The following is a 72,089-nucleotide window of genomic DNA, read 5'->3' on the forward strand; positions in this document are numbered from 1 at the left end:
CTGCGTCGACACATTGTCCTATGACAACTTCATTATTTGATTCAAATGTATTGATATATTGTTTTTTGTCATATTTGTTTTAATTCAGATGTATAAAATGGATTTGAGTATCATGTACCTGTAATGTTTTTATGGACAGTTTGGTCTAAAGGCGTTGCCAATTAGCTGTATTACTGTAATGATTTTTAACCAATTTTAAATAGAAGTGCAATCAAAAGCAGGTCTTTGTTTGTAATATGTGCAATAAAATATACTTATTCAAATAGACTAGCCATGACATTTAATATTGTTATGCAGATTCTGGTTCCGTGCTAACTATTTAAAGTTTAGTGAATGTGACACAGAAGGGAATTTTGTTATTGGACAAGTGTACAGTTTGTATAACCAGAGCTAAAGAATTCACAGTGAAAATACAATCAGCACTTTGCAGAGCTGTCAAACATTAGCATTGTGGTCAATGGGGAAAATCTCAGATGATGCTCGGTTGGTTGCGGGGTGAGTTCAGCAGAATCCACTTGGAGTTGAAGTCTTACAGGTCTGCAGACCAAGCTTCAACAATCAGAACACGTTTACCTTGCCCAGGCAGTCCAAGTGCAGAGGTAGCATGGCTGTCCATGGAGCTAAATGGGAGCCACTGGAACTGTCAAAAACAGTACATGACAAAAAAATACTTGCAGGCTGAATTCAGAAGATTCCCTTGTAAAAAAAGCTAGGAGGGACCCCTGGACCAGGAATCTCCAGGTAGACCAGCTTTACCTAGCTTGGGCATCTCAGGTGCAGAGGTGCACCTGGCTATCTGTGGTGCTGAACGAGACTGTGGTAGCTGACTTTACATGCCAGCGAAGCCGTCTTTGGGATGCAAGAACTCGACAACTGTGCCCCATGAGTGGAGGGGGAAAATGTAAAAGACTCGCTCTGCATGGAGTGTTCAGTGGAGCAGGTAGTACCACCAACAATCCTTGGTCCCTGCAAAGGTCAAAACTGAGTCAATCTTCATCCAGAGGTCCCTGGAATGCTGTAGAGGGCTCAGACTTACTGAGGTTAAGGACTACGCATTCCAGAAGGCACTTGGCTTGTTATTTTTGAGCTGGCCCATGATGGAGCCCTGCAGCCAGTTCTTCTTTGGATCATGGAAGTGCGACTTGTGCCTGCCGACTGCATGAGACTAGTACATCTAGACCTACTGAGTCTTGGTGAAGTCTTTGGGTTGCAGAGGGGTTCACTTTCCTTTTGGAATCTGTCTCTGGTCGTGGATGAGTCGTAGTCTAGCGGGTGCAGGGAGCTGTCACAGGTGCAGCACTTTACTCCTCTTCTTTGTGGGGTCCTGCCTTGTGCTGACATGGTCTCTTCTTTGTCCTCGTCTTCTTCAGAACAGATCTGAAGTTGCAGTATCATATTTTGCTTTTTAACTTTGTCAGTGCTCACCTCCTTCTCCTGTTGGAAGTCTGCACGCCCTTCTTGGGGTCACCCCCACCTTGGATCTTTTCCTGGGATATCCTGTCTCTGACCCCTTTTCCTGCTCACCCTCCCCCCTAGCTCCCTTGGTTTTCTTCAAGTTGACTGTCATGCTATTAGATGAGGAGTATTGGGAACATTTCTCAATAAGGTGCTGTAGGCCAATTTTTGTCTGACTGAATAGAAACCACATCATTGGCGTACAAAAGATTTAAGATGTGCTTGGTACCTAGCTTGGGGGATCGGGCATTTACTGCATCCAAGGCGGGAGAAAGATCGGCCATAAAAAGGATGAATGAATATGGCACCAGGACACAACCTTAATTTGAGCCCTGGGGAGTTTCTAATTTCCTGGACAATATAGAGCCATCTCTGATTCTCCCCATAGCCCAGATATCTGTGTATAACAGCTGTATAACCTTTAGAAGGTTAGCCAGGATGCCGCAAAGTGTCAGTTTTTGCCAAAATAAGGTAGCGCTGTATGCAGTCAAAAGCAGCCTTAAAGTCTATCTAACAAAGGTAGGCCAGTTGTTTTTTTTAGGTCGAGTTTGTCCATTATTATTGATAGAGCCAGGACATTGGTCAATGTGCCCTCTTTGGTTTGGGAGTCAATTTGAGTGTCTTCTGCCCACTGCAGCAGATCCGCAAGTAACAGACCTTCAAAGACTTCAAAGTGTTTAGCCTTGGTGTCTAAAAGGGTTCTAGAGTCATTTCTCCAACTTCAACTTGGTGAGGGGTGTCAGGGAAAGGGTGCAGAGTTTTGGTCTTCATCTTCTTCCCCATTGTTCTTTTGGCCCAGGCGGTCATCCTCTTCCTCTGTCTCGACTTCAGAGGTATGACTCTCCTTATCCTGTACTTCCTCATAGGCACTGAGTGCTTTTTGAGTTTCTCCTTTTTGGCAGTAGATCTAAAGCTAATGTCTCTAACTTTGCACAGCACTCTCAGATCAATCTGAGAGTGTAGAAGATGGGCATTTCGAGATTCTATACACCCTCCATTGTGCTTACTTTATATGGGAGGTTGAGATCCTATTAAAAATTATTAGGAACTTTTTAAAACACTTTTATTCTAACTTTCTAAATCAATGGAGCCTGCGCTATTGGAATGAGGAACTACACAGGGCCCTAACAATTCCAATGAAACTTTGTTTAAGAAAAATCTACCTAACATTTTCTAAAGACAATTTTGAGGATTTCTTCTTGCACAATGAAATATTCCTAAATTCAAGTGGTATTGCGAAACACAAGTTATAGATCCCACCTCTAAATCACCAATGTAGCAAGGTGGTAACATTTTGAGGTATGGCTGACAGGCCTTACCATGCAATATTGTCACAATACCTAAAGTGGATAACAGATTCACACTAGTAATCCTTCTCTCAGTCGTGTTTGAGTGACAAAGACCAGACAGGCTTACTTTAAAGGAAAATGTGTAAAGCATTTCACAGTACCAACATTGACGATAAGTAATCATTACGACTCGAAAGAAACCCGACACCAATTTATAAAAATACAGCATATTGTAACTAATCTTTAGACACCAGAATTAAGTATGTACAGTTCTTATAACTTGAGCTACATTATTTACAGTGAGAAAATGAATACCTTGCAGAGATGTCAAACTTTACCATTGCGGTCAATGGGGAAAATATCAGGTGATATGTGGTCACTTGTGGGGTGAGTTCAACGGAACCCACTTGTGGGTCCAGAGACCAAGCTTCTCCATGGAGTTTGAGTGCGAGGTGACTTAGCTGTCCTTGGTGCTGAACATGATTCACGGGGCTGTCAAAAGCAGAACTAGACGAAACAATACTTGCAGGTTGAGTTCAGAGGATCCCCTTGGAGAAAAAGCTTGGAGGGGCCCAAGAATCATGATTCCCCAGGTAAAACAGCTCTAACTAGCTCTGGCATCTCAGGTGCAGAGTTGTGCCTGACAATCTGTGGTGATGCACAGGACTGCGGGAGCTGGCTTTACCAGACGTGCCAATGAAGCCATATTTGGAATGCAAAACCTCAAAAAATGCACCAAAGGAGTAGAAGGGGGATGATGCAAAAAGTGACCTTTTCATGGGGTGTCGAGTGAAGCAGCTAGTAGCCAGCCAGACCACCAAGTAGGCCTTGATCACGGCAAAGGTTACGACTGGGTCAATCTTCTTCCTGAGGTCCTGGGAACACTGTAGAGGGCTGAGACTCACTGTGGTTCAGGACTGTGCTTACCAGAAGGCACCCAGCTTTTTACTTTAGGGCTGGTCCAAGACGGCGCCCAGGGTTCAGTTCTTCTTTGGATTGTGGAATTGTGGTTTGTGCCTATCGACTGCAGGGTTCTAGTATCTCTTGTCCCAGGTAGTTCTAATGAAGTCTTTGGGTCGCAGAGGGGTTAACCTTCCTTTTGAAACTGGTTTCTGGTCCTGGACGTGTCATAGTCCAGGATCTCTTCTTTGTGGAGTCTGTTTTGTGCTGACAATGTCTCTTTTTTGCCCTCTTCTTCTTAAGAGCAGACCTAGAGTTCTGGTTTCAGGGATACCCTTTAAATTCTCGATTTAGGGGGGGGTTAGAAGTGTGAGGTCTAGTAGATAATAGTCTACTCGTCTTGCGGCTAATCCGCCCTTGAGGTGAGCACATCCGGGGAGTGTACGCACTAAGCCCCAGTTCAGGCTATCTAGTCGTGCTGGACCAGGTACAAGTCACAAGTTCAGGCTGACCAGTATGGAGCCTAGGTCTCTAACAGTCGCCAGGTTAGTTATGCTAAAGTTTTACCTTCTCAAAACAGCAACATGAGTCCCATTCGCATTGAAAAGGGCCGCGAGGAGCAAGGAGAGTGTCGCTGGAGGCAGTCAGCGTAGGGCGAAGAGCAGAACAGGCATCATGGATGGGCGGGCTTAATGCTGGTGGCCCCCCCGTGAGTGGTCAATACTGGAGTTCGAAGAGTTGGGCTGGTGGTGCTTCACATAGAATTATGTTGGAATTGGTGAGGTCTCAGTACGAAGTGGCACATTTGCTGTCACCAGGGCCCAAAAGCTTGATTTCAGCTCGCTGTGTCAGGTTTCCAAATCTCGCCACTGCATGCCCCTATAATGCACAACTTGTATGGATAACTGGGTCCTTGTTTTATTAAAGAATGGCTCACCCCCCAAGGTTTGTGAAATGCTTTCCTGAGATTTCATGATTTATGCATTATTTTGTATTATCATAAATATCCCTGGTAGCATTGGTAGGTTTGCAATGAAGAATGCAGTTGTGATTCACTGTTTTTGTCAAATATCCCTGGTGGCAGTTGTTGCACTGAAACAGAACACAATTTAAAATGGCATATAAACGTTTTCTCATGATTTGCATGAGCCCTTAACCAACGTGTTCCAACTGCCATGCCCAGCCACACCCAGCCTCTTGAGCACCTGCTCCAATTGTCGCATGTGCTTTGTTCTGCATTCTGTCCATCAATTGTTGTTTTTGCATTTGTCACCCCGAGTGGGAAGGGTATGCTCAGACGTGAGTCCCTTGCTCTCCATGCCACTGGAATCAAGCTATCCTGGCTGACGAGGGCTGAAAGCCCGAAACCGGTCCTAGGATGCTTGTTTCCAGTCCAGGGAGGACCTGGCTTGGCAGTTCGGGCTGGACTGTTCCCATGGGGCACAGGGTCAAGACTGATTTGCATATGGCTGGGTTCAAACTGGAATGGCATGGTGAGCAAAAAAACGATGGATTTAGGCCCAGATCTCTGTACTGGGGTGAATGTATGACATTGTTCTGCATTCTGTCCATCAATTGTTGTTTTTGCATTTGTCACCCCGAGTGGGAAGGGTATGCTCAGACGTGAGTCCCTTGCTCTCCATGCCACTGGAATCAAGCTATCCTGGCTGACGAGGGCTGAATGCCCGAAACCGGTCCTAGGATGCTTGTTTCCAGTCCAGGGAGGACCTGGCTTGGCAGTTCGGGCTGGACTGTTCCCATGGGGCACAGGGTCAAGACTGATTTGCATATGGCTGGGTTCAAACTGGAATGGCATGGTGAGCAAAAAAACGATGGATTTAGGCCCAGATCTCTGTACTGGGGTGAATGTATGACATTGTTCTGCATTCTGTCCATCAATTGTTGTTTTTGCATTTGTCACCCCGAGTGGGAAGGGTATGCTCAGACGTGAGTCCCTTGCTCTCCATGCCACTGGAATCAAGCTATCCTGGCTGACGAGGGCTGAAAGCCCGAAACCGGTCCTAGGATGCTTGTTTCCAGTCCAGGGAGGACCTGGCTTGGCAGTTCAGGCTGGACTGTTCCCATGGGGCACAGGGTCAAGACTGATTTGCATATGGCTGGGTTCAAACTGGAATGGCATGGTGAGCAAAAAAATGATGGATTTAGGCCCAGATCTCTGTACTGGGGTGAATGTATGACATTGTTCTGCATTCTGTCCATCAATTGTTGTTTTTGCATTTGTCACCCCGATTGGGAAGGGTATGCTCAGACGTGAGTCCCTTGCTCTCCATGCCACTGGAATCAAGCTATCCTGGCTGACGAGGGCTGAAAGCCCGAAACCGGTCCTAGGATGCTTGTTTCCAGTCCAGGGAGGACCTGGCTTGGCAGTTCGGGCTGGACTGTTCCCATGGGGCACAGGGTCAAGACTGATTTGCATATGGCTGGGTTCAAACTGGAATGGCATGGTGAGCAAAAAAACGATGGATTTAGGCCCAGATCTCTGTACTGGGGTGAATGTATGACATTGTTCTGCATTCTGTCCATCAATTGTTGCTTTTGCTTTTGGCTGCCATTTGCAGACACAGCTATAAAAGCTGCTTCCATATGCATGGTGGTACTTGACCTCATTGCATCTTGCACCACTTACCTGCTCCTTGCTCCCACTGTGATTTCCAGTTAAAGACTTCTTTCTCTCTCCTTGATCGGCCGCAGCTTCGGCCTCCAGGTCTTTCCGACCTTCCACTTCCTGCAAGTTCTGCTCCTTGCAAAAGAAAAGGGACAAAGAACAAAATGAACAAGGTTTGATGTTAATGCAAACCAACGTGCCGCCTCATAGTCATAAATCGCAGTGCCTCAGAGACACACATGACGTAAATGAAAAGGTTGTGGTTGTTGGCATTAGAATGCTATAGCTACAGAGACGTACACAGGGGCTTACATGGTAAACGGACATGAAACGCTATCAGTAGGGCTACAGAAAGACACACTTCGAAGTTTAGAACTTTATTGTATAAGAATGGAACTTTATCAAACATTGACAAAGGACTTGCATGAATAATATGCAACTTGTAATGATGTAACCCATGTTTCCTTGTTGATGATCATAATTCAAGAGAGTATTCAATGATATAGCAGACAATTCAACAACTTCAGATGTTCCTAGGTGGATGTCACAATGAACGCTGTATTCTCCATGAACCCCTCAAGCACATGAATCCTTGGAAGAACAGGGTGTACTTTCTAGGCGATACCATGTGCATTTAGGGGTGAGATACGGACAACTTTAGATCAATGTATACTATGAGTACATTCATGAGGAGGCACAGTTAATTGTATATTTTTCATTGACAGGTGCCCAGTGTAGCATCTCTGCAACATCCTTAGGTGCTGAATCAAATTAACATTGATCAGTGTTGACGCAGTTGTCCCTTGATCAGGTGAAATCTACCCATCTCCACGTCTCTCTCTTGTCAATCCTATTCCCTCCTTCCCCTTGGGTACTGACACTAGCACAGAGCCTATTATTATATGCTGGGGACAGTGTTCTGGTGGAGAGGTGATTCGGCATCGCCCCATCAGAAGCATCTGGCTTCAGCTCAGTGGCTCACCTTAGAACTTCGACATACTAAGCCACACCAAGGGTCCAGGACCCGAGGGGCACCACTTGAGGGTCAGTAACTCGCTGCAGCTGGTTTCATGGGCTTGTACATGATATCAGGGAGCCTTATGTCCCTGAGGCTCAGATCAGGAGGCCAGCAGACTAGCACTTGGAGTTACTCTAGTGTCCTGGGTTCAAGATGAAGTTGCAGGTCCAGTGTTCCTTCCCCAGGCAAGAGGGCAGCAGGCAACAGGTCAGCACAGTTGGGCAGCAGTTCAGAGCAGTAATCCAGCAGAGTGACAGTCCTTTCAGCAGCACAGCAATGCTTCTTCTTGGTAGAGTATCCACAGATCCAGAAATGTACTGAAGATTTGGTGTCTGAGGTTCAGAATATATGCCCAGTTGCGGCTTTGAAGTAAGGGCAAAGATTCTGGAGGTTTCCCTTTGAAATCCTCAAGCATCCGGCCTTTCCTGTCCTCACTACAGACGAACTACAAAGGGTATGCATCCCTTTGAATGGAGGCAGAGCACAGCCCTTTCAAGTGTAAGTGGGGCTGTGCTCAGCTTCTCCCTCCCATCCTGACAATGATGACTGTTAGAATCCGGGTTCTCTGGTTGGCACAGGTAGGTACTTGTGACAAGCAGGGAACCTCTCCTCTAGTCAGGGTAAGGGGTACACTACTAAAACAACCCCTTGCTCACCCTCTAGGTAGCTTGGCGCGAGCAGACAAGGCTTATCTCAGAGCGTTATAGGTTAAGCATTTGTGAACACATACAGTAACCAAGTGACAACACTACAAATGGACACCACACAGGTATTTATATTAAAAATAAGGATTCTTTATATAGGATTATCACAAGACCATTAAATGATTACAAATACACAATACGGTTGCTTAGTTGGTAGAAGATTGCTTAGTTTCTCTTAAGTTCTTAAATGCGACACTTTAAGTCAATGTACCTTAGATGCGACACGCAGGGCAACGAAAGTGTAGCAGCGATGCAGATGCGTTGAAGTTCTTGGTGCAAAAGAAATAAAGACGGGATCTTCCAGATGCGTTAAACTTCTCCGATGTTGCGAGAAGGCTCGACTCGATGCGTCAGCTACAGCGGCGTCACCCTTGACGAGATGCGACGACAGCGGCCTTGGCAGCGGCACTCTTCTCCGACGTTGCGAGACGCTTCCGCTCTCTGCAAGATGCGACGACAGCGGCACGCCTCTCTTTCTTGCGTCGCGCTTCCAGCTCCTTGCGACACGCAGTCCCTTAGAAGGCCCAACAACAGCAGCAGGCACTTCCAAAAGACTCTGGGGAGCTGGGGGTGAAGTCCACTGGTCCTGGGACTTCGTTCAGTGGGCAAGCTCAGTTCAAGCCCTTGGAGATCTTTTCAAAGCACAAGTTGAAGTAAAGTCTTTAGCAGTCTTTCTCCTCTTCTTCAGCAGCAAGGCAACCACTGCAGGCCAATCCCCCAGGTCAGGGACAGTTACTCCTCCTACAGCTTTCCCAGTTCCTTCCCCTCTGGCAGAGGTTCTTCTTGTTTCAGCAGGATCTCATTTCTTGGGAGCAGGGTCCCAATACTTATACCCCTAATTCCTTTGTTCCTCTGGGGTTGAGGGGCCTTTGCCAAGTCCAAACCAGTTCTTGAGCACTCTGTTGACATGACTCTGCCAGCATTGTGGTAGCAGAGCACAACCCTATTCAGAGCCCAGGTGTACTCCTCCCACCTATCTGACTGCCAATCTTCCTATTCACCACCAGGCTACCTAGCCCTGCCCCTCTGGGTTTCCCCAGCCCTGTCACTCACACAACCAGACAGGCAGATACACATCATAGCAGAGGTGGGCTGAAATGGTCAAGCAAGCAAATATCAACTTTCTAAAAGTGGTATTTGCAAACACAAAATATTAAAATAAACTTTACTAAAAGATATATTTTATTATTCTGAGTTCAGGCATACTAAACTTGAATTTCTACCATGTTCCCTGGGTCTGTTAGGATCATAGGATGTAACAATTCTAACAGCCCATTCTGGCCTATGGAGAACAGGTAGCCTTACAATAGTGAAAAACGAAAATGGCTGTAATTCACTATTAGGACATGGCACACACATCAGGGCTTGTCCTACCTTATGCTTACAATGCACCCTACCCTTGGGCCTACCATAGGGGTGACTAATATGAAGTTAAGGGAGGGTTTAGGGACTGGCACTTACCCAGTCAGCATGACAGTACCAGACTGCACGCAGGCTCTGCAATGGCAGACCTTAGATACATTTTACCAGGCCTCTTCCGTGGGTGGCACAACCAGTGCTGCAAGTCCACCAGCAGCATTTGTATTTACAAGCCCTGGGCACTCCTGGTGCACTTTACTGGGGTCTGACAGTAAACCAAATAGGCCAATCATGGAATCCAACCAACATATACATTTTAAATAGGGAGCACTTGCACTGTGGCACTGGTTGGCAGTGGCACAGTGCTCTGAGCAGCTAACACCAGCAAAGCACATGAGGCACAGCGACAAAAAAGTGGAAGGGAGACTCACGCCAAGGTGCCAGGTCTAACACGTGTCCCCTCCAGATGAAAAGTGGGGAGAACTACCCTAACCCAGGGAGTTCCTCATCACTAAGGTGGAAAAATCTGGACAGACCGTCAGCATTGGCGTGATCTGTACCAGGGCGATGTTCCACCGTGAAATCCATACCCTGTAGGGAAATGGACCACCTCAACAGCTTTGGATTCTCACCCCTCGTATGCATCAACCATCTGAGGGGCCTGTGGTCTGTCTGAATCCGGAAGTGAGACCCAAACAGGTATGGTCTTAGCTTCTTCAGCGCCCAGACCACAGCAAATGCCTCACACTCAATAGCATTCCATCTCTGTTCCCGTGGAAGTAACCTCCTGCTAATAAAGGCTACAGGTTGATCTAGGCCCTCTTCATTAATCTGTGAAAGAACAGCCCCCACACCATGCTCTGAAGCGTCTGTCTGAACGATAAACTCTTTGGAGAAGTTGGGAGCCAAAAGCACGGGCGCCGTGCACATAGCAGCTTTCAGGGCTTCAAAAGATTTCTGACAGGTGTCAGTCCAGATCACCTTCCTGGGCTGCTTCCTCGAAGTCAGTGCCGTCAAGGGGGCAACCATGTTGCCATACCCCTTGACAAACCTCCTGTAGTACCCGGTGAGACCTAGGAAGGCTCTCACCTCTGTCTGGGTTTTGGGCAACTCCCAATTCAGGATGGTTTCTATCTTGGGTTGAAGGGGTGCCACCTGGCCACTTGCAACTTGGTGCCCCAAGTACACCACTGAACCCTGCCCGATATGGCACTTACTCGCCTTGATCGTGAGGCCTGCGGCCTGGAGGGTAGTATTGAGTAACTTAGTCACATTCTTTCTACTGAGCGTCAGCTCTCTGTGTTTTAGTCGCTAGAGGGAGCTAACGGAACGCTTTGAGCGAGGATTCGACATTCTGACCTGGTCGGTTGGTCAGGTTGGGCGCGGCCCCGAGGCTGGGTGAGCTGCTGTTGCTGGTCTGGGTTAGGGAGCCCGGGGGGTATTGCGGCCTGTTGCGGCCTCTGCCCCTGCCCCTGTGCCGAGCCGAGCGCCTGGAGGATTGGCTGTCACCGCCACCGCCGCTGCTCCCACCCCACCGCACCGAATCTCACGCATTTGGCGGACGAGGTGGCTCTGCAGCGGCCGAGGTTGCTGGGGTTTCTCCGGTTTCTCTGGTTCCTGGTTCCGGGGTGTTCAAGAGGACGCCAGAAGATTTACAAAAGGCGGCTGGAATTTGACGCAACGAAAAAAAGCAGCTGTAAGCAGCTGTAAGGGGAGCATGTATTGAGATAACAGAGCCAGGGAGACAGGGAGCCGAGTCATCTCCCCTTTCGCCTTGTGCTCGATTGGTGCTCGTTTGGTGCTCGACTGGTGCTCTCCTCTGCTCCTCCACTCTCGGTGCTCTCCTCTTCACAACAGTTCAGTGAATTCAGTGAGTACAATTGGAGGTGACTGTGTTTTGCGAACTGTGAACGACTGACTGAGAATTTGCGAACTGAGAACGGTGAACAGTATATTGTGTTCTGAGGGAGCAAGGTTGGGAGCTGAAGGGGAGGAGAAAGGTTTCGGAATAACATGGAAAGTTCTTATGTACAGCATAGATAACCTTTCTAACCTGAACCAGGTGAACTAGGCGGAGATAGCAAAGGGAGCCCTCTATCACCAACAATTATTTGAGGTCCTGTGCTACAATTGCTACAGTGTTCGGAGGTAGTGTTCGGTTTCTTCATTCTGCCCTTGTCTCTGCTTTTCCCTCCTGGAAGGCAGCTGTTAACTACTACAGGGCAATTGAGCCAGGTAGGCTGAAGGCTGAATGAGAAGTGGCGAGTGGTATATAATCTGAGCGGTAAACAGAGGAGAGTATATATACCACCCAGTTTACTGCATATTGGGGAAGCGAATCTGTGCATACCACCTTCGCCAAAATCAAAGCTCTCTATAGGAAGAAAATAAGGAAATATGCGTTCTGGCAGAGTGAGAATAACGGGAACAACGGTCAGACGTACAAAGAAAATACAACAGCCGAAGGTAAAAGCGAAGATTGCGGGAGCAAATCAAACTTTAATTTCCCCAATAGCCAGAATGTTCGCAAAATCTGGAAAAATCCCTAATAAGTTTGAATTTATGAAAGACCCTGCTGGTGCTCTTTATCACTATGGATAAGGATACGGAAAACGATAAACTACAGACTCCAATAAAGCCGATAAGTACGACAAGTACGGAAAAATATAGTAGGCAAATCATCCAAAGTACTCCTCAAAACGGAGATTGCAACCTGCAAAGGAAGGAGCAGGAATTTCAAATTTCGGACCAGGATATTCTAAATATACCCATCCATCCTGATATAAAAAATGAAAAACCAATTGGATTAGATGATTTGGAAATATTGGATATACAGGAGATTAAAAGTGGCATGATGGGATCAAGGCGACTAGTAATACCGATAGAAGCAAATGTGGAAATTAAAAAAAAACTTCAGTTAATAGTTGAAGAAATTAAGACCAGATGAACTAATAAAATAACTGATAATGTATACACAAAAGTAAATACCAACCATATATTGGATTACCCATTAAGAACGGAACAAAAAAACGTAAGGTCAAATGATAGTGATAGTGATCTGAAAGAGAAAGTAATCCCGGATGTTGGAATAAATTGGGACATTGTCTATCAAACATCGACACTAACTCTAGAAGCACTAAAATATCAATCGAACAAGATGGATATTCAGATAGACTTATTAACAATGATGGCAAATGCAGTCACAGGGATAGATAACAAACTTGCACAACTAAATAATTTGATAACTAGAGTCCAGAAAGAAGAACAAAAAAATGTCATTGAATGTATTTGTACTCCCCTTATGGATAAGCATCTAGCAATACCTGATGTTGTGCATACCATAATAGAAGATACAAAAAAGGTTATAAAAAGTGAAAATACCCAGGAAGTGAATATAAGGAAATTTGAAGGGGAAGATACGGAAATAGAAAAAAAGGAAGAAAAAATCTGTATGTTAAAAGTGGATAAGGAAGAGATTAAAACATTGAGGATCCCCCAGAAAAAAGAAAACTTACATGATGAAAGAGATATGTCAAAAGAAATTCTACAAAGGGACACCTCACAAGAGGAAATAACTAACACAGAAACCAAGGCAGACTATGACTGTAAAGAGCAAGACCTAAACGGTTATATTATGTCAAAACGACAAAAGAAAAAACTACGCAAAGCAAGAAAAAATCAAAAGTCTAATAATAATAAGTATGAGGAGTCAACAAAAATGGATGGTACATTAAAAAACAATGAATTACAACAAGAGAAAGCAATGGAAGAAAGAACTACTCTAACAACGAAAAATGAACCAAAAAAAGTATTTCCATTATTTGTAAAAGAATCATTACTGAAACAAACAACCATAAAAGGACAAGAAGTGATGAAAAAGAAACAAATGACTACAATTAAATCACCGCTTATTACAAAACCAATAAAGGAAGAAGATGGAATCCAAGAGGACAATCTAAAATACGATCATAATAATAGAATAAATGACGATATGCCAATAACAACAACTATAAATCCACGTGATCAACAACATCAGTATCACAATGAGAATATAGAAGCATGTTTGAAAATCAAAAGGAATGAGGTAGCAAGTTTGAGTATAGAAAGAACAATAGAGCCCAAAACTAAATTACCATACTGGGACCACCTGATAATTGAAAAACGGAAAGGAGAAAAACTAATCAGACATAGAACAAATTATATAATGGAAGATACTGATAAAGAAAAACTACTGGCAGCTGAGAAAATACAACTTATATTTAAACCTGAATACGAATCTAGAGGTAGATATGACACATTGAACAGAGGGAATATCCTTAGATTATTTAAATCAACTCCAGCTTTAGTCAACATCAAGAACGATGATATTATTTCCATTGAATTTATTGCCGATGAGAACAGTACCAAAGAACTGACCCTGGTCACATTAAAATCAATGACAATAGCAGAGAAAATATTAAAAGAGTTTTCAACTTTCAAGGCCTGGGGAATAATTATCAAAAAGCAGGAGCCGAAAGTTTATCCTACTCCACTTATTAGTGAATCAAAACTGCTCCAAATAGAAAAAAATACCATTCAAAAAGGAACAGTATTAAGGAATGCCCGGGGGAGATCCACAAGTACATCAAGAGAGGCATCATCACCTTCCATTATAGAATCATCCATACGAATAAACGAAAAATGGATTGCACAGGCCTTGCATAGTAATACAGAACAATGAAGGAATAATATTCCAATCCCCTCAACTAAAGTAACAGAGTTGAGAATGTGTTCATGGAATATAAACGGAGTAGGGGCAAAGATTACCAATGCACAAATAAGGTCCATTCCATCACCGTGTCACATTCTATTCCTTCAGGAAACTTGGGAAACAAACCCTTTTGTATTAGAGAATTATGTTGGATACTTTGAAAATGCAAGTAAAACTCATAGGTATGGACGCCCGAGTGGGGGGTTAGCAACTTTTATTTCTAGTTCTATAAAAGCTGAACACGAGCAACTCACTGCACATAGTAAAAACATACTCATAGTTAAACTACAATATAAAAACTCAGATCAAAAGGATATGTCATTGATTTTGATCAATGTATATATCCATCCAACAAAAACAAGTAGAGCAACCATATGCGCAACCCTTAATACCATACTACTGGAACTAATCCTAGAAAATCCATTGGTGGACTATGTGATGACTGGAGATTTTAATCTTAACTTGTTAATACCGTTTAATAGAGATGATGTCTCACAATTACAAGACCTTCAGTGGTCAATGCCACAGCAGGACTATCAAGGGGTCACATATAGCCAAGCACGAAATCAAATCGGTAGAACATTCATCAAGGACATAGAAGCATTGGAATTGCGAGTCCTTAATGGCCGATTTAAAGAGGATATACCCCCTGCACATACTTATATTGCACACAATGCAAGCACTAGGATCGATTATACAATGGTTTCACTCAATTTATTTCAAAACATAAATTCATATAGATTACTTAAAGTTGGAGATAGTGATCACTGTCAGCAGATAATAAATACTAATATTAGGCACAATATTATCCAACCGTATCATACTGTGCCGGGGTATATTGGAACTATCAACTATAAAAAACTAATTTGGAATAAATTGAATAAGGATAGTATGAATGAAAAAGTTGAGAACATTATTAAGACCTGCTTTACTGAAAATACAACAGAAACGACAATTGAACAGTGGGTGGAATTCACTAAGAAAATAGTGAAACCCCAAACCCAGGTTAACTACAATAAAATGATCGCAAAATGGAAAGAAGAAGGAAAGGACTCATATATGAATCTTCCGTATACAATAGCAAAATTAAAACGAGATCGAAATAGGATTCGAAGACAAATAAAAACCACAGTAACAAATGATGAAATTTTGAACAATCTTAAAACTTTAAATCAATCCTTGAAAAAGCTAATATGGAACGAGATATACCAAGCAAAACAAGAAATGTGGTCCAAATTATTTCATGCAAGTAAACAAGCAAACGCAAGAGAATTTTGGAATATTATAAACAAATTAGTACGGCCGAGCAAATTGGTAGTCTCATCAACCCTAACTGAGCAAGAATGGGTTACTTTTCTTGAAAAACATCTAAATAGTAAGGGAGCTGCTAAAATGACTGAGAACGTAATAGAGAGCTCTACAGCATGGGATGTGATACAAGAACAATTTATAATTTCGAAAGAAGAATTAGTAAAACTAATAAAGAAGCAGAAAGTTGGGGCACCTGGCCCCAACGGGATACCATTTGCCCTTTTCAAAGAAAACCCAGTCTTTTGGTCGAGCTTTTTGGAAAAGGTATTCAACAAAATTATAGAAACTGGTAACATCCCTGAGTCTTGGCGAGGATCTCTAATTTCCCCCATATTTAAGAAAGGCAACTGGGCCCTTGCGGAGAACTATAGACTCATCACACTACAAGATACAGATGCCAAACTTTTCGCAGGAATATTATTAATTAGACTAAATGAATGGGTAGCAGAGAATAAGATCTTGCCATTGAATCAAACTGGCTTTATTAAGGGACTTGGAACAATGACAAACATTATGGCGTTAGCACTACTAATTGAAAAATCTCTGAGAGAAAAAATGCCCCTCTATATGTGCTTTGTAGATTTTAAATCTGCTTTCGACTGTGTGCAAAGGAATTTATTGTGGAAAAAACTTATTGAAAGAAACATTCCATTTGAACTGTTAAGACTTATTCAACTGTTACACAATAAAACCTGGGTAAAAGTAAGGATGGGGGAAGGCAGATCACTAACTAAGGAAATTCCCGCAACAAATGGGTTAAAGCAGGGATGTGTGTTGGCTCCCCTACTTTTTAATCTATTTTTAGGAGATTTATCAGGATACCTAGATGAACTCAATGCACATCCTCCGAAGCTAGGGGACAAGCTGATAACTAACCTAATGTATGCAGATGATGCCATTCTTCTAAGCCATACCAAAATAGGTCTTCGGCATTTAATTGACAGAACAGTTTTGTATGCACAAGAAAATGGAATTGTAATAAATGAATACAAAACAAAAATCATGGTGGTCACTAGGAATATAAAACTGAGACAAAAAAATAAATGGTATATGGAAAGCACCCAACTGGAACAAATAGAAGTGTACAAGTATCTGGGTGTACTATTTGACCAAAATGGAAACTATCAATTACAAAAAATTGACATACAAAGGAAAGCTAACTCGCTAACTGCAGCATTCAAGATAGCACAGAAATCGCTTGGATCTCTGACGTATGGGCCGCTTTTGAAAATTATAGGGGCTAAATTGCTCCCAACAATAACATATGGTAGTGAGGCATTAATGGGGACGGATGCAGAACTGTTAAATAAGGTTCTTTCAAAAACATATAAATCCCTCTTCTATCTCCCGAATAACGCTTCCCCAGCACAAATTAGACTGGAGTTCGGGTTAACTAACCAAGTTATTGCAAGAAAAGGCCAATTTATTAAAACGTGGTACAGGATCAAAAATGACCATGATAATCATATATCTCAGTTACTTTGGCAAGAAATAAATAAGAATACCAAATCAGTCGTAAGGAAATATCTCAACGATGCATTAGAAGAGTTTGCATTAATGCCAATCTGGAATAATACGATAAGCAATGGATCCTTTAAAAAATTAGTAAATCGAACAACTAATCACCTTTCACTTATACAGGATAAAGATACACTAGCAAAAAGAAAACACTCATGGTCAGTAATAAACGGATACGAAAAGAAGAAAGTACAAGAATACTTAGAGACACCTTGGTCTGAAAAAAGTAAACAATGCCTTATGAGAGCAAGATTTGGAATTTTACCTGGCCTTAGTCATGTCCCTCCGTGGAAAAAAACTAGTAGCGGTACATTGTGCAGACTTTGTAAAAGTGGAGAAGAGAATATTGTCCACCTTTTATGTATTTGTCCAGGACTCCGAAATGAAAGATGCACGTTACTGAAACCTCATTTTAACATGCGTGGAACAAGGAAATGTAGACAGGCATTTAAAGTCTGTCTTCATTCGAACGATATAGTCATGAACGTTGCCTTTGTAAAGTTCCTAAAGATTGCATCTATAAAACTGGGAGTATAAAATAGAAAAAAAAAAATGTTTTTATGAAAAAATTTTAAAAGTAAATTTTTAGGTTATAATAGTTCTTTTTATATTTAAATGTAATATATTCATTAAATATGTCTTGGTATTGGAAATATTGTAAGATTTTAATTAATCAAACAATAAAGAATTGTCTGTCTGCCTGCCCTCCGCAGCGCCATCAACACTTCCCAGAGGTGGCACAGGTGTTCCTCGCACGTGGAGCTGAACACTGCGATGTCATCCAGGTATGCTGCACTGAACAAATCCAGCCCAACCAACACCTGGTTGACCAACCTCTGGAAGATGGCAGGGGCATTTTTCATCCCAAAGGGCATAGCCCGGAACTGGTAATGCCCATCAGGGGTGGAAAATGCTGACCTCTCTTTGGCCCCATCGGTCAAGGCGATCTGCCAGTACCCAGACGTTAAATCAAACGTGCTGAGGTAGTTGGCAGCCCCTAGCCGATCTATGAGCTCATCAGCTCTGGGGATGGGGTGTGCGTCAGTCCTGGTGACCGAATTGAGTCCTCTGTAGTCCACACAGAACCGGAGTTCGGGTGTGGCTCCTGGCGCTGCAGCCTTTGGGACCAAGACCACTGGGCTGGCCCAAGGACTGCTTGAGGACTCAATTACCCCAAGGGCAAACATCTTGGAGACCTCCTCCTTGATGCAGGCCCTTACCCTGTCAGTCACCCTGTAGGCCTTGTGCCTCACAGGTGTACTATCTGCAGTGTCCACATCATGGACGCACCAATCAGTGACACCGGGAACCAGAGAAAACAGGTCAGAAAATTGTCCCAGCAGCTTGCGACAATCATTCTGTTGCTCAGAGGTCAGGGTGGAAGAGAGGATGACACCATCCACTGACCCATCTTGCTCCTTGACTGACAGGAGGTCAGGAAGAGGCTCGGTCTCCTCCTCCATCCCAGCATATGTTGCCAAAAGCATGCCCACTTGGGACCTCTCCAAGTGGGGCTTGAGGCGGTTGACATGTAGGACCCTTAAGGGGTTCCTAGGAGACTTCAGGTCCACCAAGTAGGTAACCGGACTCTTGCGCTCCACCACCACGAAGGGACCGGTCCACTTATCCTGGAGTGCACAGGGCTCCACGGGGACCAAGACCCATACCTTTTGTCCAGGCTGAAGCTCTACCAGAGTGTCATTCTGGTCGTACCACCGCTTCATCTCCTCCTGGCTGGCTTCCAGGTTTACCTCAGCAAGTTCCCTGAAACGCCTAGTCTGGACCCTGAAGGCCAGCATGTAGCTATATACATTCTGGGGAGGTTTCCTGGGAGATTGCTCCCAGCCTTCCTTGACCAGACTTAGAGGTCCTCTCACTGGGTGCCTGTACAGAAGCTCAAAGGGACTGAACCCTAGAGACTTCTGTGGCACCTCTCTGTAAGCAAAGAGGAGGCATGGTAAGAGGACATCCCACTTACGCCTCATGGGTCCTTCCAGGCCCATTATCATGCCTTTGAGGGTTCGGTTGAATCTCTCAACCAACCCGTTTCCTTGGGGGTGGTAAGGTGTGGTGAACTTGTAGGTTACACCACACTCTTGCCAAAGGAATTTCATATATTTAGATATAAAATTGTTACCTCGGTCAGACACCACCTCTAGAGGGAATCCCACTCGGGAGAAAATTCCCATCAGCACACGTCCCACCACGGGGGCCGTCACTGTCCTCAGAGGGATGGCTTCCGGGTACCGGGTGGCATGGTCCACTAGGACCAGGATGAACCTATTGCCCATCGCTGTCCTGGGGTCCAGTGGCCCTACAATGTCAATCCCCACTCGCTGGAATGGGGTACCGACCACAGGGAATGGTTGGAGTGGAGCCTTCTGCTTCCTTCCACTCTTCCCACTTGCCTGGCAAGTTTGCCATGTTCTGCAGTGAGTATCTGAACTACTGCGCATTTGGGGCCAAAAGAAGTGGGTGACAAGCCTTTCAAAGGTCTTGTCCTGCCCCAAATGTCCTGCTAAGGGTACGCCATGAGCCAGCCCCAGTAGGAAGGCTCTGAAGCGCTGGGGTACCACCAGCACACGGGCTGACCCAAGCTCAGCAACCTTAGGCTCAGAATACAGGAGGTCGTTCTCCCAGTAAATGAAATGTGTTCCGGACTGATCACCGTTGGCCTGGTCTGCAGCCTGCTGCCACATACCCACAAGAGAAGGGCATTCTTTCTGCTCCCTGCAGAACTCTTCCCTGGAGGGTCCTCCTTCTTGCTGCCAATGGGCAGCTCAGGCAGGTCCCCCAGTTCAGCTATCTGTTCCCCTGTAGGTTCCAGGGCATCCCCCTCAAGGTCTGCTCCCTCCTGGACCGTGGGAACTTCAGGGGCCGACTTCCCGTGCCCCCTGCTCCTTCTCTTTAAGGCCGGTCCCTGGGCCTCCCTCTCAGGCTCCAGGACCTCTTGAGTACCTTTACTGGCTGCCATGGACCGTGTGGTGACACACCCCCAATCCGGCATACCCAACATCTCCAGGTGAGCACTCCGTTCCACCTTGGCCCAAGGTGAGCTCTCCAAGTCGTTCCCTAACAGACAGTCTACAGGCATGGCGGGCCTCACAGCTACCTGAAGAGTACCAGAAGACCCCCCCCACTGAAAGGGAACCTGAGCCACTGGGCAGTGACTTTCGGTGTTGTCAGTGGCAACAACCGGATAGAATGCTCCTGGGACAACCTGCTCCTGAGACACCAGGTGGCGCTTGACAGCCGTCACACTGGCTCCTGTGTCGCTGAGAGCTTCAACCCTATGGCCATTTATGGTCACCCACTGCCTGTATTTTTTAGTGTTCTCAGGCAGCTGGGTTTGGGGGACCACTTCACGGTCTCCTAATGAGACCAGGAACATCTTGGACACCCATCTCCTCCCCCAGCGCTACACTAGTCACCTGCCGGGATGGAGCACCAGTGGGTGCTGGTTTACCAAACAATGGACACTTCACATCAGAGGCAAAATGCCCCATGTTACCACACTTGTAACATCTGATGGGCCCCTTCTGAACAGGAGTACCTGTCGGGGCCCCTGTCGGTTTCTGTGGTGGGGGAGGCTGAGAACCTTTCCCTTGGTTCCCTTGGGGACTACTTTGGGGCCTCTTCTGGATCTCCCTCTGTTTACCCTTGTACCCCCCACTCTTCTGCTGGGGACCCTGCCCACCTTTGGCAGAATCTCCCACTTGACCCTTGTGGACCCTGGTACTGACCCAGCGGTCCGCCTCCTCAGCAAGCTTCCTAGCATTAGTCAGCCTACTATCAATCAGGTGCTGGCGTAGCTCAGGAAAACAATTACTGGACAATGCTCCCATGCCATTAAATCAAGAAGCCCTTGAAAATCATTAACTTTGCTACCCTTCACCCAACCATCCAGTGCTCTGCAAAAAAAAGTCACATATTCAACATACGTACTGTTTGGAATCTTGGTGCAACCCCTGAACCTTTGCCTATACAACTCAGGGGTCAACCCATATCTAGACATCAAAGCAGCCTTCATATGGGGATAGGAATTATAATCATCTGAAGGCAAATCCAGCAGTGTATCCCGCCCCTCACTAAGGAACCGTCCCCACAACCCTGCTCCCCAATCTTTCTCAGGGACCCGGTGGGAAGACATGGCTACCTCATAGGCCTTAAACCACTGCCCTATGTCATCATTCTTGAAGAATTCCTTAACCACATCCTTGGGTATGTGCACCCTTGATTCTGTCTGCACTGACAGTGTGCTGCCACCAGAGGGAGTAGACTCTAAACTCTTAGCTTTCAGATCTAATTCCCTCAACTTTGTTTCATGCTCCATTTGTATTCTTCTCTCTTCCAGAGCCAGCTTTTTGCTCTCTAGCTCCAGCTGCCCATTCAATTTCAGTTTTGCCATTTCCATTTTGTGCATCCTACTCTCTCTTCTATCTGCCAGCTCCTCTGGAGATATACTCTTACTAGACACACTGCTACCAGCAGAGGAAGGGCTTCTCCTTCCTCTTGAGCCCACTGGCCCATCCAGCTGCTCATCTGCGTTCTCATCATCAATGGCATTTCTTGCTTCTACCCAGGCCGTCAGCGCCTTGTAGAACTCTGCCTTGTTTTTACATCCAGTTGTAGAAACTTTAAATTTCCTGCAGAAGAACTTTAGCTGTTTCAACGGGTAGCTGTCCAGTTTCTCTTCTTCCCATTCCCATTTAGTATTCACAAAGACTACGGATGCTGCTTTCTCCACCATGGTAAAGCTTGGCAGTGCTCAAAAATAGACAGTTCAAAAAAAGAAATCTACCAACAAGTATTGGTTGCGCTTAAGGTCTGCACTCACTAAGTAGTGTTCACCAATCACTGTACATGAGTCACAAATGCAAGTCCAGAATCCCACCGCTGCCACCAATGTTAGAATCCGGGTTCTCTGGTTGGCACAGGTAGGTACTTGTGACAAGCAGGGAACCTTTCCTCTAGTCAGGGTAAGGGGTTACACTATTAAAACAACCCCTTGCTCACCCTCTAGGTAGCTTGGCGCGAATAGACAAGGCTTATCTCAGAGCGTTATAGGTTAAGCATTTGTGAACACATACAGTAACCAAGTGACAACACTACAAATGGACACCACACAGGTATTTATGTTAAAAATAAGGATTCTTTATATAGGATTATCACAAGACCATTAAACGATAAAAAAATACACAATACGGTTGCTTAGTTGGTAGAAGATTGCTTAGTTTATCTTAAGTTCTTAAATGCGAAACTTTAAGTCAATGTACCTTAGATGCGACACGCAGGGCAAAGAAAGTGTTGCAGCGATGCAGATGCGTTGAAGTTCTTGGTGCAAAAGAAATAAAGACGGGATCTTCCAGATGCGTTACGCTTCTCCGATGTTGCGAGAAGGCTCGACTCGATGCGTCAGCTACAGCGGCGTCACCCTTGACGAGATGCGACGACAGCGGCCTTGGCAGCGGCACTCTTCTCCGACGTTGCGAGACGCTTCCGCTCGATGCGATGCTGCAGCAGCGACACCCCTTCTGCGAGCTGCGACGATAGCGGCTCCGACGGCGGCACGCTTCTCCGTGGATGCGAGGCGCTTTTCTGGTTGCGGTGCAATGCGACAACTAGGATGGCTGCGATGGCGACACGCTTCCTCCTCGATGCGAGACTCTTCTCTCAATGCGGTGCAATGCGACAGCTACGATGGCTGCGATGGCGACACGCTTCTTCGGCGTTGCGAGACACTTCCGGAATGATGCGAGACGCTTCCGCTCGATGCGATGCTGCAGCGGCGACACTCGCTGCGAGATGCGATTACAGCGTCTCCGACGGCGGCACGCTTCTCTTGCTTGCGTCGCTCTTCCAGCTCCTTGCGACACGCAGTCCCTTAGAAGGCCCAACAACAGCAGCAGGCACTTTCAAAAGACTCTGGGGAGCTGGGGGTGAAGTCCACAGGTCCTGGGACTTCGTTCAGGGGGCAAGCTCAGTTCAAGCCCTTGGAGATCTTTTCAAAGCACAAGTTGAAGTAAAGTCTTTAGCAGTCTTTCTCCTCTCCTTCAGCAGCAAGGAAACCACTGCAGGCCAATCCCCCAGGTCAGGGACAGTTACTCCTCCTACAGCTTTCCCAGTTCCTTCTCCTCTGGCAGAGGTTCTTCTTGTTTCAGCAGGATCTCATTTCTTGGGAGCAGGGTCCCAATACTTATACCCCTAATTCCTTTGTTCCTCTGGGGTTGAGGGGCCTTTGCCCAGTCCAAACCAGTTCTTGAGCACTCTGTTGACATGACTCTGCCTTTCTATTCAGGGTGCAGGGCAGAGCCATCAGCCGCTCCGCAGGAGGTGGAGCCAGCATTGTGGTAGCAGAGCACAACCCTATTCAGAGCCCAGGTGTACTCCTCCCACCCATCTGACTGCCAATATTCCTATTCACCACTACCTAGCCCTGCCCCTCTGGGTTTCCCCAGCCCTGTCACTCACACAACCAGACAGGCAGATACACATCATAGCAGAGGCGGGCTGAAATGGTCAAGCAAGCACATACCAACTTTCTAAAAGTGGTATTTGCAAACACAGAATATTAAAATAAACTTTACTAAAAGATATATTTTATTATTCTGAGTTCAGGCATACTAAACTTGAATTTCTACCATGTTCCCTGGGTCTGTTAGGATCATAGGATGTAACAATTCTAACAGCCCATTCTGGCCTATGGAGAACAGGTAACCTTACAATAGTGAAAAACGAAAATGGCTGTAATTCACTATTAGGACATGGCACACACATCAGGACTTGTCCTACCTTATGCTTACAATGCACCCTGCCCATGGGCCTACCATAGGGGTGACTAATATGAAGTTAAGGGAGGGTTTAGGGACTGGCACTTACCCAGTCAGCATGACAGTACCAGACTGCACGCAGGCTCTGCAATGGCAGACCTTAGATACATTTTACCAGGCCTCTTCCGTGGGTGGCACAACCAGTGCTGCAAGCCCACCAGCAGCATTTGTATTTACAAGCCCTGGGCACTCCTGGTGCACTTTACTGGGGTCTGACAGTAAACCAAATAAGCCAATCATGGAATCCAACCAACATATACATTTTAAATAGGGAGCACTTGCACTGTGGCACTGGTTGGCAGTGGCACAGTGCTCTGAGCAGCTAACACCAGCAAAACACATGAGGCACAGTGACAAAAAAGTAGAAGGGAGACTCACGCCAAGGTGCCAGGTCTAACACGTGTCCCCTCCAGCTGAAAGGTGGGGAGAACTACCCTAACCCAGGGAGTTCCTCATCACTAAGGTGGAAAAATCTGGACAGACCGTCAGCATTGGCGTGATCTGTACCAGGGCGATGTTCCACCGTGAAATCCATACCCTGTAGGGAAATGGACCACCTCAACAGCTTTGGATTCTCACCCTTCGTATGCATCAACCATCTGAGGGGCCTGTGGTCTGTCTGAACCCGGAAGTGAGACCCAAACAGGTATGGTCTTAGCTTCTTCAGCGCCCAGACCACAGCAAATGCCTCACGCTCAATAGCACTCCATCTCTGTTCCCGTGGAAGTAACCTCCTGCTAATAAAGGCTCCAGGTTGATCTAGGCCCTCTTCATTAATCTGTGAAAGAACAGCCCCCACACCATGCTCTGAAGCGTCTGTCTGAACGATAAACTCTTTGGAGAAGTTGGGAGCAAAAAGCACGGGTGCCGTGCACATAGCAGCTTTCAGGGCTTCAAAAGATTCCTGACAGGTGTCAGTCCAGATCACCTTCCTGGGCTGCTTCCTCGAAGTCAACGCCGTCAAGGGGGCAACCATGTTGCCATACCCCTTGACAAACCTCCTGTAGTACCCGGTGAGACCTAGGAAGGCTCTCACCTCTGTCTGGGTTTTGGGCAACTCCCAATTCAGGATGGTTTCTATCTTGGGTTGAAGGGGTGCCACCTGGCCACTTGCAACTTGGTGCCCCAAGTACACCACTGAACCCTGCCCGATATGGCACTTACTCGCCTTGATCGTGAGGCCTGCCCTCCGCAGCGCCATCAACACTTCCCATAGGTGGCACAGGTGTTCCTCCCACGTGGAGCTGAACACTGCGATGTCATCCAGGTATGCTGCACTGAACGAATCCAGCCCAACCAACACCTGGTTGACCAACCTCTGGAAGGTGGCAGGGGCATTTTTCATCCCAAAGGGCATAACCCGGAACTGGTAATGCCCATCAGGGGTGGAAAATGCTGACCTCTCTTTGGCCCCATCGGTCAAGGTGATCTGCCAGTACCCAGACGTTAAATCAAACGTGCTGAGGTAGTTGGCAGCCCCTAGCCGATCTATGAGCTCATCAGCTCTGGGGATGGGGTGTGCGTCAGTCCTGGTGACCGAATTGAGTCCTCTGTAGTCCACACAGAACCGGAGTTCGGGTGTGGCTCCCGGCGCTGCAGCCTTTGGGACCAAGAGCACTGGGCTGGCCCAAGGACTGCTTGAGGACTCAATTACCCCAAGGGCAAACATCTTGGAGACCTCCTCCTTGATGCAGGCCCTTACCCTGTCAGTCACCCTGTAGGCCTTGTGCCTCACAGGTGTACTATCCCCAGTGTCCACATCATAGACGCACTAATCAGTGACACCGGGAACCAGGGAAAACAGGTCAGAAAATTGTCCCAGCAGCTTGCGACAATCATTCTGTTGCTCAGAGGTCAGGGTGGAAGAGCGGATGACACCATCCACTGACCCATCTTACTCCTTGACTGACAGTAGGTCAGGAAGAGGCTCGGTCTCCTCCTCCATCCCAGCATATGTTGCCAAAAGCATGCCCACTTGGGACCTCTCCAAGTGGAGCTTGAGGCGGTTGACATGTAGGACCCTTAAGGGGTTCCTAGGAGACTTCAGGTCCACCAAGTAGGTAACCGGACTCTTGCGCTCCACCACCTCAAAGGGACCGGTCCACTTATCCTGGAGTGCACAGGGCTCCACGGGAACCAAGACCCATACCTTCTGTCCAGGCTGAAGCTCTACCAGAGTGTCATTCTGGTCGTACCACCGCTTCATCTCCTCCTGGCTGGCTTCCAGGTTTGCCTCAGCAAGTTCCCTGAAACGCCTAGTCTGGTTCCTGAAGGCCAGCATGTAGCTATATACATTCTGGGGAGGTTTCCTGGGAGATTGCTCCCAGCCTTCCTTGACCAGACTTAGAGGTCCTCTCACTGGGTGTCTGTACAGAAGCTCAAAGGGACTGAACCCTAGAGACTTCTGTGGCACCTCTCTGTAAGCAAAGAGGAGGCATGGTAAGAGGACGTCCCACTTACGCCTCATGGGTCCTTCCAGGCCCATTATCATGCCTTTGAGGGTTCGGTTGAATCTCTCAACCAACCCGTTTCCTTGGGGGTGGTAAGGTGTGGTGAACTTGTAGGTTACACCACACTCTTGCCAAAGGGATTTCATATATTTAGATATAAAATTGTTACCTCGGTCAGACACCACCTCTAGAGGGAATCCCACTCGGGAGAAAATTCCCATCAGCACACGTCCCACCACGGGGGCCGTCACTGTCCTCAGAGGGATGGCTTCCGGGTACCGGGTGGCATGGTCCACTAGGACCAGGATGAACCTATTGCCCATCGCTGTCCTGGGGTCCAGTGGCCCTACAATGTCAATCCCCACTCGCTGGAATGGGGTACCGACCACAGGGAATGGTTGGAGTGGAGCCTTCTGCTTCCTTCCACTCTTCCCACTTGCCTGGCAAGTTTGCCATGTTCTGCAGTGAGTATCTGAACTACTGCGCATTTGGGGCCAAAAGAAGTGGGTGACAAGCCTTTCAAAGGTCTTGTCCTGCCCCAAATGTCCTGCTAAGGGTACGTCATGAGCCAGCCCCAGTAGGAAGGCTCTGAAGCGCTGGGGTACCACCAGCACACGGGCTGACCCAGGCTCAGCAACCTTAGGCTCAGAATACAGGAGGTCGTTCTCCCAGTAAATGAAATGTGTTCCGGACTGATCACCGTTGGCCTGGTCTGCAGCCTGCTGCCGCATACCCACAAGAGAAGGGCATTCTTTCTGCTCCCTGCAGAACTCTTCCCTGGAGGGTCCTCCTTCTTGCTGCCAATGAGCAGCTCAGGCAGGTCCCCCAGTTCAGCTATCTGTTCCCCTGTAGGTTCCAGGGCATCCCCCTCAAGGTCTGCTCCCTCCTGGACCGTGGGAACTTCAGGGGCCGACTTCCCGTGCCCCCTGCTCCTTCTCTTTAAGGCCGGTCCCTGGGCCTCCCTCTCAGGCTCCAGGACCTCTTGAGTACCTTTACTGGCTGCCATGGACCGTGTGGTGACACACGCCCAATCCGGCATACCCAACATCTCCAGGTGAGCACTCCGTTCCACCTTGGCCCAAGGTGAGCTCTCCAAGTCGTTCCCTAACAGACAGTCTACAGGCATGGCGGGCCTCACAGCTACCTGAAGAGTACCAGAGGACATCCCCACTGAAAGGGAACCTGAGCCACTGGGCAGTGACTTTCGGTGTTGTCAGTGGCAACAACCGGATAGAATGCTCCTGGGACAACCTGCTCCTGAGACACCAGGTGGCGCTTGACAGCCGTCACACTGGCTCCTGTGTCGCTGAGAGCTTCAACCCTATGGCCATTTATGGTCACCCACTGCCTGTATTTTTTAGTGTTCTCAGGCAGCTGGGTTTGGGGGACCACTTCACGGTCTCCTAATGAGACCAGGGACATCTCTGTGGGACCCCACCCACCTTGGACACCCATCTCCTCCCCCAGCGCTACACTAGTCACCTGCCGGGATGGAGCACCAGTGGGTGCTGGTTTACCAAACAATGGACACTTCACATCAGAGGCAAAATGCCCTATGTTACCACACTTGTAACATCTGATGGGCCCCTTCTGAACAGGAGTACCTGTCGGGGCCCCTGTCGGTTTCTGTGGTGGGGGAGGCTGAGAACCTTTCCCTTGGTTCCCTTGGGGACTACTTTGGGGCCTCTTCTGGATCTCCCTCTGTTTACCCTTGTACCCCCCACTCTTCTGCTGGGGACCCTGCCCACCTTTGGCGGAATCTCCCACTTGACCCTTGTGGACCCTGGTACTGACCCAGCGGTCCGCCTCCTCAGCAAGCTTCCTAGCATTAGTCAGCCTACTATCAATCAGGTGCTGGCGTAGCTCAGGAAAACAATTACTGGACAATGCTCCCATGCCATTAAATCAAGAAGCCCTTGAAAATCATTAACTTTGCTACCCTTCACCCAACCATCCAGTGCTCTGCAAAAAAAAGTCACATATTCAACATACGTACTGTTTGGAATCTTGGTGCAACCCCTGAACCTTTGCCTATACAACTCAGGGGTCAACCCATATCTAGACATCAAAGCAGCCTTCATATGGGGATAGGAATTATAATCATCTGAAGGCAAATCCAGCAGTGTATCCCGCCCCTCACTAAGGAACCGTCCCCACAACCCCGCTCCCCAATCTTTCTCAGGGACCCGGTGGGAAGACATGGCTACCTCATAGGCCTTAAACCACTGCCCTATGTCATCATTCTTGAAGAATTCCTTAACCACATCCTTGGGTATGTGCACCCTTGATTCTGTCTGCACTGACAGTGTGCTGCCACCAGAGGGAGTAGACTCTAAACTCTTAGCTTTCAGATCTAATTCCCTCAACTTTGTTTCATGCTCCATTTGTATTCTTCTCTCTTCCAGAGCCAGCTTTTTGCTCTCTAGCTCCAGCTGCCCATTCAATTTCAGTTTTGCCATTTCCATTTCGTGCATCCTACTCTCTCTTCTATCTGCGAGCTCCTCTGGAGATATACTCTTACTAGACACACTGCTACCAGCAGAGGAAGGGCTTCTCCTTCCTCTTGAGCCCACTGGCCCATCCAGCTGCTCATCTGCGTTCTCATCATCAATGGCATTTCTTGCTTCTACCCAGGCCCTCAGCGCCTTGTAGAACTCTGCCTTGTTTTTACATCCAGTTGTAGAAACTTTAAATTTCCTGCAGAAGAACTTTAGCTGTTTCAACGGGTAGCTGTCCAGTTTCTCTTCTTCCCATTCCCATTTAGTATTCACAGAGACTACGGATGCTGCTTTCTCCACCATGGTAAAGCTTGGCAGTGCTCAAAAATAGACAGTTCAAAAAAAGAAATCTACCAACAAGTATTGGTTGCGCTTAAGGTCTGCACTCACTAAGTAGTGTTCACCAATCACTGTACATGAGTCACAAATGCAAGTCCAGAATCCCACCGCTGCCACCAATGTTAGAATCCGGGTTCTCCGGTTGGCACAGGTAGGTACTTGTGACAAGCAGGGAACCTTTCCTCTAGTCAGGGTAAGGGGTTACACTACTAAAACAAGCCCTTGCTCAGCCTCTAGGTAGCTTGGCGCGAATAGACAAGGCTTATCTCAGAGCGTTATAGGTTAAGCATTTGTGAACACATACAGTAACCAAGTGACAACACTACAAATGGACACCACACAGGTATTTATATTAAAAATAAGGATTCTTTATATAGGATTATCACAAGACCATTAAACGATAAAAAAATACACAATACGGTTGCTTAGTTGGTAGAAGATTGCTTAGTTTATCTTAAGTTCTTAAATGCGACACTTTAAGTCAATGTACCTTAGATGCGACACGCAGGGCAAAGAAAGTGTTGCAGCGATGCAGATGCGTTGAAGTTCTTGGTGCAAAAGAAATAAAGACGGGATCTTCCAGATGCGTTACGCTTCTCCAATGTTGCGAGAAGGCTCGACTCGATGCGTCAGCTACAGCGGCGTCACCCTTGACGAGATGCGACGACAGCGGCCTTGGCAGCGGCACTCTTCTCTGACGTTGCGAGACGCTTCCGCTTGATGCGATGCTGCAGCAGCGACACCCCTTCTGCGAGATGCGACAACAGCAGTTCCGACGGCGGCACGCTTCTCCGTGGATGCGAGGCGCTTTTCTGGTTGCGGTGCAATGCGACAACTAGGATGGCTGCGATGGCGACACGCTTCCTCCTCGATGCGAGACTCTTCTCTCAATGCGGTGCAATGCGACAGCTACGATGGCTGCGATGGCGACACGCTTCTTCGGCGTTGCGAGACACTTCCGGAATGATGCGAGACGCTTCCGCTCGATGCGATGCTGCAGCGGCGACACTCGCTGCGAGATGCGATTACAGCGTCTCCGACGGCGGCACGCTTCTCTTGCTTGCGTCGCGCTTCCAGCTCCTTGCGACACGCAGTCCCTTAGAAGGCCCAACAACAGCAGCAGGCACTTTCAAAAGACTCTGGGGAGCTGGGGGTGAAGTCCACTGGTCCTGGGACTTCGTTCAGGGGGCAAGCTCAGTTCAAGCCCTTGGAGATCTTTTCAAAGCACAAGTTGAAGTAAAGTCTTTAGCAGTCTTTCTCCTCTCCTTCAGCAGCAAGGCAACCACTGCAGGCCAATCCCCCAGGTCAGGGACAGTTACTCCTCCTACAGCTTTCCCAGTTCCTTCTCCTCTGGCAGAGGTTCTTCTTGTTTCAGCAGGATCTCATTTCTTGGGAGAAGGGTCCCAATACTTATACCCCTAATTCCTTTGTTCCTCTGGGGTTGAGGGGCCTTTGCCCAGTCCAAACCAGTTCTTGAGCACTCTGTTGACATGACCCTGCCTTTCTATTCAGGGTGCAGGGCAGAGCCATCAGCCGCTCCGCAGGAGGTGGAGCCAGCGTTGTGGTAGCAGAGCACAACCCTATTCAGAGCCCAGGTGTACTCCTCCCACCCATCTGACTGCCAATATTCCTATTCACCACTACCTAGCCCTGCCCCTCTGGGTTTCCCCAGCCCTGTCACTCACACAACCAGACAGGCAGATACACATCATAGCAGAGGCGGGCTGAAATGGTCAAGCAAGCAAATACCAACTTTCTAAAAGTGGTATTTGCAAACACAGAATATTAAAATAAACTTTACTAAAAGATATATTTTATTATTCTGATTTCAGGCATACTAAACTTGAATTTCTACCATGTTCCCTGGGTCTGTTAGGATCATAGGATGTAACAATTCTAACAGCCCATTCTGGCCTATGGAGAACAGGTAGCCTTACAATAGTGAAAAACGAAAATGGCTGTAATTCACTATTAGGACATGGCACACACATCAGGGCTTGTCCTACCTTATGCTTACAATGCACCCTTCCCTTGGGCCTACCATAGGGGTGACTAATATGAAGTTAAGGGAAGGTTTAGGGACTGGCAAGTGTGTGCACTTACCCAGTCAGCATGACAGTACCAGACTGCACGCAGGCTCTGCAATGGCAGACCTTAGATACATTTTACCAGGCCGCTTCCGTGGGTGGCACAACCAGTGCTGCAAGCCCATCAGCAGCATTTGCATTTACAAGCCCTGGGCACTCCTGGTGCACTTTACTGGGGTCTGACAGTAAACCAAATAAGCCAATCATGGAATCCAACCAACGTATACATTTTAAATAGGGAGCACTTGCACTGTGGCACTGGTTGGCAGTGGCACAGTGCTCTGAGCAGCTAACACCAGCAAAACACATGAGGCACAGCGACAAAAAGTGGAAGGGAGACTCACGCCAAGGTGCCAGGTGTAACAGTGACCCATCCAAGTACACCTAAACTCCTCATTGTATGTGGCTGCCTGGGAAGAATACACAAAGCTCAAATGTCAACTACATCCAGTCATGGGACCCAGGTACAGGCTACAGGCACTAAATTGGTAAGGCAGGAAAATACCAACTTTCTTTTTTTTTCAAAATTGTAATTTTTAATCTGAATTTACCATAAATTAGGATTTGAAACCAATTTCAGAGACACCAAACATGAACTGGTCACCTGTTCCCATTATGATTACACTTATAAGATGTAGTGTGGTAACCCCATTGTTATCGTATTCGAGGGATAGGCCTTACAGTGTTGAAAAACTAATTTAAGAGTTTTTTACTACCAGGACATGTAAAACTTAAAAGTGCATTGCCTTATTTTTAAATACACTGCACCATGTCCTCTCTGCTGTCTAGGGAGTATTCTAGCAGTCACTTATATGTATTAAAAAGGAAGGTTTGGACCTAGCAAAAAGATTAAATTGCCAGATCAAAATAGCAGTTTAAAACTGCACTCAAGGGCTCTGCAATGTCAGGCCGGAGACATGTTTAAAGGACTACTGAAGTGGGTGGCACAAACAGTGCAGCAGGCCCACTGCCAGCATTTAATTTATAGGCCCTGGGTACCTGTTATACCAGTTTGCTAGGGACTTTTAAGTAAAATAAATATGCCAGTTGGGTATAAGCCAATGTCATTTTGAGTGAGAGAGCACACACTCTGGCTAGCAGTGGTAAAGTGTACAGAGTCCTAAAGCCAATAAAAACGAATTCAACAAAAATTGGAGGAGTGAAGGCAAAAAGTTTGGGGATGACCCTGCTGAAAAGGTAAAGTCCAACAACACTGAAGGTTTCCACATATATAGTTACTTGACTATGTTCACCTGAAAAGAGAAGTATGAAAAATAGTTAATTTGCAGGATCCTTTTGACTTACAACCCCCGTGCTTTTCTTTGATAACTCTGCTTGGCTTTTATCACAATTACACAGTATGTATAGTAGAATGGAATGACTCAGGCCCATTCAGATGCGCTGCACATAGGACCATGCCAGTGATTGCAAAACACCAAACAAACTGCAAGTACGCCAGCACGCTTGTTTGCATCTATTACTGCTGAAGGCTCGGTCCTGCTATGTGCCTCTAATGCTATGCTGGTAAACAGACTTCGTGTATTGCCCTCCTACTTTGAACTATACGGTCATTTATGTCAGCATCTTTTTAGTAGTCTTTTCTCCTGGTACGTGTGCTTAGTCACTCAAGGTCTCCGGTGATGTTCTCGACTATAATGTTAAATAGCAGAACACACATCTTCAGAAATACGAAAGTTTGACATACTCATACTCAACACTCAAAGCCCAATATTCTTTTGCTCTGCCAATCACTTAACATCCTGACATGCGCTACATGATCTCGGTTTGTGTACTTGTCATCAGGTATATGTACTTGTCCTTTTGTAAATCATTGCTTGTAAATGTACAGCACCCATCCTCACCGGTGCCCGGATGAAAGCGGCCCAGAGGTGCGCGCGAACACAGACATCATTCACACAGACAGGTCGGCAACACGACGACATCTTCCTTCCTTAAATAGTGCGTATTGTGTTCCTGCGACCCTGTCCTGCTCGGAAAGGTCAACCAGCAGAGAGTTTACAAGGAGAGACAGGCGCAAACATTCAGCTGACACAATGCTTCTCCGCATCGCTTACTATTCATAGCACCGCTCGGCGATGGCGCGCACAACAACTGGCTGAATGGAAAATAAGCAAGGGCCAGTGCGCGCGGAGGATCAAATCTGGCGCGGGTCAAGGTGCTCCTCTCTGATCCATATGCATAAGCAGTCGGCGGATGAAGAATGCGCCTCACAATCTCCGCGCGCCTTTCTGCCACGGAAAAAACACATTTGTATGCAGAGGTGTCTCAAGAGTAGGAGCCCGAAAGGCACGAGTTGGAGAGCTGATATTAATCCACAAACAGCTGCTATTCACGCAGGCTGGCATTGTATTATGAGCGTTGTTATTCTGGGCAGTGCACAGGATCAAACCTCCTGCTGCTTTAAATGTGCAAGCAAGTTTATCTTGATACTTAGGCAAAAATGCAAATATTCATGAATATGCATGGCACATGGCAGGTCTACTTTCGGAATGTCTAGTCTGGTGCTTTGCAACAGATGGACAGGGGAAACAAGTATTGTGCTTTTAAAAACTTTTCAATGTTTGAGCATTGTATCTTCCATATGTTATATGTTTTACTCGAACTCTGGTTAGTTAGTTTTGTTTAGGTTTAGTTGGAATGTGTGGAAAAATCTTGATTTAGATTCTTCCAGGCTTAAGTAACACTTACGAAAGGGCAAAGTCATAAAAGCGGCGTGCAAAGCTTAATGGAAATTTAGAATGGCAGGAACATTTACGTTGTGTATAAAAAGTAGGTAGTAACACGTGCTTGGAAAAAGCGTGGATACATTTTATACTTTTAAGTTATTGGTAGGTGTAATGATGGGCCCTAGGCCCACATGCTAGGTGAAGAAGGACACTGCACACATAGTTGGGGATAGTGGGAATGGCCACGAGCACGTGCGCTCGGCCCCTTTTATTGCCAGCGTCACCTGACACAGTGACGTCTGTGGTGGGTGGGTGTACAGTGTAGTACAGCAGGTTAGAACACTAGAACGTGTCCATGCATGGACACTACATCCCTCCCAATTTTTAATAACAAAACCCAACGTCAACGTTCAACCTGGGGGAGAAAGAAAGATATACACAGTTGTAATACAGTGACCAAACTTCTGCAGAATCGCTCACGCTTCAGCTGCTTGGAGTCGCAGAGGATGTTCTTCCTGTCGCGGACGATGCTCTTCCTGTCGCAGACGATCACCAGTTCACTGTGGCACCAGTCATGGGTGCTCGATGGATCTAGTCTGTTTGACGGCTCTGCCTTGAAGTTGTTCTCACAGTCTTTCCTTAGCTTTACTTTCTTGGCGACAAACGCAGTCGAGTTCTTGTGGTTCACCGCTGGATGTTGCCGTTCATCTTTTCGTCCAGTCCTTTCCTTTATCTGTGGCGTGTGTTCTGTTTTGCAAAAGACGGATTGGTTGCAAGACACCCCTCTCACCATGATGCCTCTCTCGCAGGTGTTCCCCTGCCACGGGATATCCCTGAGGCCCTCTGACTCGTCCTGAGCTGGGTGTACTGTGTCGTGTTACTCGCACGCCGATCCGTGTGGGTGCAGAGGAGACGACAAGTCTCACCTCGGGTTCTGCAGTCGTGCCTGGAGGGTAGCTGTTGGCTCCTGTCTTCGCACACAATGTCTTCATCCTCCTGGGACCTTTGCTGGAGGGCGGCTGATGACCATCTCTCGTCGCGGGGACGCTCTCTCACTGGCATCCCTGAGGCCTCTGCCCCTGGGTCACCACGGCTGGCGTTGTCCAGTGTCCGTGTGACCCCAAAGGTGGGTGTTTCGAATAGTCCGGCCTGCTCACCTCTGCAGATCCCAGGTGCGCTGAAAGCATCATCAAACAGATGGTCTTTTCTCCGTGCCACGGGTGTTCTTCAGGACTTGCGCACTGTGTTCTGACGCTTGTCACCTTCCTTGTCTTTGAGGTGTGAGTAGTCTTGCCACACTCTTCTCTCTGTCCTTGTCTTTGAGGTGTGAGTAGTCTTGCCACACTCTTCTCCTTGTCCTCTATTTCTTTCTCCGTGAGGCTGTCATGTCACTCTGACTTCTTCTTTTCCTTACAGTGGCAACCGTGCCACTCCGATCTTTCTTTCCCCTTTTCCTTTAAGTGGCAGACGTGCCACTCTGATGTCATCCTCCTTCTTGTAGTGGCAAACGTGCCACTCCGATATCTTCTCTCATTTCTTGTAGTGGCAAACGTGCCACTCTGGTCTCTTCATCTCTTCGCTTCACGACCTACTCTGGACCGTTTCTGTTCTCCTCTTATCTGGCCAGGCTTCTCCATGCAGCGCGCGCACTCTGCACGTGTTCCCCCTGGTCTTGTCCTCGTCCGAGAACACTCTCTTCATCTTCCTCAGCATTCCGAGTTAGGGTCGTGACCTTCTCTTCATCTTCTCCTTTCACCAATTACTTTGGTTGAAGTTCGTGGGGCCATGCTCATGGTCCGCTTCGTTCTTCTCCCTTTTCACCAGTTACTTTGGTTCTTCTTGAGCTTCTTGGACCACTTGACGGTCCGCGCTGCCGATCACTGGCAGGATATCTTCGGTCTTGCGTCAGACCTCTGTGTGCAACTCGTGGCGAGTCGGCTTCTTTGGTGCGACCATGTGGCAGGTCGGCTGGGCCTTTGTGGTGCGACCGTTCGGCTTGACCTTTGTGGGGCGACCGTTTGGCAGGTCGGCTTGGCCTTTGTGGTGCGACCATTTGGCTGGTCGGCTTGACGGGGTGCATCACGTCGTGTGACTACCTTTGTCCGCTGCCTTGTCAGGCGCTGGTGCGTGCTACTCTTCGTACCGTCGTGGTACATCTCCAGTGTAGCGTTGCTCCTAGTATCATGATCACTTGATGTGGTGGCTTCTTGGCGCCACTGGGTGGGGCTCGGCATCCTTGCCCGCCAGTTGGATCCTTGCTGCGCCCATCCTCTTCAGTGGGTTCCTCTCCTGTGTAGGCGCTGCAGTGTACTGTCCGCGTCCGGGGTACAACTGCGCTGAGTCCGTTTGTTCTCTTGAGGGTTCGCTCCACTAGATGCGGCGACAGCGCAGTCCTCGCTGGGGTGGATGTGGCTCGACACCGTTCTTCTTTCTTCCTCCTTGTTGCTGCGGGATGGCGCTGCATCCCTGTGGCACACCGTCTCTTCTTCCTGTGCTTCTGTCGCGTTCCTGCGCTTCTGGCACATTCCTGTGCGCCTCAGTCGCACTCCCGTGCGCTCACCATCGCGCCTCCGTCAGACCTTGCGGTACTTGCCTTGCTGGCTCTTCTCCCTTTCCGTCGGTCTCCTGTAGCTGCTGGACTTCCTTGGCTTGCTGTAGGCCTGTTGGTTTCTTTGTGCTGCAGTACCACCAGTGGCCACTGGGTGGCAGTGTTGCTTTTGTTTGGCTTCAGCAGCAACCTTCTGTACTGCCAGAACTCTATCCCTTGTTTTCCTTTTCTCCATTTCCCCAGGCTCCGGTAGAGTGCAGAGGGCTGGAGCCGGGCAGACCAGTGAAGGGCAGGACCGGAGCTGGGCAGCAGGTAAGTCTCTTCATTTATTTATTTATTTATTTTTTTTCTGAGGCAGGAGGGGCACAGGCATTGCCAGGGAGCTGCCCGGAGGGTATAGGATCACTCTGCTTGTGAGTTTGTGGACTCTTGTCACTGCGGGTAGGCTCCACTTTGTTTTCTCAGCTGTGAGCCGTTACGTTTCCTTGTGGGGTTGGAGGCTAGGGCTTGGTGGGCACTCGTGTGCTGTATTTATGTAGGAGGGTGTGCCTCTTGCGCTTTTATTCCTGCTCCCCCTTGTGTGTGGTGTGCTCCCCCCCCCCCCCCGCCCGCAGCAGCTCTTTTGTCCGCACGCTGCTCGGGGCGGGGGAGGGTCGGTGGTAAATGCCGGCACTGTCTGTTGGGCAGCATGCACCGTGTGGGCGTCCCGCGCCACCGGTACTAAGTTTCCTAAACGGCCTCGGGCCGATTTGTCCTTTCTCCCATGCGGCCTCACTCGGCCTGCATGGCACACGGGGAGCGGGCGGAGAGACCGGGGTCTCTCGTGATGCGGCGTCTGAGGGTGGGCTCCTCTCTGCACCGGTGCCGCTTCTACCGTTCGTCGCGGGTGGGCTCCGCTTTTACTTTGAAAGTTCAGTCCGCCCCTTCCCGCAGCCGGTCTCCTCACCTTACGGGCCGCGCGGGAAGGGGGTGCAGGTGGCACACGGCCACGGCCAGTCGCGGGTGGGCTCCGCCTTCGATTCCGCTACCTCCGCCTCGATGTACCCACGGGCATGTAGCGCTTCTTCTTCCAGGACAGAGGAACGGGGTGGGCACCCGCTTTCACTTTCTGTATTTCTCGGGCTCACCTTCTGCCCGGCTGGGCTTCCTTGTGACGCGGGTGGGCACCGCGTGGGCCACCCCTCTTGCGGGGGCCGCAGCCGATGCGGGTGGGCACCGCTCGGCTTGCCATTACTTCCGGGCACCTCCAGGCACAGCGGCAGGGTCGGGGTGGGCACCCGGCCCCGCCTGCAGACTTCCGGCGTCGCGGCCGATACGGGTGGGCTCCGATCGGTCCGCTTGTGTTCGGGGCTCTTCCCCCCTCCACCAGGGTGATTGCGGCCGGTGCCTGAGGCGCGGGGTGGGCTCCCGGTCGCCACCAGTCACGCTGCGGGCTATGCTGTGCCCTGCCGGCTTCTCGGCTTCTCGCGTCGTCACACGGGGGGTGTGCTCACCGGGCAGTCCTCTCCCTCATTGTTATCGATGGTGCGCCGATCGTGGCTTCACTCGCGGGGTAACGTACCCGCCTCGTCGCCAGTGTAATGATGGGCCCTAGGCCCACATGCTAGGTGAAGAAGGACACTGCACACATAGTTGGGGATAGTGGGAATGGCCACGAGCACGTGCGCTCGGCCCCTTTTATTGCCAGCGTCACCTGACACAGTGACGTCTGTGGTGGGTGGGTGTACAGTGTAGTACAGCAGGTTAGAACACTAGAACGTGTCCATGCATGGACACTACAGTAGGTATGTAATGGGGTCAGAAGAGTGGTCAATGAAATGAATTATAAATGAGGTGAAAACTAACAGTTGTAACTTTGTGGGTGGGTGGCTGCCGAAAGAGTGAATACGTGCACAATGTCCCATTTTCACAGGGTATTTTTTGAAACGAAGAGCAGTTCAGGGATACTAACTGAGGATAAGGTCTGAAATATTAACTGAATGCAAGAATTGACTTTAAATACAAGTTTACGCATTCACAAATGTTCATATACACTGCATCTATCCGCAATGCAATGCAATGCATTGACTGCTCAAAATATGGTTAAAGCACAAACACACCAGCCTCAATAAACATATACAAGTCTGAAACCACCTCACGTTTCTTTTACGCCTAGTCATTCAATGCACATGCTGGCTCTTATCACTTTCTTTGAGGAGAGTTGTCTTTTAATGTCTCCCACAAAATGTTATGAAGATGCCAATAGCTGGCATACAAAGTGCACTTGCCCCCTCCTCCGCCATCCTTCCACTTATAGAAACACTTGAGTCATTTTTGGTCTTCACAGTGCAAACATTTATTAACACAGATCCGGCCAATTACTCCATTGGCCACTTTACTTATTCGTGATCATCTTTTAATATATTTTACTTCAACACACCACAGCACTCCAACTGACTGTAAAGATTATACATTTTCACTGCACTGCTTTCAGGGATGGGTGGGTGGGCAACTCCGACGCGACCTCCGATCCTGTTGCAGGATCGCGGACAAAGAGGGCGAAGTTCACGCCCCTTTCGCTTTTAAACCCCCCTCCATCGTCTAATTACTTCCTGGGTCATCTACTCATCCTCCCTGCGCACATCCGGTCCGTTTGTTATTGTGTCCCCACCCTTCCGGGTCTCGCGACTCGGAAGGGATTCCTAAGCTGTCTGGGCGCTTTGTTGCCACTAAAGGCGCCACGCCCTTACGTAGGGTGGCGCCCCTCATTTCCCGTTCCAACCTTTGTTGCCCTTCCAACCTTTGTAGCAGCAAACACTTTTTCCACCCCATACCATTTTAGATTATTAATTTCCACTCTAGTAGAGATCACCCAACATAACGTATAGAGTGCAACACACATGCACACACACCCACAGACTGATGCACCCTTCCCCAAACTTGACTTGCTTATTTTTGGAACTTCTTTTGAACCGCTAATGCTGCATGTTCATGGATTGTTTGCAAAACCTCTTTCTCACATTGCTTCTGCTACATATGATATTTGTCCCTGTGCACTTTGCTTTACCTTTCTGCCAGCCCTGCAATGCATTTTGGTTTCCTTTCTTTGCAGCCTTTAGCCTGCACTCAGCTGCAGCTCTGAGCAGGGCCTTCTGTGTTTTGCCTCTCAGATTGTTCTTTCTTTCTCCGTTTCAATTTATCTTTACTTCCTCTCTAGTTGCCCTGTGCTTGTGATCTCTTTGGTACTTTTGCTCTTTGGATATGATTCAGAAAGGTAACTTTCACGTTTGCGTAAATGACGCTTTCGATTTTTTTTATCAAGTGTACTAATTTTTGCTGATTGATTAATCTGAGCGTAGGTTACTACTTAAAAAAAACAACGGTAAGTCTAGCATCAGTTTTCCCTATACTTTACCTTGAGGAGATCTCGTCCCCAACTTTGGAGTCTCCCTATTTCAAAGTTAAGGGAACAATAATAAAATGAATATTTGTATACTAAATAATAATGACAATTAATTTTATGTACGTATTTTAAATAAAGAGCACAATTAAAAGATGCTACTTTGGAACTCAATTCTGAAATAAATCTTAAATTAATGGATCTGTATTGAGTGAAATTAAAATTCTATGATGTGCACGTTATTTGATATCATCATCACCTATGATTTTCTCTTGCAATCTCTTATTTAAGTTGCAGCTCACATCTATTGCCTCTTACAGTTTATAAACTCTTCAGCCCAGATTTACACATTTTTACCGTAGTAAAAATGTCAGTTGATTTTTACTATGCCACGCAAGGTCCGACTTGCTCTGTCTTGCATGGTTTGGTAGAGAAAATGCATCACAATGCAGTCCTTTGTGCTGCATTGCGCTACACTGCCTCTAGGAGGTGGTCCATGAGTGAGCATGAGCATTCCTTTGTATGCATCCATGGATTTTAGCCCATTCACAGATTTACTAAAGTTCCACAGTGAGGAGTAAAAAGGAGAAATAACAGTTTTTCTCTTTGTTACTTCCTCTTTCTATGCGTGATGCACTCAGCATCACACATAGAAAGAGGAGATTCCCTTACAAGGTTCTTTTTATGCCGGAAGGTGCCCTTCCGGCACAAAAACAATCCTTCAAATAATGCAGTCAGCCTTGCACATGCGCAAAAGTGCTTGAGTTGGTACTAGGCAGTCACAAGTGCACCAGAACTAGGAGGGAGCTAAAGAGCACCATATCTTAGCAGATAAGTCACTTTCAGATTTTTCCTACTCGCAAGATGCAGCACTGCATCTTTTCTTGCTGCCCTGAGGTGCGTGAACATTTGTTAAATATGTCACTTTGTTCGCCCTGATAAATTATGTCTCCAGCTTTACCCTGAGCCTTTTTCCTGAGTTATATGTTACCATTCCTAAACTCCTTGTGTTTTCTTGCAGTAGCGGTGGGCATCGATCGAGGGTGTCGGGATTGGCAATGGTAAAGATAAAAAAAAGAAAACTTAACTCCTCCCGTCTCACCTCGTTGTCTCTCGTCATCATCGTCCCTCCGGTCCAGCCAGAAAAGGAAGCTTCAAAGGGTCTCCTGACCAATCAAAATGCTGCAATGCAGCAATGTGATTGGTAAGCACCAAGGCTTCCCTGACCAATCACAACGCTGCAATACAGCGTTGTGATTGGCCTGAGGTACGGCACTCAGATGGGGAATAGGGGCCTGGGCATGTTCTCCATTGTAGTTGTAATGTAGCCTGCATGGAGAGCATGCAAAGTGTGCATGACTGTTTGGCCGGCTGAATCAAACATTCATGCATGATTTACAGAATGCCACCACTCCTCCCCCTGCTCTGAGAGCAGAACAGCCCCGCCCTGCAAAGACGCAGGAACAAATAAAATGATAATGACGTCCAGTTATTATTTTATTTATCCTCCATTTCCACTGCTAAAAGCAGTGAGGCGATGCTCCTCCACCTCAGTGGAGGAGCCGCCACTGTCTTGTTCAACTTGACCTAACAACCTTACCCTGGCATTCTGGCTAGTTTTTAGGTTCCTTGATTGTGCCCTGTACAGTTGGGCCCCAAGCATTGTCATTTTGTCTTGCTGTCCATGTGCTTGCATTCCTGTGTATTCTCCCTTACTAGTGCTTTTTACTTAGAGCAGATGTCTCGCTGGCATTTACTTTGTATTTCATTTTGGCTCCTAAGGCCTGATTTACAGTTTGGCAGTTGGGTTACTCTGTCAAGAACTTGACTGATATCCCATCCACCTTATTGCAATTGGCATATAGATAATGCATTTATAATAAGGCCGATGAAATATTTGTCACTTTTGTGATGGAGTGACCCATCTGACAAACTCTTAATCAGGCATTTAGTTTTCGAATGGGGAACATTTTTGTCTCACATGCATTTATCTGTATTCCTTTTGATAAAAGATTGGCTCATTCATTCCAGGAGGCAATCCCTGCTCCATCTTTTGTCAGGTCTTGTACGTGTTCTTCAGTTTCTTCATTGTTATAGTTTGATATCATCATTTTCTGAGGGGTTTATAAATGTTTCTTTATGGACCCATTGGGCTTGCCTTAAGTAGGTAAGTAAAATCCATGTTTGAGCCCTAGAGCTCAGGATCACTTCTGCTGCTGTGTTTCTTTGCATCATAAAAATGATCTTCTATAAAAAATAATCTGGACACAGACATTGAGTTTCTCTATAATCCTGTGGGAAATGTTAAGTCTTACCTATGTGCACAAATGGTAGCAATCCAGTGCGTCCGTCAGTCCTGGGTTTAGATCCTATCCATGGCAGTACATATTTGGATTGCTCTTTTATATCCCGCTCCTCATTTCCCTTAATGTGACTGTCCTTAATCTTTCCTGATTCATGCCATTGTATGCTCCTCAGTATTTATACTATATTTTCCCACACTTTTTCTCATACTATTAAAAGTTAAGGTGAGCTCTACATGTGACCAATTACCCCACTGTCCGTCTTTTATAATCATCTTTTTTCATAATATACATTCCATATTTCTAAAATTCTGTAGGAGTTAGTCTCCTACTGTATTTGAAACACACCCTTTCCATTTTGAGCCATATACTCTGGTATTGGCACCCTTTCCTATTTTGAGCCACGTGTCCATGTATCACAGAACCTCATATTCCCACTAACTCCCCCAGGTCTGATTTTTGAACAATAAAAAGCTTCTCTGTAGGTGCATGCATGTGTTTCTTTGTCTCTCTCTATCTCTCTCTATTTTCATTCTTCTCTACTCAAATGTTCTGTTCTTACTTCACTATCCCTCCAAGTGTGTGTATGAATTCTTTCCCCAGCATCTTTCCTTCACTGCCCTGTTGGCATTAATTGTCTAGTATCTTCAAATAAAAATGGGATATCCTGTTAGAGTTTGACATGGTGAATCATGGAAGCTTCATGTGAGAAGAGGGTGTTTCAAGGGTTTTTTACCCATGACAGCAGCCTAGATTGATAATATGTGGATTAGACTTGATGATCTCGTGGTCCCATCATTGGACTTCATGATTTATTGTTTAGTGTTGTGTTCTAGGTCTTGGTGGCTGAGCAACCAGAGACAAAGCTTGAAGTGTGGATCCGATAATCCTAAAGACATTCAGCATCCAGAATACTTTGAGCAATGCCATGGAGTTGGAGGGGAGGCTTTTTTCTTAAAGGAGTGTCCAGGGTATCTGTGAACTTGGCCAGAGGCAGGTTTGGGTAATCTTGTTTGGAACAAACCCTTCCTTGGTGGTAAGCTACCAGAGTTCAAAATTCAAGCTGGCCTAACATTGTTTTGTCCCTGCTTTTGTGGCACTGACAGTATGGGATCCCCAGTACAGAATAGTGTGAACAGTAAGTCTGTGCAGGTAAAAAGGATATAGGCCTGAACTATCTCAGGGGGCTGTCTCTGGTTGATACAACACAGGTTGTGAGTGCAGAGCAGCTGATGAAACCAATAGAGACAGTCAAGTGAATGTGATTCTAGGCATGGGTGGGCAATCATTGGGAGGGTTTTATGGGGGAATTTTCAAATGGATCCATGACAGTTGAGATTGTTTAGAGGAGGGGAGAAGTGACACCACTGCAATTAACTCACAGCAGATTTAGTGAACCAGATGATTCCAGATTTTGCCACCTGGATGATGTGAGGGGGAAATGTAGTTTAGGACTGGGCGTTTGTAGTGGGATGTGGTGAATCAATGATTCCTTTTTGTGGGGGTAGTGCCTCTTCTCATTTGGTTTTGGCATCATTTCTACATTGGAGGGCAGGAAGGCTGGTGTGTGCCAAGGGAGGGGACATTGTTGCATGGTTAGCAAAGATAGTAGGGTTTTAGAGGGGCAATTGTAAGTCTAGAGTGCTGTGGTTTGGCGAATGGGTCTTACTTACCCACTTGTCATGGTATTAATGGGTTGCTAGGTAATTGCTTTTTTCTCTGTCATGTCATGATTTCATTTTCATTCTAAAGTCACAGCTTTTCTTTACGGACCATACCACAAACCTCAAGGAACCTGGCGGTGTCTCCACCTGCCTCCATGCCATTTTGTGAGCATATCCCATGCTGTTTTCGAAGGAAGATCACATATGCTTCTCCGCCCTCCTTTGGTGAGGATATAGGTGGAGGAGCTGTGAGAAGGTGATGCTCACCTATTACCTGGTGGGAGTTAGCTTTCCAGACAGGTGAGAAGAGAGGTGATGGTTTTTAGAGGAAATGCAAATGGCAGTGCACTTTATATAAATACTTAGGCTCCCGGAGGCCATTTGTAGAAATTGAAAGATAGGGAATAGAATTAGCTGGTTAATGTATGACTGATAACTGTAGGCAGTGGAGGGTGGCCCAGTTAGATTAATGGAACATTCATTTTGTTGACCTGGCCTTCAACTGGGCTTATACTTGTCAGGGCATCATTCTACTGCCTTTCCCTTCTTTAGTGTGGTGGGGCCACCAATTATTTTGAACTTCTGGGTGGAAGTGACCAGTAATGTGTCACAGGATCGGGTAGGAATTTGATGAGCAGTTTGTTCCTAGAAGTCACACCACCTTGGATCCACTAATATGTATCTCTCCAGAACGTTTAGAAACTGTGATACTGATCTTATTCTCCGATCTGCTTCTTCAGCGCTACAGTTCTCCTTGGACCCTGCCATGCGTTCTGCTGCCAGTGTTCTGCCTGAGCTTTGTGTTGCCTGTATCTGTATCTCTGTCGTTAGTGAGTCAGTTGTTCAATTGTAGCTGTATTTGTACAGTCTTTGTCTAACTTTTCTTTTCCTGTACTGTGCTGCTGCTGGATCTGCATCTCTGTCATTAGTGAGTTAAACAGTTTTATTTTAGCCATATTTGTGCAGTATCTATTTAACTTGTTTTAGTCTCCATTCAACTTGTTCATATTTGTGCAGTCTCTGTTACATTTTTCTTCCTGTGCACTGCACCATTTTTTGGAGCCAGCTTTCTCTCCCATTCGCTGTATCTCTGTCATTAGTGAGTTAGCCAGTTTTATTTCAGCCATATTTGTGCAGTCTTTGTTTAACTTTGTACAGTTTGTGTTTTGCCTGGACTGACCACGCCATAATTCAATTCACCATCGCAGGAGCACAACACACTACCACCAAGACCCAAACTCCTCCCACCATAGCTGAAACAAGGTGACAGAGACCCAATGGACGGACACCCTCAATACCACCCATTCTGACCCTGCAACCACCCTCGAAAAGGCCATCAAGAACCTCTCCCCCTAGATCACCAAATGCGCAGACATAGTTGCCCTATCAAGCCCTCGAAGACCAGTAGATCCACCAAACAAGCCAATTGGTACACACCAGAACTGAGGACCACGAAACGTAACTGCAAATGTCTTGGGAGACGATGGCGCACTCACCAAAGTCCTCAGAAGGCTATCAATGGGGCAACTCACTGAACATCTGTAGAACAACAATCTGCTGGACATCTGCCAGAGCATGATTCGTACCAATCACAGCACCGAGATCATGAGCGCTGCCACCGATTCCATCAGAACCCTCTTTGACTGTGGAGACACAGTGGCCCGATCCTCCTTGACCACTCAACTGTGTTTGTCACTGTATCCCACTACACCTTCATCAAGAGACTCCACCACATTGGGATCCAGGGAGATGTTGTTAGACCTAGCATCCTTGGTGTGGTTGCCCCTTTCCTTTTGCCTCTACCTCCTGTATTTGTTGATTTTATGCCGGACTTCGCTTTTGCTGGTTTATGTTATTTGGGCACTTTACCACTGCTTACCAGTGCTAAAGTGCAAGTGCTCCCCGTGTAAATTGCAATTCTGATTGGTTCTCCATGATTGGCATATTTGATTTACTGGTAAGTTCCTAATACAGTGCACTTGGTTTCCCCAGGGCCTGTAAATCAAATGCTACTAGTGGGCCTGCAGCACTGGTTGTGCCACCCACATGAGTAGCCCTGTAAAGTTGTCTGAGGCGTGCCACTGCAATGTCTGTGAGTGCAGTTATAAACTGCCATGTTGACCTGGCAAGAGCACCTACTTGCCTGGCCCTAACCTTACCTTTTACTACATGTATGACACCTCTACGGAAGGTCCAAGGTACCCCCATGGGCAGGATGCAGTGTATGTAAGATGCAGGGTATGCACTGGTGTGTTTTACATATCATGATAGTGAAATACTGCCAATTTTATTTTGCACTATTGCAAGGACTAGCTCTCCCATAGGCCTTCATTGGAGCTGTCTTTTAAAAGTTTACAACTGTAACTTTCAATTGAGAACAGCTAGAGAGTTCGAGTTTGGGATTTCTGAGCTCAAAATTTAAAAACAAATCTTTTAGTAAAGATGTTTTTTAAATTGTGTGTTTGAAAATGCAAATGTAAGAAAGTGGGCATTTTCTTGTTTAGCCATCCTGTGCCTGCCTTTGGAATCAACGCCTGGTTTAGACTAACAGGGGTCTGTTTGTGCATTCTCTATAGATAGTCACACAAAGGGTGTTGAGGTGTGCCCTGCATATCCAGATGACCCAACACCAGGCTGATGGGCCTTCCTGAGCTAGAGTGGTGGGAGGTGTTGTCACATACACCTGAATAGGACTCTGCCTGGCCTCTCACAATGCTGTCCTCACCTCCTGGAGTGTGTTTGGAGCCAAGACCAGGCAGGACAAGAATTTGTGCACTACAAAAACAATCGTTTTAAGAATGCCTCCTTCAAAAGCCAAAAGGGTTGTAAGTATCTGACCTAAATCACCAGACTTGTAGAACATTTCTGGATCAAGAGGAGACTCTGCCAAGGAGAAGAGGTAAAGAGTTGTAAAGAGGAGAACTGTCCCTTTGCTGTGCTTTGCTTTGCTGGGTTTGCCTGCAGTTGCTGCCTCTGCTTTGGAGAGGAAAAGGACTGAACTTTGCTATGTATCCTGCTTGTGAAGTTTCTCCAAGGGCTTATGAGTGCTTGACTCCTGTTGAGAAATCTCAGGGCCATCAAAGACATCACATCCTATATCCTAGGTCTGACCTACCAAGTAGTACCAATTCCAGGTCTGGGTTCGTGGAGGTGGTTACTGCTGCTAAAGACTTCAAAAGCAATACTTTGCCCTTCCAGCACTTGTTTTTGAGATGCAGCACCAGTGCAGGGAAGAGATTTCCACACACTGCAGCCAGATGGCCAAATAAATTGATGCAGTGCATGCCCACTCCCAAAGAGACTACCACAGACCAAGTTCAGAGGAGTAGTGTCCCTTTTCTGTGTGTTGCTTTGCTGGGTTGGCCTGCAGTTGCTGCCTCTGCTTTGGAGAGGAAAAAGTCTGAACTTTGCTATGTATCCTGCCCAGAGACTCCAACTTCCTGTTCCTGTCTAGTAGGCTCCTACCAGTGCTTTGCCCATCTCCTGGTCACTTTTCGTTTGGATTTAGAGCTGGAAGAATCACTCTCCTTGTATACTGCATGTATACCATTGGATTGAAGGACTTTGTATTTGAGAGTTCACAAGTAACTTCAAAAACTATTGTATAAGGATATTATTTATTTGATTAGGGGCATGCACCAGGATTTATCTGTACTTTTATTTGATTTTTTAAAATGTATTGTGGTAGATAGCATACAGATCCTGTATAGGTTCTATAGGAACTACACGACATGGCGCCGCCAGCGTTGGTTGGGTACTAATTAAGGGTGGGCGTAGTGGGCGTAGTGGGGCTACGTGAAGCAGCGCGTAGTGTGCCCAAATCTACGCACACTATGTGCTCCGCGTAGCCCCACTACGCGCCACCCGCCTCCCGCCCGCCCTCCTTTTAAAACATACCCTGATTTTATACTAAATAAAAGTAAAGACACTTACCTGAAGCGCGGCGTCTCCGGGGCTCCCTCTTCCTGGTTTCCAACTTCTTGCGAGAAATGCGCATGCACATTTGTCAGAAGAAGTTGGAAACCAGGAAGAGGGAGCCCCGGAGACGCCGCGCTTCAGGTAAGTGTCTTTACTTTTATTTAATTTACAATTAGGGTATGTTTTAAAAGGAGGGCGGGCGGGAGGTGGGTGGTGGGTGGCAGGCAGCTACGCTTCGCCCTGGCGTGTGCGTAGCGCTGCCTGCTTCGCCTACTTCGAAAACTGCGAAGCAGGCAGCGCTACGTACACTACGTGGGCGAAGCGTAGTGTCACGCTCAGGGTTAGTACTAACTTAACAGTAGAATCTAGGTAGTTCAATCATGCTGTTCTCAGAGACCCCTACTCACAGAACACCAGAGATGTCTGGAGTGGGTGGGCACAAACCCCGCCACAGCTGAGTAGGCAAAAAAAAATCCTATTTATTGGCTGTGGGTTAATCAAGCTTGAAGGGCACATTGTTCCTAAATTAAGCATAAACACCTTATCTTAGTATACTTGGGAAAACTTCTTTACAAAATGACTGAGGACAGAGATAACATAATAGTAGATCTAAACCTCTCAGCCGGAGAAGAAGACGCAGACGCAACACAAATTGCTGAAAATTCAGACATACAGTCACCCTGAAATTGCTAGCGCATGGACTAACAGCTAGGGGTGGCATCGTAGCTTTCGTGATCGAGGCACACAAATCATACAGAACAGAGATATTTTCTTCGTGGGTTACATTCCCAGCCACAAACGCAAGAACAAAAACATTTCACTCCTACACAGAAGGAGATGCACCAGCTGAATATTGTCAGTTCGAGGACATAGAGGTTCCACTTACATACCAGGAACACATATACTGGTTTAACCCTTTCACCGCGGCGGGAATTCCGCCGTGGTGCTGGGGGGTGCGGGGGGGCAGCGCGGTGGCGCTGTGCTCATGATGGAGCCGCTCCGTCATGAGGCACGGTTGAGCTGTGCTCATGACGGAACGGTTCCGTCATGACTCCGCCCATTTGCGTTGTCCCCCCGCACAGGCGGGGAAACAGCGCCGCGTAGGCGGAGCGGCCGCCAACGGCCGTAACATGACGGAACCGTTCCGTCATGAGCACACGGCAACCGTGGCTCATGACGGAGCGGCTCCGTCATGAGCAGGGAAGGGGTTAAAGGCACCCTACCCCACATAACAAGAAGAGTGAGACTCGGCCCGCTCGGTAGTGAAGGGGCAACAGTGTCGGTATTAGCGGCCTACACACCACATCCTGACATTGAAACAATGCCTCCAGGAGACTTACTTACACAACACAAAGAATTGATAAAAATGTACAGAAATTTCACGCAATTCTTCATGAGGACAGTTAGAGTCCAACCAGCAATATTTGCAACAAATGGAACCCAAGCTCAGGGTACTGCAACTAAAATCAAACCACAAATATTACACGCAGTGATGGGCAAAATGCCCACAAAAAGTGAACAAATGCCATTCTGGGTAGCTCAGAAAATAACACAGCTAGAGTCAGTATTCCCGAATACTACCCCGTATGAAAAACACAGAATGCTAATAATCTGCTTGCCCATGGGGATAACACCACAAATAGAAGATTGTACTCCTTGGGGTACGATCTCTGCTGCCATTAATACCAGGACTCATGGTATTCTTTCATCAGCAGTGATACCAGATATATTGAGACAAATACAAAACGAGTTCAGAACAGAGCCTGCTCTGAACTTAGGGATGAAGTTACTAGGTAACTACGCCCAGGTATCAGCCATAATATTAGCTAATATTAAAGGGAAAGCATCATCAGTGGCTATCCGCCAACGCCTAAGGGAGTTCAGTCCTTTAGAACAGGAACACGAACTACCAAAAATAATTGAAACTGCATATGAAGAATTAGGCAGAGACAGTTTGGGTGGGAAAACTTTAAAACCACAACTGATGGGCAGTCCTGAAAAGGACACTTCCAAGCAGACACCTGCTTCAACAAAAAAGAAGTGGGACAATAAAAAACAACAAAACATTAAAGAGAACAGATCTCAATCCAGAGGTAGATCTCCTCCACAGGAGCCCTCCGAAAAGACGTATAACATTAGGAATAGGGATAATATTAGGAAAGCTGACAGGTATCAGGATACTGATACACGTTCCTCTTGTTCCTTTCAGGGTTCATCGAAAAACACAGAGAGGGAAGGACATTCAGACAAGTAGTGCGCACAAAGTCCAGAGACAAGCAGCACGCTCAAGGACTCAGCTACTGAATTAGGAATTGGCTCAGATGATGCTAGACGGTGCGTCAGAAGTAACAATAGCTCATCAGAACCTGATGGAATTTCTGGTGATAGCGGACTTGAATGATTATATCACGGTAGAAAGACCCGATACTAGGGTAAGTGTCCCACATACAGTATATGAAATAACGCTCCAGATGGAGGGGGACAAATGTACAACAGTGAGATGTCTCTTTTGGGAGAACCTGACGTTTGGCTATGACATTCTGTTAGCTGAACGAGATTGGCCGCCAGCATTCGCCATGGATTGCCCTAAAGGGGAAACGGTAATTTTGCCGGCATTCTCAGACCATATTCCCAGGCACTTAAAACACACATATGCTCAAGAGTGGGCAGTAGCCCAAGCTCCAGCATTATACAAAAACCATGTTGGATGGGATGAGGATTCAACCCACCACATAATTACTTTAAAAAATACTCCAACTGCATAGAGGCAGTATCCAAAAAAGCAAGAAGCTAAAAAACAGGTCAGGTAGATCTTGAATATACTTGAATACCAAGGGATGATAGAAAATTGCACCTCATCAATGAATAATCCGGTCATGAAACCTGACTATTCATATCATTTAGTTTTGGATTGCAGACATTTCAACACTTGCACTAAACCATTTGCAGTCCAAAATGCACACGGAGCTACAATAATGAACAACATTGTGCGGAAAAAACATAAAACAACACATGATATCGCAAATTGATTTTTCTGCCAAAATATAGCGCCTGAAAGTAGGTATCTAACAGCATTTTCAACACTAGGGTCTCAGATCAATTTTGTCGACTCCCTCAAGGATATCGGAACAGCCCAGGGTTGTTATCGGCCAGAATAACTGAGTTACTTCAAAATTTGGATGAAGAGGCGTTGTCCTATGTGGATGATATTTATCTGACAGACGATGACCCAGAGTAGCACTTGAACAGAGTGAATACCATAATTTTGGGATTTGGGCTAAAAATTAAACTTAAAAAAATCTAAAATTGCCCACCTCAGTGTCCTGATTTTAGGATATGAGCTTTCAAGTGAAGGAAAAAGTCTGGCAGCAAATTCTTTAGAAAAATGTGCGCTGCTTCAACCTCCAAAATCATTAAAACATGTACAATCAATCCTGGGATTCCCCCATTTTGGTAGAACATACATATTGGTTTACGCAGAAAGAGTAAAACCTTTCTATGATTTAATAAAACATGATTTTCCGTAGGACAATGGACACAGGAACACACAGATACACGTATTTCCTTACAAGCTGACATGATAGCTTCCAAACATTTACAGACACGCATAAACGTACACAACCTGGTGATCCGTATAATTGCGGGTCAATCTGGGTACACCTATCTGAAATTTATTGAAGGTGAAACAGTACCAATTGCATACAAATCACATTTGTACACTAATGCTGAGATGCGCTTCACATCTACAAAAAAGAACCTGACAGCAGTACAGACTGTTGTAGTGAGAGAAAGAGCACTGGCTCAGGGCAAACAAATAATAGTAGTGATCCCAGTTCCAGCCTTAAATGCTGAAACTAAGGCAAAAGTTCCAAACGCTAAAGCCTTACATCTGAGATGGATACAATGGGCTAATTCTCCCACTGCAACAGATGTAGAATACAGGTACAACCCAAATTTAAAGACACAAGCCTTCTTGTAATACGAACAAGAATATCCTCTACCAAACAAAATAATGCCTCTAGATCAGTATGAATATATTATTTACACTGAGGCATCTGCTCAACCGCCCATAGGAAGTAAGAAACAATATAGCACGGCATGTGCAATCGTTAAAGGTCGCATGCAGGATGGAAAGTTCCACCCCAGTTGCACAAAAATGCAATCTCAAGGAGACTGCATGGCACAGCTGGCAGAGTTAATAGCCTTGATTCTGGACCTGGTAAATACGGATCGAGAATTCCCCACACTAATTGTGTGCAAATTGTTTTACTGTGTGCAGTCATATAATGAATACTTGCAGCACTGGGTTCAAAACGGGTTCAAAGATGCAAAAGTTGGCACAGTTAAGCATAAAATGCTATAGTAACAGGTAGTGGAGTTGAAATCCGAACTACCAAGGGCTCACGTGATACATACACTGAGTCATCAGCGTGATGGTGTTTACCTTGAAGGAAATTCATTGACTGATCAAGCCACAAAGGGGGCTGTACGAACGGCTTCCATAGCAGCAATCACTTGTTCTAAAACGAGAATAGAATGTGAGATTATGGTGGCTGTCATTGCTTCATACAAAAACAGCAAAGCAGTACCAAAAAGATTTCCACTCAAGAACTCTTACAAGTTAGATGCCAATAACATTCCATTTGCTCAGATTCAAGGAGTGGGTGACAGAGTAATTCCAAACGTGGATCATAGGTTAGGTTTAATTCTAGCAGGGTGAAGGGATAGGTTCTGCACATGCAGGAGTTACAGTGACAGTTTCTTTATTGAAACAACGCTATTGGTGGCCTGGGTTAAGGAAGCAGACTATGTCTTGAAATGCGACATCTGCTAGCAGATGAAAGGTTCCACCGTAACACGTCCAGCGCAGGCACCATTATTAATATCTGAAAAACCACTAGCGTGTGTTTACTTGGACCACTGGGGCCACTTACAAAGAGATGGGGCTTACAGGTATATCATGGTTGCAGTGGATTCCTGCTCAAGATACCTATGGGTGTGGCCCCAGTGCTCGGCTGACGCTCGAACTGTTATAAAATATTTGCGAGACTTCATAGGGACATACACAATTAGCACAATACGTTCTGACAAGGGCCCTGCGTTTAGCTCTCGGGCTTACAATGAGGCCATGCGAGGATTGAGTGTAGAATTGCGGTACTCCTCTTCCTACCATCTCGGGGGAAATTCGGTTGTGGAGAGGAAAAACCTAGACTTAAAGCAGTCTTTAAGAGCAAGAGTATTAGGCACGGGTGAGAGCTGAGTAAACATCTGTATGGAGTGCAGCGAGCTTTGAATAACAAGCCAAGGAGTTCTGCAGGTGGGGTCACTCCATATGAGGTTGTATTTGGGACAAGAATGTGGGTACCTGATCTTGATTGTGAAGGTGCAGTGGCGGATGAAAAACCAATTGACATTCATGATCGTTTGGCTGTTTTACAGGATTTAAAGTAATGTCCACCTGAAGCAGACCGCCACTGGGGAAGTCAAATCAGTCACGGCAAGACCTGTCTGGATCCTAAAAGTCAGGGATCTAGCCAGAGAGAAAATAGCAGACAAGAAAGAATTTGGGCCATCCTACAGAAAGCCTGTAGAGGTCCTAGCAATCAAAGGAACAAGAACTGTACTTCTACCGCCTCGTCCCGGAAAAAAGGAGAAGAGATTTGTCTCAATCTCCTAATCAAATCACACTATGTGGCCGATACTGAGTAGTAGGCCACGTGGACTCCAAAGTAGCAGACGCCCTCCTCTCGCTACAATTCAAGAAGTTCAAACGGAAAGACTCATCACCTTCGAAGAGTCCCCTGCATGGAATTATTGACTATACAATAATACTATGGCACTCGTTCCTCTGAAACCTGAAGTTCAAATTCAGAACCAAAGTGAAAGACAAATTTCGATTCGACCAAATACAGATGTCTACATCAACATGCCTCAACAAGAGCAAATTATGATTTTCACAAATCCTGATGCAATACCAACAATTGATCGAACTGCTTCTGGCTACTTCATAAACCTTGATACGTTTTCTTTGGATCCAAGTGAAACTGAAACACTGCCTCTACTAGCGGGATCAAAGACCTTTGCACAGCACACTTTACAGGGCAAGAGCAGGAGCCCTACGGGGGTCATTACCACTCACAGCACAGTGAACTTTCTCGCCGCTGGGGGACCGGACTACAAACCCCAGCAGCTTTTGCGCGTGGAGGCGCCAGCACGCTCTCTGTGCACCAGCCGGCACATTTAAGCGGCCGCGGGCTTCCGCGGGGCAGGAGCCTCTACTAGCGGGATCAAAGACCTTTGCATAGCGCACTTTACAGGGCAAGAGTAGGAGCCCTTCGGGCGTCGTTACCCCTCACAGCACAGCACACTTTCTTGCCACGGGGGGACCCGACTACAAACCCCAGCAACCTTTGCGCCTGGAGGTGCCAGCACGCTCTCTGTGCACCAGCTGCCGCATTTAAGCTTTAGGACTCCTAAACTGAGAAAAATCCTAACTTTAACCCCGGAGTGGTTCCGTCATGCTGCGGCCGTTGGCGGCCGCTCCGCCTACGCGGCACTGATTCCCCGCCTGTGCGGGCGATCAATGCAAGTGGGCGGAGTCGTGACGGAACCACTCCGTCATGAGCACAGCGTGCCCGTGGCTCATGACGGAGTAGTTCCGTCACAAGCATGGCGGCGCCGCAAACACCCCAAACCCCCCCAGTGCCGCGGCAAAATTCGTGCCGCGGCGAAGGGGTTAAGACTTTCTGTATCCACAGAAGGCATTTAGTAATCCTAAAGTTAGGAGTCCTAACTTTACTACTCCTAAACTGAGAAAAATCCTAACTTTAAGACTTTCAGTATTCACAGAAGGCATTTAGGCGTCCTAAAGTTAGGACTCCTAACTTCTGTGAATACCGAAATGAGTAAGTGCCTTCTGTGAATACAAAAATGAGTAAGTGCCTTCTGTGAATACCAAAATGGTAGTAAGTTTAGGATATTGTCTTAAGTTAGTTCTGTGAATCGGGCCCATAGAAAACACCATAGACTTAAAATCAGTCTGGGGCACTAGATAATGGCAAGTTCAGGGAACAGAAGTTTTGTTTAGAGCATGCCTTATCCCTCAACAGATCATGTTTTTGAACGAGACAACAGATGCCTTGCCTTGGACTAGCCAAAACCAAGGACTTGAACACACCTCGGCTGCCAACTCCATCACACACCGAGGGTAACATAACATCACAAAAAGAGGTTATAGTTGATGACATTATACAATACAATAGATCAGACCCCGATTGGAAGAAATGGTTGATTTGGCCCACAGACACCAATAGTTGTCAGGCCATATTCACGAGTAAAACCGAAGGGTTCGCTATCCATAAGCCAGATCCACGTTTTGTACAGAGAGAACAGCCAGGGGTAGTGAGATCCTATAGTGTTGGGAAGTTGTGCCTTGATTGGCTAAAAACCTCAACACACACACAGGTGAAACAACACTTATCCTTACTGTCACAGGATGTGGATCTTAGGGATTGTTTACTAGGTCCCAGGAAGCCATGTCAGAACCGTCTCTATGCTGTCTACAATGAAATATGGAAAATATCCCAACAAGAGGCCGCAGAGAGTTTACGTGAAATAGACTGTATAAATCTGGAAAAATCTCTAGCAGTGGTAGACAATGGGTTAACTACATTGACCTCCAGGATATATTCCTTAGGCAACATTGTATCTTCTGCGATAGACATACTAGAACAAAATGTGGCCATATTACAACACGGGCAATCTCAATTATGTTCTATTGTGTTAAGCTGGACACTGCAATCTTTGCATGCAGGCTATCTGCCTTGGTGTTTTATTAACAGCACGTCTCTGTTCTCTGAATACAATCTAACAGATAAACAGATAGAATTGGCACAAAGGGGAGCAAAATATACAATGCTGCATATCGAAAAACTGGAAAGATTACCATTTACAGAGGCAGAATCACTGTCCACAGAATGGCTAATCCATGGCCACATAACTCTACCGGTCACTACGTTTCAATTACAGTATTGCCTTGAACAAAATCAGGCAGGCAGATATGAACAAATGGGTAGGGAATACATTAAATTATCATGGGAATTACCATAAATGTTTCGATGCCAGAGTGGGGATCGAGAAGTGTTTCTAAGCGGTACAAACTGTGAGAACGCTTTAAGTGGATCACTCATATGTCAGGATATAATGCTGCACGGGGCTTGTAAGGGTTCTGTAGAGAACTTGTCCTGTTATTTAAGGGGTGCACCAGAGGCAGTGATTACTCCAGCATTCAGGCTACTTTCAAATGGGAGTTACTTGATCCTGAGCAGTCAAGGCTGCTGTGGTATGCTCCCGGGCATCGCATATCTGGTAACAGTGAGCTCCAGGGTTACTTGTTGTATTCAAGTATTGTTTCCACCGACACATACAGTCAGGGAGGCACCGTTATGGCCTTCACTGAATGTTTCTTTAATAAGGTTTGATACTCTAAGCAGAGTGAAAGCCATGCTTTTACAGAATTTTTTTGCTCTTAACCTCCGCCCGAGAGACTTTTGATCTCCAGATCACAAGGTCTTCAGCAGAGATACATGCGCTTATCCATACAAACTGCCCTTTCCATTTAGAAGAAATGGTAAATCGTACCTTTAACAAGTCTGCTACAACAGACATAGTCCACCTATTTAAGAACATAGGTTCTGGAATTCTGGGCACCTTTCAGACGATACTTGGAGTTATACCAAACTTCATACACTCCGTATTCGGAAGCATCTTTGGAAGACTTCCGCTAATCCTGTTTCTAATAGCGGGAATCCTGATTGTTTTCCACCTGCTACTCAATGGACATCCCAGTCACCAAGGAGATGGAAAAAGCACTCCTGGAGCATAAATACCGTGACCGCATGGTACAACATCTAAGCATGCCTCGCCTAAGAGAATTAAGTGCAACTTGGTTCTTGTCATTTCGACCAGTCTGGATGGACTGCATCTTACCTGTCCTCTGATGCCTGTTTTGCGGAGAAGAATGCGTGTTAGACCTTTGTTTGACACTCTTATCTTGTGCGCAACCGGACGTGAATGCTCTACTGGACCCGATAACGGTCCACGTTCTGCAGTGTCCTCAGCATGTTCCAATGTTGATGGCGGCATTCCTGAGCCACCAAAGGTAGTTACTGCACATGTTCGTATGGACACCAGCTCCTCCACTGACACCCAGTCTTTGGACAATGCACAGCCTGCCCCAGCACCGGCTGCAGACAGCGGGGAACATCATCTGTGCTCAATTGACTTCCTCTGCAAGGTGCTACAGGGGCCATCTACTGTGGAAGCAAGTAACAAAAATGTTGTGTCTACCAGCCAGGACATATAAACAATTGACTCATTTTGGCTAGTTGTGTGCTGGAAGAAATTTGCCCCTTTTTTTTAAAAAACAAGCTTGATGTGGGAATTCAAAAACAAAATTGACATTCCTTCATTTTTTGGGCATACATGGCTTACTAATGCTTGTAGTGGTTCGGACTGTAACTACGGACACTTTAGAGCTATGGCTTGCAAACATTTTCTTGTAACATTTTTACGTTTTTTAGACATGTTTTAGAAGTTTTAAAATTTTTAGCAAAAACAAATGTTTTATGAACTTTGAACATACCTATATCTAGTTAGGCCAGTAGTAAGGTAATAAGTTACATATGTCATCCAGTTGGAAAAGGAGTGGGTGTTATATTCCATATAGGTACCCTATATAGGCACAAGTAACATTGCAACCTTTCACCTATATTCTTCCCCACATTACATACATAACGGTTCTTAAGGACTGACCTTTTACCTAGATACAACACTGCATTCAGAACGCAAGCTTTTCCCTAGTTCGAATCTCATACACTATGCATGAGGTTTCTTGGAAGCACAGCAGGACTACCATCTCCTGTATAATATCTCTGTATAAATTTCAGGCCCGAGGTCATACTTTAGGCCGACACAGTAACACAGCAAGGTAGGACCCCTGGGGAGACCTATGGGTATATATAAATCACATCTTGCTTAGAAGGACAGAGGAGACCAAGACTTCCCAGCTGACACACTGACCAGAGATGCTGAGGTTCCTGCATGCAGACACTCCAGCTCGCAGTGGTCTAACACTAACATCCCTCGCGGGGTGTCCAACTTGAGACCAGGACGGAGTCCCATATTCTCTCATTCTCAGGTAATGGGGTTGACTAGATCCTAGAGGGATTCTTGGCATAACACCTACACAGATGCTAGGCACATTTAGGTACATCTAGTTAGGGAGCCATCGTAGGAATACGCACTTTCTATCATGTATTTTATGTACTTGTATATATCCATGAGTACTGCAAGATGGTAGAACTGTACCATCCTTTTACTTTCATAGTACTTCTAATCATATATCTCTGCTACTGTCTAATGGATGTTCCAGCTTATCTATTCTATACTAGAATAACAACTGTTCAATAAATTATTTATTGACAAAGGCCCAGTATGTTTATTCAGTGTATCTCTGAGGCAAACTAAGTGAGAACGAGTGACTGAGCGAAAGGTAGTATATTGTTTCCACGATTCTGTAGGATCAGGGTTGTTATGTTCTGAGGTTGTCAGAATCTATTCTTTCCTTGGTAAGAGGAGATTATAGTGGCACTGTGAGCTAGCTAATACAGACAGGCTAACATACCCGGTGGGGATGCATGGAATCAGTCTGCCACCAATCCCACAGTTTATGTTATCCAAACGAGCAGATCCTGTCTGGGTTATATAGGAACTACATAACACCGCCAGACTCATCCTCAACATCCCCAGCTGAAGCCACATCACCAGCCACCTGAGAGACCTCCACTGGCTCCCAGTCAACACAAGAATCACCTTCAATCACCACACACATGCCTGCAAAGCATTACATGAAGCGGGACCTGCTTCAGATTCCAGGCACCAACCAGAGATCTCCCCTTCGCCCAACTAGCCCTGGCTACCGTTCTACATATCCACAAGACCCTTCTCCTGCCTCGCAGCAAAGACCTGGGACACACTACCTCTCCACCTCAGGAAATCACTGTCACTGCCTCCCTTCAGGACAGACGACGAAGCAGTCATTGTAGAAGGTGACAAAAAGGACTCTGACATTGCTATTCAACCTGTTCCAAGGGATGTCCCAAAGGTAGCACCAACCAGCTCCGATATTTGCAAAGGCCCAGCTGAAACCTGCACCAACTCCTACCTCAGGAAAATCAAAGAGGCAATTGATGACATGCCCACCTACCTCCAGTTCTTCTTGAGGGATTGGCAGTGGCATAGTAAAAAAGTACTTCTCCCCAGTTTGGGACTTTTTGATGGTTAGAAAAGAGGGGGAGCACATTGCAGTATACAGCATTTGGCACACAAATGTGTCTCCAGTTAAACCTGGTACAAATTATGGTACTGGAGGCCAAATGACCCATACGAAAAAACACCACACATTCAAGTGGGAGGAGCACCTTAAAAAAATGCTGAATGTGGTTCTGGTGGTAAGGAGAGCCAGGAAACATCAACTACAAGTCCAATCACAGTGGGAAGTGATGATAAGAAATAAGAGGGTGACATGTTCATGCAAAGCAGCCCTGTCCCCAGCAGTACACCAGCAGACTTGAAGTGAGATAGAGACACCACAGCATACAGTGATTGCCCCACCATGACGCACATTGAGTCTACCACCACTTACTACAAAAGTTGGCTGTGTCATTGAATCCAGAAAAGAAGGAAATCCAGGCTACTATTATTGGCATGTTTAAGCAGGAGGGGCCCTACGACTGCAACCACACAACCACATGTTTGTGCAGCGGGAAGCTGGCAAATATGTTAGTGCTAGACCACCTCCCTTTTTCTGTTGTGGAAGGAGTGGTAGGTTGGACCTAGTTTGCCAGAGGTGCTGTTCCAGTGCTGCATCACTATGTGCTGCAGTTGGTTGGACAAGCTTTGGCAGCAAAGTGTTGCCCACACTATCTACCTGATGACAGACATGTGGACCAGTTATCAGGGGACTGATTACATGTGCATCACTGCACATTGAATCTCTTTTGCAGGGGTAAAGCAAAAGATATCTACAGGTCTGGGCCCTGAAGAACGTTTTAAGAGGGTTTGGAGGCATGGAACAGTGGTCATGTTCGCTATGGAAAAATCATATACAGCTGTAAAATTCTTGGACAAATTTAACAGCAAGGTGACTGACAGGCTGCAACACAGAGGTCTCAGAATTGGATTGGTTGCCATGGAGAATGGCAGTAACGTAGTCAAGGTCATGTCACACAGTGGCTATTTCAGGGTCCTGTGTTTGATACATTACATCAACCTGGTGGTGCAAGACTTTCTCAAAACTGAAGACATAATCAGCAACATACTGACTAACTGCAGAAGAATCTGCACTAATTTTAACCATTCTTTTAAAGCCTGGAAGCAGCTGTGGATTATTCAGTATGCTAATACATTACTAGTCAAAGCCCTGATACAGGAGGTGTCAATCACTGGAACTCGGCCTATTACATGTTGCAACGTCTGTTTGAGCAGTACAAACAGATCAATGACTATGACATTCAAAAAGGAGGGGATACAGTTGGGAGAGCTATGACTATTGATGTGGACAAATGGGGCCTAGTCAAATGCCTGACACAGGTGCTACTAGTTTTTAGGTTTTCACACAGGAGGTTAGGAAGGAGGACAGTACCATGGGCCAAGCTATCCCGTTGTTGCATCTGCTACAGAACCAGGTAAAGAATGTGTCTGAAAGGTTTGACCCCGTAGATGTGAACGAATACACAGAATTCCATGCTTTGGTTAAGAGCTTCATTCTTCTCTTGGCTTGTAATACAAGACAGCAACAGGACATCATCTGATCCAAATAGTACATCTGTGCCAACCTCTGCATTGTATTGGTTTCAATCGGCAGGGCTTAATTCCAGTGCAGAGGTGATGACAAGAGAGGTTGAGCAGGTGGCAGCACTAATGAGCATCTACAGAATGTTCCAGGAGTATCTGGATGATCTAAAAGAGATCTATGTGGATCACAACCCATTGATATATTGGAATGTGAAGATGTGTCAATGGCCAGAGCTCAGCAAGCAGGCACTAAAGTATCTGGCTTTTCCGGTAGCCAGTATATCAGCTGAACATGTTTTCAGTACAGTTGTTGTGGTTTTTACAGTGAGAAGGACCAGTGTCTCACCTCAAAACGTGGAGGGATTGACTTTGATCAAAATGAGTCAACATTTCTTACCATGCAAATTACACCACTCCTGAAACAGCACAGGATAAGGAAGACGGTGATTGATCAGAACCAAGTGTGTTAGTCAACCAACTTCTGAGTTTGAGGGCATACTCTACTTTCCAGACTGAGTATGCCAGTGCACCCAAAGAACCTTTTAATTATTTCTCATTGAACTTCTATATTTGCAACAAAAAACACATATCTAGTGAAACATTGTTATTCTTGTGCCAGATGTATGCTGCCCCTCTTTTTTGTAGTCACATATATTGCCAGATTGCAGTTGGACTAGTATGAATTGGAAAAGCCTCCACAAAACCTTCATGACATTGGAGACAATGCCTGCCCTCCTTGCATGCCTATCCTTTTATTGCATCACTTAACACTAGCAAGGCTGATTGCTGATTAACAACAGTGCCAATACCAAATGTCAATGTATTGCCTGTGTCAAAGATGAATACCTGCTACCTAACCTACCCTGCTTGGATTGGAAGAGGTAACTACAACTATTGCAATGGTGAGTGAGTGATTGTGTGAGTGATGATTGCTGACTCATGTGGTGGTAGACAGGAAGGTGTTGAACTGTGATTTGTGAACTTGCTTGAGATGATTTGCAATGTTTGTGGCCTGACTGATGGGCAATAATTTTGTCCATGGAGGTGATTGCCCTTTACAGACTTCCTTAGGGAAAATTAATTAACCTGTATGGTCCACTGCTATGATCCTTCTTTATTTACATCACCTAGGAGGGCTCCCCCATGAGATCATTTGATTTACAAAACTGCCCCTTCACAATCTGTTGCTTGCATCAATGGGGGATAGTGTGCTTACCTCTGTGCTTTGCTTCGAACAGGTAACCATTTTACCAATGAGTGATCTGATTATTGAGTTATTGTGAGGGATGCATGTGGTGTGGTGGCAGACCGTGAGGGAGGGTATGTTGAACTGTAATGCATGAACTTAGGTTGATTTGAAATGTTTGGGGCCTGAATGATATGTGATAATTTTTTCACACTTAGCCAGATTTACTTGGAGGGTTCTCTCCTTTTGTTGTTGTTTCTTCAGAGACCAGAACAGTCACTTTAGTTAACAAACAAAAACCTAAGAAAAATACTGCAATTTTGGTTCTTTACTTGTTCTTCAACAACAGTGCACAACATGTCCATCTTACTCGGGTTATGACTGGTCTGGGACTTAGTTAATCAGAGTCAGGAGGAGGATGGAAGAACTCAGGGTGTGAGCTGCAGGACTACTCCATCAATAGGTAGAAGCAAGAAGTTATTGACTTCAAAGGTGAGTCTGAGGCCTAGTACTTAGCTATGTTGACTGGAGAGAGGTGCATTGATGTGTGAAATGCTGCTGAGTGTGTTTGTGTTGCACTGGTGGCAAAAGTGAAACTCTGAGTCCCCCTCTTGTTTTTTTTTTCTCCGCCTCTGAGTCTTCTTGATGCACTCCTCATGAAGCTTACCTTCCTTCTGTCCTTCTCCTGCACTCCAAAATGCAGTTTCTGTTTTACAATACGTAGGGCTTTTAGTCTCCTGCATGAACGAAAGGCAAAAGCTGAGCTCAACACTCCTTCTTACCTACTAGACCATTCTAGACAGGCACCCAATAGTGATGGACATTCCCATGGAGAATGCAGATGTACCACCTAATTTTGCAATGCATTATAATTTTTCTTTTAACAATCATATTACGAGAACCAGGTGGGTGGGTTCACTCCAAACCTGGAAGACACAACATTTAGATATGTGATAACTTGGGTCTCGGGGGCAGAAGGACTGTTTGTAATGCATTTAGCTGCACTGTGTCATAGTCATTCCTCCGTTTCCTCACACAACAGATTGAAGACGAAAGATGTGCCGTTCATTGCTCATATAAATGTTTGTGTTGTGTAGTGTTTGTCTTTGTCATAGATAACCCCAAATCCCCTTTCCCATCCATTTATCAAACCTCTAACCCTCTTTTCATCAGGCTATGTGATTTAGTGAGGTGCGGCTTAATTTACACCATCAATGTATCACACACTTGGTGGGGCATTTGTGGTGAATGCAGTACCAACTTACTGCAGGTTCTTCTAAGCAATAGCACACACTGGCTCCATTTACCCACCAGCGCATAAAAGTGATCCATATTCTGGACATAGAACAAAGAACACCAGTCGTCAGCATCATCATTCAGGCCTTGTGCTGCGTAACCATAAACGGCTAAAATAATCTTGTCCACTCCAGACTTTGAGTCAATTTTTTATAACTCAACGATTTCATAAGTTACCAGTAGCTCCCCATTGCTCAAGTTAATACTATTGCTATTTTTTGTTATTTGATCACTATCAGGAATTCTTGTTGTGTCATCATGTAGTAGTTTGGTCTCAATTCTTTTTAGCTTTGATATGCTACAAGCCACTAGCTCAGTGTTTTTATTTTAATTTGTTTGCCTGTAATGGATTATCCTTCTTATTAATCCAACATTGAGAGCTCACCCGAGTGGAAGTGGGACCTCGCTTGTGAAGTTGTGATACCTTCCCTGTTATTGTTTCATCTATATTCATGTAAGACAACTATGGAGTGAAGTGAATTAGTTAATTTAATAAGTAAATAACTAACAGCTATTGCAAGTAATCATTTATCTAGGTTGCTGTAGCCAATTTAGGTCATGGCAGCATCCCACCTAATGGTTAAGATAGTTAGAGAGGTATAACCCTACAAGTAAGCGATACACTCTTACAAGCACATACACAGGCTCTATAAAAATGGCAGCAGTGCAAAGTCAAAGTAAAACAAACTACTTCAGGCATACATTTTGATAAAATATAAGTTTCTCTTTTTTTTTTCTAACAACCCCACCCTCTCCCCAAACAAACGTGCCGAACCACAAATGTCCAAAAATCTAAAATGTCCAATGATTAAAAATCCTGGTCCCAACTCTCATCTCACCCTCTCTACCCACAGCAAGTCCCTCCCACCAAAACAAAAAATGTAAACAAGAACTTAAAGAGGGCATTCTGTATTTGGGTACCAGAGCTGGTCCAGGCTCTGCTCAATCGCGCTGAGCCGGCTCTCCATGGTGTCCAGCCACTGCAGGATGTACCGCAGCAATGGCCTGTTGTTGTCAGAGTGGGAGGTTGTGGCAGCAGTTGCAGTCAGCTGGTTTCTGCACCAGTGATGGGATAGCAGGGAGGCTGGGGCTGAGAGGTACCAGCTGAACTGGGGCCAGGATGAGAGTCAGCTATTTCTGCATCTTCTTTCTCCTGGATCACCAGCCGCAGGTATTTCTGCTAGATACATTCCAGCCTCTGCCACCACTGATGGGCCGCTATCTCCTGCCTGGTCGTTGGTACAGGTGAACCAGAAGGAGTAGCTATATTGAGAAAAACAAAAAATACAAATTGTAAATAATGCTCTGTGGAAACACATGTTTTAAATTAGTGGTTGGCACAGTGGCAGCACATTGCTGGTCCACTAGGGTCATTGGAATTTGATTTGATTATGTTTAGGAAAGTCACAAGGCCAATTTCATGTTTTACCCACACATACCTCACATAAAAAGCACTGACTGTGGGGCAGAAAAGAATTAGGCAGAATAAGAATAACACTGGATAAAAAAAACTGTGATTTGATTTTTTTTCTTCTAAAGGATTTTCAAGTAACTAGCGCTTTGAGTGGAAAAATAAATTACCTTTCATTAATGAGGAAGGCATTAATGAATCCATGCTCATTGCTTGTCAGCGTGTTGAGTATTTTGCTGTCTGTAGCTGGGGCAACTGTAATTGACAATTCTCAATTTTTTTTAAATTCCAATTGCCCCATTTTTCTCCAAAAGCCTTTCTCTTTCTACTCTGACACCAAAGAGGCATATTAATAATAAATAAGATACTACATCATACACCTCATGTATGAAATGCGGATATTATCCCGTCTGCCGTAAGTAGACATTGTGTTAAATAATGCATTGTGCTACAGGGATAGGAACACGCTATATAGATTGTATTTGGCATGTTCGTCACAGCGTATCCCATACGCCAAACTTGACATCAAATCATGCATTTTCTCCTACTTTGCTCACTGTCCTTGGCTACCACCACATATTATTTTCAACAAATTAATTTGCTGGTTAGTAAGCAAGGAAACTTGGCTTACTCTACTGCAATGTATGGTAGAGGGATTAGGCGGCTAGGGTGGAGCTATTGATATAGAATAGAGGGGTCACTACATTGATCACTGATTCTTCTTCTTTGGCTTATTCAACCACTGTATTTGTCGACGGAGGTCAAAAGAGAAAAATCTGAACGTCTGTGTGGTGTGCCGAACCTGGCTGGTGTGTGCATGCTCCAGCACACCCTCCCCCAGTACAGCCGAAGCTCCCGCAGGGGCTATCCACCTCTGGTGGCATTGCAGAAAAAACTATTGCTGCCACCTCTTCCTCACTGAAGATCACCCGGGGCTGCAAACCTGGGCGGCGGTGGTGCCCTCAAAGTAGACAACTGTCTGCCATGGTGCTGGGTGGGGTAAAGACAGATGAGAAAAGAAGGAAAAGGAAGGAAAGGAAAGAAGAAATAAGGAAGTAAGGAGAAAACAAACAAAATACAAAAAGTTATGAAAAACACCCAATTCTTCTTTTTTTATCGTGAAATACACAAAGACACATACTAATATAATAAATACAAATGAGGGATACATAAGTTTGATAGAGCAGGATTAAAAAGATTAGAGAGGGATTGCAAATTAGGCCAAGCACCATAACAGTGGGGAAAAACAAGATGGCCGCGGCCATGTGAACCATGTGGTACGGTTCGCACATGATTTGGAATGCAAGGATGCACATGAAACCCACGTGGTGCAGTTTGCATGCAATCTGCAATGTGAGGATGCACTCCACATTGTGCATCACAACACAAACGGGCGCGTCGCCAAACTCTGCCCTTTCGCAGAACTCTGAGTAGTGCTGCAGAGTTTTTTAGCCAATCCGCGGAGTTCCACTTAGCACAACTCTGCGAACTCTGCCTAGGCTTATTGCATAGCACTGCCAACTCGAGACCTGATTTCTAACAGAGGCCCTCAAGTGGATTGCATCCTTCCTCACAGGATAAACCAAAAGAATCCACCTACCACCCTTCACATTGCATCCCAAAAGAATAATCTGCAGCAACCCATAAGGTTCATCCCTCAGCCCCACCCTGTTCAACACCTCTATGATGCTCCTGGCCAACATAGTCAGAACCCAAGAGATCAATATAATTTCATATGCCGAAATTACCTGGTTCATCCACCACCAGGACCAACTTCCACAACTGTATGAAGAGCGTCGCCAGCTGGTTGAAGACCAACTGCCTATAGCTCAACAGAGACAAGACTGAAGTTCCAATCTTTGTAAAGAACACCCCACCATGGAAGGAAACCTTTCATAGGGAGGTGTTGGGGAGACCAACCTTGTTATTATCCTTGACAGCAAACTCTCCTTGAAATGCCAGATAAAAGCAGTCTCCTCTGTGACTTCCACACTCTTTGCATCCTTCAAAAGATCTCCAGATGGCTCACCCAAGCCCTAGTCACCAGCTAACTCCACTATGGCAACACACTGTATGCAAGATTCACCACCCTACTCCTGAAGAAACTCCAAATGATACAGAACTCAGCTGTTAGACTCATTCTCGACCTCCCCAAATGTACCCACATCATCCCACCTCAGGAACCTTCATTGGCTCTCCATTCAGAAAAGATGCCAATTCAAGATGCTGACACATGCCTACAAGCCCCGGCATGACAAAGGAACAGCATACATCCATCACCGCCTGAAGTACCACCACACTTCCAGACAACTGCATTCCTCCTCCCTCACCCACGTCCCAGCATCCACCAAAGCTACAACGGAGAACACACCTTCTCCTACCTTACTGCAAAGGCCTGAAATGACCTTGTCCTCCACTTCCACCTCCAAACAGGGTCCTCCCTCAATTCAGAAGGGGACTCATGATCTGGCTCCTCAACTGATTGCAGCAGGACCCTAGAGCCTGGATACCTCATGGTGATTAGTCGCGCTTTACAAATCATGATTGATTGAATAATTGGCTTTGTGGGGGAAAGTTTGGATTACATCACTGCACCGATGGATACCATGAACCAGCATTATGCATTATCAATAATTAGGTAAGAGCAAACCTTACAAATAACTATTCAATGATACATGACATCATTACTTAAAGATAAGAAAAGAGGAATAACACATTTAAAATCTAAATGACAACCACTCTTCCTTCAATGCAGCAGACTTCAACTAGAAACCATGTATATTACTGCCTCACTTCATTAGCAGACTGCAATGTTTCATCACCTTCCAGTTCTTTAACCCATTCAACTTCCTTGAATACACTATCCATGATGAGATGAGACCAACTTCATCATCAAACTCACTTAATTCTTCGTCATCTTCTAACTGTCATGCAGTGTCCTTATCAATCAGGCATGAACAAGAATCAGCCAGATTGTTCTTTGCACGAGGCACATATTCTACATGAATATTTAATTCCTGTACAACAACAACCCATACATTGTCAAGGCCCTTTCTTGCAAAAACTTCCTTATGGTGCTTATCGTCTGTTTTAACCTGAAATGTACTACAAATTCTTTTTCACACTGCATTCCAAGAAAAACCAACACCTTTTTTTTAATAGCATCCTCATATTACGTGTCTTCTGTGTCTTTTGAAATAAACTTGCTGTAATATTCTGACAAATCCAAAAATGTAACTACTTCCTTCTTGTTCTCTGGTGTGGTCATTCTATTTATGGTATCCATCATCTCTTTTGTTGAGTCAATTCCCAATGCTGTAATTATATGACCCAAGAATTCAATATCAGTGAGATTAAATTTAAATCTTTCCAGACCATTTCTGATCCATAAATTGTGCTCCTCAAGTAATGAAAGTTATCAAAGTCTTTAAAAATGACATCAGACCAAAAGGTCATAAGGTGTTTTATCGCAAATCTAATGTGTGGTGAGGGAGGATGGTGATGGTGAGGTTAATTGTACAATAGAGATGGTAATCACAACAATGAGAGTAGAGAAGGTGAACAATGAGAGTAGGAGAAGAAGTGCTCAACATCACATCAAACCAAAGTATTTTAGTAATTATGTATAATAGGTTTAGTTCCTACTGTAAGGTTTATGCACTTGTTTCAAATCTTATAAAATGTTTATCAATCCATTTAATGTGCTATCCTAGTAATCTCATTGGTTGCATCATAATGCATTAGATTTGTGTTTTCCTTTTATTGTTGTGTTTTATTATGGAGAGGAGGATTCGTGGTATCCTTCTTTCAGTGCTCTCTCCTTATGTTAGGGAGTTCTACATTTATCAGAATCTAGCTTGTGTGTTCCTTGTGTAGAATGTTATCATTTGAATGTGAAGCGTAGGCTGAAGGAAGGAAGTTGAGGTGTATGGAACATCATGAAAAAATCTATTTGTTTACACATTTCAAGAGTGTGCTGCCCATCTTTAGACAGACCCCTCCCAAACACACACAGGAGCGTAAAATAAGTATTCTCTGCCTTCACATGTGTGGCATGAGTGCTGGTAAATGTAAGATGGTCTCTCTTTCAGACATCTTGAGGACAAAACATAAAGGGTGGAGAACAATTACCCTAAGGTAAACAGAAATAGGAAAACTGTTAGACTGGCACTCAGAAGTGGGATCTTTAGCTGAGTCATGTTTGTGTAGAGGAGGGATGTCTCAATGCACAGGAGAGAGGCTTTAATGCACAAGTTAAGAGTTATCCCGCACTTTAGATGTGTGAGAGATGTACACTGCACATACATGGAAGAAATGAAGCAGCAAGTGGTATTCATATAATGGAGATCTGCCTCTTTTGCCAGTCTCCACCTCTTGTCAGTTCTCTAAGGGCAGAATGCAATAGAGGCTACACCCTCTTTATATTTAAAAGTTGCAAGTCTATGTGCCCTTCTACAGGAAAGTACTCTTTTTGGATGGTCACCCCCACCATCCAATTTTTGCTCTGGATGCTGTGATTTTAGAACTGGAAATGCACTGAGATCTGATAACCAGGCTCCAGTGCCAGTGTTCTTTTGCTCAAAAGGTAACGTGAATTGGTGCAACCAATTGGCAAGATGATTTAACCCCCCCTTACTAGTCCCAAATAGATGGAACCAGTGGTACCCAGGGCAATGGTATTAAAGTGTTCACCAGGGCTGCTGCACTATTTGTACCACCCTGAGTAACCTGAGTAAAGTAAAGTCTGCAGGGCTGCTACCGCAGCCTGCCTCAGTAGCTTCCCCACTCTAGTTCAACTTTGGACACACCATGTGTGACAGAGTTCCCTCACTGCCTTGATATATGTAAGTCATCTCTGAGGTAGGCCTCTTAAAGTCCAGGAGCTAGGGTGCGCTATATTAATGGTGAAGGCATGCCTTCACCATTAATATATATATATACAGACATCCATACCTCTACAGTAACCTTGTCATTCATGTTTACTGTCAGTGAACAGCAGTCTATAGGTGAACATGGAATGGCTACCGGACAAAACCAAGATAGCCGGCTCCACAATGGTACCGCCAAATGTTGTTGTGTTTGGTATCAAACACTGTGCTTTCTCACCCTTGACACGATTCTCATGTTGAGGGTGAGCTGGCATGCACCCAGCTGGCACCCTTAGTTTTGTTTTATGACAGAAGGTCCCTGTTGCGGCGCGAATGGAACAAACTCAGAGTTCGATCCTGTGGACAAGCCATTATAGCTGCCATGAACCCTGAAAACACGGTGCTCAACATCTGGCTTACTAAATACGTCACAAGAGCGGCCATAAAACCTCGGAATGGCAGCCCCTAACGAACTCTTGATCATTCTGAATTGATTGCCCAAAACACTGCCTGTCTCTACAGTTATGCTCACCTTTACCTCACTTTTTAGAAGGTTAACATTTAGCCGTTTTCTGTCCGACTTAACAATGATGACACTGCCCTAGTTAGCTTACGCTTAATATAAAATAAATCAGAAACCCGGACAATCACAAACATTTATTCACCAGGGACATCCTGCCCCAATGACCCTTTAGCAAGAATACCATCCTTTTAAATTATTCGTATTAACAAATTGCCTTTTTAACTTTTTGTATATAAGAAGTGTTGTTTTTTAATTGTCATGATTTAAAAAAATCAAACAATAAAAATTAAATTGTAATTGAGAAAAAAAAAGAGTGCCCACCGAGATACCAAGACCCTTACGCCTTGGCAGGCTTTCTGAGCCGTTTTGCTGCCAAGACTGATGTCTGACCTCCTTCTGATAAGTGTTATCACTCCCAGAGGACATTAGACAAAAGGCCTGGGCAGGAAGGAGGTCACACCTCTGCTCTCCCTGGATTGCTAGTGAAATACCGATCAGGGCGGTGAGCCTCAAAGTCTTCACTGCCTCTGATATGTAAGTGTCTTGTCTCCCAGTGGTAACACAGACCCCACCTGCCCCCAGGCACCTGGGCTGGTGGGCAGGCAGAAAATTAGTTATGCAAGAAGCCTACATACCCCAAAAGGTTAGCTACACTTCTAGGGTGGGCTAGTGGGTCTGTACAGCCAAGGATTGCCCATGCCATCTTGAAAAGTCCTAAGAATAGTGGGTTCTTGGTAGTTTTGTGACATATACCCTAAAGATGTGGTCACCTCAGGGGCCGATTAGCCGCAGGATTAGTTGCCCATTGGCTCATAGCCCTAAAACCCCTAAATCATAAGGACTTGTGTACACCCATCTTGCTTTTTCTTGCATGGTCCATAATATTTCACTAAGCTTGCATTGGATTCTGTAATAAGATCCATAGATGGTTTTACATGCACCCATTTCACTGCCTGTCCACTGAAGTTCATTGAATTTTACCCTACCAAGTGGCCATAATGTCATCAGACTTAGGTATACCCAAGTTTTGACTATTCAGTGCATGTTAGGCATAATATAAAACAGTTGTATTCTGCAAATGATCAGTTAGTTTTGAGGAGCTCCAGTATACCCTTTATCTTCTTACTCCTTTCTCTCCTTCTTACTTCACTTTTACATTGTCCTACTCTCTTCATCTTCATTCCTGTTCCCCCTCTCTGTTGCTTTCTTTACAGAAATGCTAGCTTTTGAAATCCATTTGAGGCCTTTTTTCAACCACCAACCTTCCAATTCACTAACCTACCTCAGTGCTTACTGATGCTACATCAGGTAAAGAGAGTAAAAAGAGCTACAGAAAAGCTGCACTTCCAGATGGCCATGAAGCATAATGCCTGCCCTACAGATGATCTCCCACAGTACAATGGCACATGCACAGACCTTAGTAGACAAACGTTCTTGATTCCTAGATCTTGCATCCAACAGGGAACATTAGACAGAACACATTTCACATCCAGCAAAGTGGGAAACACCATTTAGTTGGGCATCATTGTGCCCATGACATCTCTCTCCTCAAAACATGCAGCAATACATATGAAATTGTACTCTGGGCATGCAGCCAACACAATTCAAATGTCTCATAAAGTAGGGGTAAATAGCATACAGCAGACGACAATGAAGGAACATGTGCACATTAACACACACACTACCTGTATTTGGATATAGCTGTGTTTTCAATAGCATCAGCCTCTTGGAATCACCATATCAGGCAGGACATTAATGGCACATATCAGAATTGGTAAAGACGTCTGGCTATGCAACCAAACACCACCAAATAATACAACACAGAGAAGAACAAATATATAGAAAGCAAATTAACCACACTAAGGCTAAGGATGATCCTGCGGAAGCAACCACAAATCAGACTGTGGTCTGTATCAGAGTGCTCAAAACCAGGGCATTAAGGCTTGCAGATCTTAACACCTATGCCCGGCCATGCACATGGCAGAACAAGTGCTAAAAAATTGTCTTAATAACATAACACAACATGACATAACATAACATAACTTAACGTAACATAACATGACATAACATAAGATAGCATGACATGACATGACTTAACATGACATGGCATGACATGAAATTCAATGGCGTTTCATCCCTCTGCTTATTGACTGATGGCTAAAGGCTATACAAATCTGGCTATCCATTTTTGTGGGACTGAGTGCAGGGAATAGCTGAAAATCATGTGCTGGGCTCTGTGTCCCCTGTCCATCGAGACAGCTAGACTTTAACTTAGGCATCTTCTTTTGCCAACTGGACTTGGAAAAGTGCATGCCCA

The sequence above is a fragment of the Triturus cristatus genome, chromosome 2_2 (assembly GCF_964204655.1).
Source record: "Triturus cristatus chromosome 2_2, aTriCri1.1, whole genome shotgun sequence".
NCBI classification, from domain to species: Eukaryota; Metazoa; Chordata; class Amphibia; order Caudata; family Salamandridae; genus Triturus; species Triturus cristatus.